Source organism: Sorex fumeus, unplaced genomic scaffold, assembly GCF_029834395.1.
Source record: "Sorex fumeus unplaced genomic scaffold, SorFum_2.1 ptg000044l, whole genome shotgun sequence".
Taxonomy (NCBI): Eukaryota; Metazoa; Chordata; class Mammalia; order Eulipotyphla; family Soricidae; genus Sorex; species Sorex fumeus.
Genome location: NW_026606101.1, coordinates 70,552,711 through 70,613,658, shown reverse-complemented (window position 1 = coordinate 70,613,658; position 60,948 = coordinate 70,552,711). Strand labels below are relative to the sequence as shown.

Here is a 60,948-nt window from a genome sequence, read left to right as displayed (position 1 = left end):
GGCTAGACCAACCTGTTAGAAGCCAGGCACTGCATCACCAGGTGTGGCACTGAACCCTTTTCCTCATCTCCCACCCCCCCAAAGAGCAAAATCTAGACAGAAGCCCCCAGGGACCTTCTTGAAAGTCAGACTGAAGGCATAGAGGCATGGCTGGCATGCCAGTGGTCCTGCTGAGACCCTCCATGGTCTAAGCATCACTGGGGCAGCCCCAGTAACCCCCAGCTCTGCATCCTTATCCCTGGTAACTCCCAGCTTCTGCATACTCAGCCCTAGAGGTGAACAGCCAACCTGGTTGGCAGAGAGACACTGGGAAGGGTCCCAGGAGCCTATGGAGATGCCCATCCCCCAGTAAGAAGACCCCTCTCCTTCCTCGCCAGCATCACTCAGATCTTGGCAGTCACAGCTTAAAGTGCCAGGCTCTGCCTCACCCCAAGCTGGACTCTCCCGTGAACACTTACATCACAGGTGAACAGGACTTGTCCAAGATGGATCGTCCAAGGATTCGATCCCCAGCATCCTATATGGTCCCCCAGCAACACCAGTACTTTTTTTTTTTTGCTTTTTGGGTCACACCCGGCGATGCTCAGGGGTTACTCCTGGCTCATGCACTCAGGAATTACTCCTGGCGGTGCTCGGGGGACCATATGGGATGCTGGGAATCGAACCTGTGTCGGCCATGGTGGCCGCGTGCAAGGCAAACGCCCTACCCGCTGTGCTATCGCTCCAGCCCCAGTAGTGATTTCTGAGTTCAGAGCCAGGAGTAACCCCTGTGCATCACCGGGTGTGACCCAAAAAGCCAAAAAATAAAAACAATTACAAGAGAAAGGGGCCGCCACCTTTGCCACGTTCCTTGTGGGCCAGATTCAGACTGGAGAACTTTCCCTCTCGGAGACCAAGCCCCTAGCCCCTGACTCACAGATTTCTGCTGAGTTGGGAAAAGCACCCTCAAACCGGAGTCCTGGGATGGGAGGACAGTCAGGGCCCTGCGGCTGCGGAGAGCACAGGAGTTCCGTCCATGTTGGTTCCTGAGCTCTTGGGGGCTCAGCCCAGCCTGGATGTGCTGTGACAAGGTCACGGAGAGGCGGGGGGCACTGCAGAGCGTTTGGGCCACTTGGGCACAGGTGCGCATGGTTTAGCCACACCTGGGGTCGTTCTGGGGCTACTCCTGGGCAGGAATGGTCTGACAGCTGACCACAAGTCTAAGTAGGGTATCAGCGATTTGGGCGGCACGCAGGGGTCATTCGTGCCAGGCTTGTGCCTTCCCTGCACCCGCTCCACCCCATGTGGTGGTGACTTTTCTTGAGCTATGCCTGGTGGTTTCCGGGGCTGACTTGAGTACACGGCCTATTCCATGGGGCTTTGGGTCCCCTCAGGACCTGGACCCGCAGGTGGGGGTGAGTGACCTTGACTTTGTGACCCCAAGGCTTACACACCGATTGCCCAGGGTTCCATCGCTCATTTCTTTGGGCCTCTTAGGGTTTGGGTGGCCCACTGGGTGGAAGCAAATCAGCCCCGTGACCCCCAGCCTGAAGCCTGCCCAGGCTTTGTCTCCAGATGCTAGCACACCTTTCATCAGGACTCCAGCACCTTCCTTGGACCAGGCTCTCCGGAACCTGTTTACAGAGCCCTGATGATTCCTAACTCATGCCTGCAGTGTGCAAGGCAAACACAATACCTGCTGTGCTCTCTCTCTGGCCCCCAAGTCCTTTCTGACCCTCCTGCCATTGGCTCTGACCAAGACTCGGGTCGAGGATCACACGCGGATTCAGGCATTCTGGAAGAGTGCCGATGGGTGTGGTTCCAAAACAAAACCCAGGACCATCGTTCAAATCCACTTTTATTTTCGTTTTCGCTTCATATACAGAAACAGACCTTCTCCACCCACGTTTCTTGGAGTTCTAGTCATTTGATGTTGGCTGGGTAACCTCTTAAATCCCTCAAACCTGGCTGGCATCAAAATACAACAGTTAACCAGTTAATCTAGAAAATATTTACAGAGCACAGCACATGAAGCTTTAGACACTTGGCAATTAAACCACCTAGAAACAGGACATGAACCCCGTCTTCAGGTTCAGAATCAGGTGCTCAGGGCCCCTCGTGGGCACTGTCCCGTTTCAAAGGCAGGTCACTCTGAGGACACTGTGGTCAGGAGGCTCGTCACCAGGTCACCCCAGCGTCAGGTACCACCCACCTCCTCCAAGGTGGGATCCTAATTCTAGAATGGCAGGTCCAGCTGATACGAAATGAAGACAGACGACACGCCCGCAGGTGGGAAGCCTAACGCTTATTATCGAACATTTGGACTTTGAAGGAAAGTCGGCCCAGAAACTTGTCGCGGTCATCGTTGTTCTTTAGGTTGGGCGAGTCCTCGACAGAGCAGTCAACTACAGCTTCAGCGTCCGTGAACGAGGTGTTGAACTGGATTTGGATGGCGACCAATGGCTGCAGGTAATTTGGCTAGAAAAGATGGGAAAACAGACTCGTTCGGATCGGGATGGGAATGAAATGCTTCATCTACGTTTTTATCAGGAATCGGTCTCTTTAACTTCTACCTTATAAAAGGACCTATTTCATAACAAACTTCTGTGACGGTTCCACTGTGCCCAGACTATGTTCTCTAGACCATTTCTGTCGTGACCACAGGAGGCTGTGGGACTCGGGGCAAATACTCTCAGAGCCATCTTTCCATCACAGTCGTCCCAAGTGGAATTTTTCACTCTCAGGAGCAAGAAGAGCTAGGGCAAAGCGGTACAAGCTGCACCTGGAACATGTGACGTGCACAGAAACCGCAGAAGAACCGGGACATGACGCAGAGAACTGAGGTGCAGGCAGGACCCAGCACTGCTATGTGTCCCCCAAAGCAGAAACTGCCCAAGAACCTATCTGCACAGTGGGCAGAGTGCTTGCCTTGCCCAAGGCCAGCCCGGTGGTTCCCTAGCCAGGACCCCATGCAGTACTCCTCCCCAGCCCGCCAAGAGGAAGCCCCCAGCACCACCAGGCGTGGCCCCAGAAACAAAAGAAAAGCAGATGAGGTGCCGAAGTGAAAGTACCGTGGGACAGGCATTTGCCTTGCACGGCCCGGGTTCGATCCCCGGAATCCCACATAGTCCCCATAGTCCACACAGCACTGCCAGGAGTAATTCCTGAGTGCAGAGCCAGGAGTAAGCCCTGAGCATCACCGGGTGTGGCCCAAAAAGCCAAAGGAAAAAGAAAGAAAAGGGACTGAGTGCCGGGGAGGTGAGTAGAAAGGAAGGCTCACGTGCACGCGGAGTGGGGAGGGGTCTGGGATGCAAACAACAGCCGGAACAGCCCCCGAGCGTGCCACGCGCGGCCCCGCATCAAGCCAGAGTCCGGCCGACCGAGGAGGCGAGACACGGGCCGGAGGAACAGGCAGCGGCCACGGCGCTTGCCTGGCACACGGTCCCCCGTGATGGGTCACCCGAGCTCGGCCAGGAGTGATCCCCGAGCACAGAGCCAGACGGAAGCCCTGGGCCCCACCCGATCGGCCCCAACCCCCACTTCCAAAAGAGAAATTAAAGAATTAAGATGTGAGACCCTGGGCCAGAACATGTCTCCCTTCATGACCAAGGAGGAGCCTGCATACAGCCAACCTGGGTTGACTCCTGAGCACTGCCAGGAGTAATCCCTGAGCATGGGCTGGGCTGGAGGTGTAGAAGCTTCGTTGGCCATGGGGTGGCCCTTCTCAAAGAAGTGACACACAAATGGCCGTTCAGGACTCCCAGGCAAGCAAGACTCGAAAACTAAGGCTAATGTGGGTCATGACAGAAAACGGTCGGGGGGGGGGGGGGGGCGCAAGGCCCCCCAGTACGCCCTACATACGAGTCCTGGCATACTACAAGGTCCCCTGAGCATTGCCAGGTATGGCCCACAAGCCCCCCACCCCAAAGAACCAATTCCCCCCCCCAAACTCACAACAAACGAAGAACGTCTACTTACTTGCCGTTTTTTTCCATAATACGGGAAATATTTTAAATTTAGTTTTCCTTCATCAGGAAAACTCACTATCGCTGCCTCTGTCGTGTACTAAAGTTGAGTGAAAAAGAAAAACAAAAGATCATCTTTTAGTCACAAAGCACAACATAAAACGCACCACCAAGGGGACGACACCAAAGAGGAACTTCTATTGGGAGAAACCAAGTCACCCCAAAGGCCTGAAGCTCGTGTTTGAATACCGCTGGGTGTGCCCTCCCAAAGTGATAAAATGTAATACTAATAGTTCATTCACTGAAATAAAAAGGTAAACGCAAATGTTATCAGTATTTATAATCCCATTCATCTGTATTATCGCTAGATTATCTACAGTATTCCTAGTGAGTAGGTCATCTACAAAAATCATCCAACACATTCCAAATAGGCCTGATCTCCTCTTTCCCTTTGTGCTGGTCATTTCTGGGATCTACTGGAAAAGTGGGGGTTCCGGCTGGAAAATGTCAGAAACACAGATGCCACGTGCAAGGCACCCAAGGTGGGGTGCCCTGCATGTCGCCCATTTGGGTCCAGTTCCTGAGCACTGTCAGGAGGGACCCCTGAGCAAAATCAGGAGTGAAAAGCCCTGAGCACCGCCACGTGTGGCCCCTCTAAAACCAAAAACCCCATTAACTGTGTAAACACAACAAAACCCTGGCCTGTTTATTTTATACTCTTTATACACAATTTCTCTTCAGAGCAAGTGAGATGTGCGGGCTCATGGCCGAGACCCAGGTTCCGCTGGACACCACATGGTCTCCCGGAGTGCCGAGGGGAGAGGAGAGTATCGGCCTCTAAGAACCCCTTCAGATGGCGCCCACCCCCCCCAATCACAGAACCAGGGCCAGAGTGCTCGTACAGCAGGGAGAGCTCTCGCTCGCACATGGCCTCCCCGGGTCTGGTCTCCAGCATTCCCCAAACCCCACCAGGAGCCATTCCTGACCGCAGAGCCAGGAGGAAGGTCTGGGCACCACTGAGCGTGCCCCCCACCCACCAAGAGAGAAAAAAAAACCAACCTCCAAAACAGTGGCAGACAGCCAATGGGACAAGGATGTTTTTCATTAATATTTCCCCCAAGTTATTCCAGAAGCACAAGATGCACAAGAGGGGAGCATCCTTCAAACCCCTAAGAGCCCTAAAACTGGCTAAAGAGGGCTGGAGTGACAGGACAGCAGGGAGGGCACTGGCCTTGTAGGCGGTGGACCTGGGTTTAACCCCCGGCATCCTATATGGTCCCCCGAGCACCGCCAGCAGTAATTCCTGAGTTCAGAGCCAGGAGTAACCCCTGAGCACCACAGGGTGACCCAAAAAAGAAAAAAAAATTTGGAGGGTTTAAAAACTCCCCATCTCCCTTTCTGGGTCCCACAGACACGTCTAATCTACGGTCACTGTCACTGTCCTCCCGTTGTTCATCGATTTGCTCAAGCGGGCCCAGTAACATTATGAGACTTGTTATATGTTTGGCATATCAAATATGTCACAGGCTTGCCAGGCTTTGCCGTGCGGGTAAGATCCTCTTGGTAGCTTGCTGGGCTCTCTGAGAGGGGCGGAGGAATCGAACTCGGGTCAGTCATGTCGGCCGCATGCAAGGCAAACACCCTACCCGCTGTGCTATCGCTCCAGCCCATGTCTAATCCAAGTCCACCTAAATACATGGCCCTCCTGCCACCAGGTTTACCAATATAAAACTGACAGTTCCGCCTGGCCGCACCCAGCATCCTGGCCTCAGAAATTTTCATTTGGGAGGACCATAAGGACCATAAGGAGTCATACTTAGGAGGGCTGAAGCACTAGGACAGCGGGTAAGGCGCCTGCCTTGCAAGCAGCTGATCTGGGTTGGAGCCCCTTCTCATATGGTCCCCGTCCCCCCAGAGCACAGCCGGGAAGTGATTCCCAAGTGCAGAGACAGGTGTAAGCTCTGAGCACAGCTGACCCTGGTCCAAAAAACAAAAGGTAACGTAAAGATGATTTAAAATGTCTCCTTCTGTCCACTAGTTCAGACTCTCAGAAAGATGTGTCTATTAGAATGATTGTGTTCCGAGCAGGAGCAAGAGCACGTGTAGGGTGCTGGCCTGGTCTGGGGCCCACCTGGGTTCCAGCCCTGGCATCCCATATGGTCCCCTGCACACCAGCAGGAGTAATTCCTCAGTGCAGAGTCAGAAGTAAGCCCTGACAAAAAGCCAATAAATGATGGTAAGAGAATGACTGATCTGAAGACGGCGGTTTCTGATCTAGGTTTCCTGGCTGATAATGACACAGGAGAGGAAATAAGACCGCTGGTCACACGGGTACACTGTAAACAGGATGGGGAACCACACCCTGCCCGGCTCTTCGTTCTACCCCGTGAGAAATGAGTGTGGCTGTGCAAAGGCATTGGGCCTCACACAAGCAGCAGCAAACATCACCTGGAAGCTTCTTACAGCCAAGCGCCAAGTGGGGCTTCTGCCGAGGCCTGGAGCCAGTACCTAGAGCCCACCCGCCCCTTCTAGGGATCCTGATCCAGCCTCCAGGAATTCTGACGCGGGACTCAACTCAGAAGCCCAGAGCCAGCACTTTCTGCTCAGGCAGAATCCTAACTTGGGGCAAAACGCAGGGCAAAAAGACACTGCACATTTTCCTCACACTCCACCTGTGATTTCAACATAACATTTTAAAGCAGAGACGTCTATGTACAATTGGAGCTGTAATGTGAATGTTTCATATCATGATAAAATCGCAAGAGTTTTTTCTCAGAAAGCTTACCCTCATTGACACGCTTGTGTGAAGGTACACTTGCAGCATGGAAAGAAAACAAAGGAGGTTAGGGGGTCACTGCACCACATCTGGGGAGAGGGAGAGAACAATGCTCTGCATGACGTACAGCAGCACCAGGCTCCAAATCTCAACAGCAGGCAGTGGGCCAGAGAGATAGTCCAGTGGTTAGGGCGCGTGCTGGGTTCCAGCCCGGTACTACACACAGTCCCCAGAGCCCTGTCGGGAGTGAGCCCTGACCATCACTGGGTGTGGCCCAAAACTAAGAACCAGAAAGGGGAGGGTGCGGCGACAGACACAACTGATGTACTATTTTCGTTTTAGATCTTCCTTATTAACAGTATTTAAGATACCATCATTATATAAGGCCAACCCCACTTTTTGTGCAAATTAGGCAAGGAAAAACTTGGAAAATTTATAATGAAGGTATATGGAAACATATATGGATATAAAGTTTAGGATAATTTTTTAAAAAAGAGGTGATTTTAAAAAGAAAGGCTCCCTACCTCCAAAATTGGTAGAATTTTATTATTTTTCAAAGAATACAGTCAGAGATGACTAAAACTGTGACAAGAAAAGATAACTAAAACTCACAGGATTCAAATTTTTAAGAGATAGAAAACAGTTGTCTTATTAATACTAACCTTTTGTTTTAGTGAACAGTGTATCTTTGGATTTCCTTGAGGTTTTAATCCGATTATCTGAAGTTTAAAAAAAAAGTAAGTACATATGTGTATGTACATTAAAACATCACAAAGTAAACAGCAGCACTTCTTTATGCCTGGAAATAATCTTTATATTGGCCCTTACTTTTTATAGGCTAGAACGGACTTTTCAATACTCCCACCTACTGTTTGCCTCGCATGAAGGCGACCCGGGCTCTTATCCCGGCATCCCATACGGTGCCCTAAACCCCGTCAGGAGTGATTCTACCCCGTGTAGAGCCTGGAGTAACTCCTGTGTGGCCCAAGCCCCCATCCCCAAAAAGGGAAACAGAAATGTTTCTTTGGGGGATTTCAGGGACACACCTGGCTATGCTCCGTGTGTCCCCCTGGCTCTGGGCATCAAACCTGGATCACCCCCAAGCAAGGCAAGCTTCCTACCTGTCCTACTACTCGGGCCCTTAGTCATGTCTGATTTCATGATTCATGTAAAGAGGAGAACTGCAGAATTCTAGTTAAGCAACTGCTCTTAACTGTCATGAAGGTGGCAGTCACCAACAAGCCCCTTGTCTCCCATATCCCGCTCAGCCCAGCGGACACAGGCCCGGGAAAGAAGCCCAAAAAGCCTTGAGGTACCACTCACGTCTGTGGAACGCGGTGACCACATCTCCTGTGTGCTGGGTATCGACTCCTCTCTCTTGTGAGGGCATCTGACTGGGGGGAGCACTGGAGCGCATGAGCATTTCGCATGAGAGGGGCCAGAGAGAGAGTACAACGGGGCAGACACCTGCCTTGCACAAGTGTTGCACTGAGTAGCAAAGTGCTTGCCAATGGCTGATTTGAGTGACGCTGTTAAAGAGAAACTTCTTTTCTCTAAGCGGAAGATGAGCAGTTTACATTTTAAGGGAAGTATCTTCGCTAACAGAATGACCCTGAGCCCTTTTAATTCACACAGAAGAGCAGCTGCTCAAATTCGCTCGTGGCTCTACATCAGCCAACACACAATCCTGGAAGCTCTCTCCGCAACGTCGGCAAATGCCGCCCCTTGGATGGCCAACTACGGCCGACCAAGAGCCGCGAGCTGCGAAGCTCTTTTCCTGCTATTATACACACACTGGTTTGTCAATAATGCAATCCTGCCTAAGGAGAGGGAGTGGGATGGGGATTTTGGTGGTGGGAGACGTGCACTGGGGAAGGGACGGCTGTTTCGTCATTGTATGACCGAGACTTAAACCTGAAAGCTTTGTCACTGGTGATTCGATAGATCGATTTATCGAAAAAAAAATGCAATGCTGTATTTTCCTACTATTACATATACATGTACTGTCAATCCTAGCTTTGATACTCTAGACCCAGACAAGGTGAAATCCATCAAATTTCATAAATTTTTCCATGGAACTGTAAATTACAACACTGCATTCCAAGTCGCAGGACCACAGTGCCAGAGGGTTAAGGCACCTGCCTGGCGATGTGCGGTGGTCCCCTGCGCCGCCAGGTGTGGCCCAACCTCTCCTCCAAAATTAAACAAGCCCACTGATGACAAGAGAGAAACCACACATTTTAAAACAAAAAGAAAAAAAGGAAAGGTCGAGCTGTTATATGCTCTGATCCATGTCTGAGTTACATAAAATGTGCCTCGTGGTATTTTTCACCAAACTGACTTCCCAAAGGTCACTGCTCTGTGAGAACACCTATGACACAGTTGACAGCTGAGCAGATGACACAGGGGCGGGAGGGGGGAGATACAGCAATAAAACATGTACATACTCTGTTCATTTTCAAATAAAAGCACGGCCTTCCTCTCGAGAAGCCAAAGTCACCATGAGCACCTGCGGTGCCGCAGGCCCTCAGAAACCTGAGAGGAAAATGGCATGCCGTGTAGACTGGCCCCGCCTGTTCAAAATATGTGTCTTGGGGACACGACGTGTGATTCACCTGCAGTTCATTTGCATACGCTGGAAGGAAACACAAGCAGAGGTAAGTCCACAAAAGATCTTCAACATGACAGGAAGAAACCACCCCTCACACTGGCGCCTTAAAATACTAACTGGGGCTGCAGCGATAGAAAAGCAACCAGGCAGGGTACTGGCCTTGCACACAGCTAACCCACGTTCCATCCCCGGCATCCTATGTGGTCCCCTGAGCACCACCAAGAGTGAGTGCAGAGTCAGGAGTAAGCCCCGGGCATCATCAGGAAGGGGGGGGGGGGGGGGGACCTTGGGAACAGCCAGGCTGACACGGGCCTCAGGAGAGGCAGCACTGGGGCCCCGAGCCCTGGGGCCTCAGTCTCGTGCCCCAAGCCTGGCTTCCTCTGGGTTCCCTCAGCTCTCCCAAGAGCCCGCCTGGAGCATTTCCGAGGGGAGTTCCTCAGGTCGTTCCTGAGGTGTCCCCGTGCACTGATGTCCCTCAAGTTCTCCGAGACACATGTCCAACCTCGCAGCCATTGCCTGGGGCAGGCAGAGGGGCCAGAGGGACTACTTTCACTACAGGCCTGTATGTGGTGTTGACCCTGGCTCACGTACACAAAAATAACTGGAAAAGCCCAAAAAACCTTTGTTTTAAAGTGAAGCAAGACCTTTTACTTCAGAAAAAGGTCAGGCAGGGAGGAAGAGGGGAAATACTCGTGTAAGAGAACTCGGGCTTCTCCAAAGGGAAAAGAACCTAAAAGCACAAACTTCGTGTGTAAGAGCCTAGGCTGGGTCACCAGCTCTGGTGAAAAACACAAAATCTACTTCAGATTGTCAGTTAACTGTCCACCCGCACTTGTCCATGCTGAAAATGACAAATATGACACTTCTGAAAGTAATTTGGAGGGGGGTGTGGGGGGAGGGAAGAGGGAAGAGATCCAAGCCTGGAGCCACTAGGGCTCTTGCCCTGCACGTGGCTGACTGGGTCTGGCCCCTCATGCAGAGCCAGGAGTAAGGCCTGGGCACCACTGGCTGTAGCCCCCCAAAACCACCAAGACCTTCACCATCCGGTACTCATTACTGTACCAGAAAGTCTTCCTTTTACTCACTCCAAACAGAGAAATGTCCTTACGTTTTAGATTTCTCACGATGTCATTAATCAACCCCCTGTAGGTATCTAGATCGCTCGCATTGTATGTGTATTCCAGCGGAGTAGGTGACCTCGGGAATATCGAAACCCCTGAGAGTGAGAGAAAAGGGGGAAGAGTGACCAGCAGTTCCCTTCTCCTCTTGCGCTTAGCCCTCCAAGGAGGTCCCCGGCAATTATCAATAACTTCCCACTACTATGATGACAGCATCTGAAAGAAAAGCATTCCATTTGGAGATCACCTCAAACCATTACGGGATCACAGTGACACCAGAACCACGGCTCAGCGGGACAGGGCTCCCACAAAGCACATGGTCAGTCAGCAGTGCCAGAAGCAACCCCAAGCGTGGAACTGGGAGTAGCCCCTGATCACTGCCAGTTCCATTCATGACACCCCACCCCCAAACCTCCCGACTTCGACATACTGCAAGCATGGTGTCGCATGTATTTGTGTTCTGGTGTTAGGAACCAAGCATGCAAAGCATGTTCTCCACAGTGGAGCTCCACCCCAGACCCAGACTTGACCTTCTGAAACAGTATACGACCTTCAGTGGGAACAGTAACTAACATAGGCTCGAGTCACCAGGCCAGGGCACAAAGGACATTTTGGGTGGCATTTTTCTTCGTTAATGGTGGCCGGGTCCTGGGCTAATTCATTAGCAAGATCCCTGGCCAACATCCGTACGAAGCACGTAAATGCTAGATCAGGCCACGTGGACACGTCTACATGGTGGCCACTAAGGCCCTTCAGAGGTGTTGGAGAGAAAGGACAGTGGGCAAGGCGCTTGCTGGCCTTGCGCCCAGGCGGCTCCGGGTTCAATTCCAAACACCCCATCCAGCTCCCCAGGAATGCAGAGCTGAGTGAAGACACAGGGTCAGGCTCAAGGATACCTCACGACTGGAGGAGCCTGGAGAGGGGCAACGGCCACGCTACCTGGAGTAGGAATGCGGTCTTGGTATTTCGGAACCTCGTCGCTCAGCGTCTGAAGCATCGCCCACATCGTCAAGGTGAAGAGTGCAGCCAGGAACACGTAAAAGACCAGATAGAAGAGCAAGATCAAACCTGGAAAGGAAACAGGTGCGATGAGCTCCACAGACATACGCAAACCGCAGGGCTACCACCGAAGCCCGGGACAGCCCACTGAGCCGCACGGCCGCGTGTCCCAGCAGGACTCACAGCCCTCCTTCATCCCGTCCCAACTGCTGCCACAGAGCAGACTCGCGTTCAGTTCCCAGCACATACAGAGAAGGAAGAGCTTCCCAGTAAGGAATTGAGGCCCTCAGAAAAACGGAAAACTACTGAATTGGGATAAAGCTCCCAAGGTAACTCGATTTTTCTTTTAACTGATAAATACGCAAATTAGTACACGGCCCCATATTTCATAGTCAGAATTATCTGCACACGTGTTAGTATTAAATACTAAGTTGACTTTAAGGAACAGCCGCCACTGTGCCGACGGCAAAGCATGACGATGTCCAATGACTCCAGTTCAGGAAACACTGGCCGGGGTGGGCCCTGCAAGGTGGTGAGAGGCCCAGGCCTGGCGGGGCCAGGGGTCAGGGGAATAGTTTCCTTACTTCCAGAACATCTAAAACAAGTGATTTTTTCCCCCTCAGATCTCTATCTAAAGCTTTATTATCACGGGGCCGGAGCGATAGCACAGCGGGTAGGGCGTTTGCCTTGCACGCAGCCGACCTGGGTTGGATCCCCGGCATCCCATATAGTCCCCCAAGCACCGCCAGGAGTAACTCCTGAGTGCAGAGCCAGGAATAACCCCTGAGCATCACTGGGTGTGACCCAAAACGCAAAATAATAATAATAATAATAATAATAATAATAATAATAAAGCTTTGTTATCAGAAGCAGTTGCCAGCAAGATCATGTGCTGAAATAGTGCCACATGTTTGTAATGTAATGTTTAAAAACTGACAGCCCCTGCCAAGGAAACAAGATGCATAAATGAAGAACATTTCATTCCCTTCAGATCAATCAACCACAAACATTCCCAGCCCAGGGGCTGGAGCGATAGCACAGCGGGTAGGGCGTTTGCCTTGCACGCGGCCGACCCGGGGTCGAATCCCAGTATCCCATATGGTCCCCCAAGCACGGCCAGGAGTAATTCCAAAATGCAGAGCTAGGAGTAACCCCTGAACATCGCCAGGTGTGACCCCCCCCCAAAAATGCAAAAAATTCCCAGCCCAAGCAAGGACCCACAACCCCTGTCAGAGCACATCTGTGATTTCCAAACTCCTGTCTTCTATATACAGCCACTTCCCCTCCAGAATGTGCTGCCATGACTCCTAACTTCCTTCTGATCCTCAAAAGGCCCAACCACAAACTCCCAAAACAGGTTTTCCCAAAGCTGAAACTCTAACTTGCCCTTTCTTTGGGGGAGGGGGGTCACCAGCAATGCTCAGAGGTTACTCCTGGCTTTGCACTCAGGGGACCATATGGGATACCAGGAATCGAATCTGGGTCAGCTGCGTGCAAGGCATACGCCCTACCCGCTGTACTATCACTACTATCACTCCGGCCAACTTGCTTCTTAATCACAGGTAAGGAACTGTTTTCCCCCAATCCACCCCTTCAAGGAAAAGCAATTTCGTCCAGACAAGCATCCTTCCTGTACTCCCCACCCCACCCCCCAGTTACCAGGGGGATGGGAAGAAAGAAGCACCTGTCCCATCCAGACCACGTCACCTTCCTACCACACATTGTGATCCTGCTGCAGAAAAGGAAAAGGAAGACCCGTTTCCAAGGAGTGCTCCTGACACTAGAGCCAGAGAGTGACGCGGCCCAGGCCCAAGGTTGATGAGCTAAAGCAGGGAAATGTTCTTTCAGATCAGGACTTGGCAAGCACGAAATCCCCCACTCAGCCCACTGGGGTTGACAAATTTGTAAGTTTACCAATTGGGGGCAGTGTCCCAATAAAACTTTCACTGGCGGAAGCCAGAGTAGCTTGTGGGTGGGTGGATCTAGTCGATATGAAACTGGAGAAATCATAAAGGTTTAATTCTTACCAGTATTTTCAAACTACCTCAGAATATTCCAAGGCAGGCCTTGGCATCTGATTTGGAAATGTCTAGGAAAATAATAAAAATGCAACTCAGGCTCAAAACACTTGGCTGTGCATATGCCAAGGTCCACCACAAAACAAAATCAAAAAGACGAAGAACAGTTACAGTGAAAGCGAAATGTCAAAACTTTCTGAACCATGTTCATAAAACAGATGTAGAAGTTAATAGTCACGTCCCTGATTATCAGGATAATCTGATTCCATGAACACCAGTGATCGTTGATTGAACTTTAAATATAGGAAGTACAAACACAAGAAATTAAGCAATTTCCACCCCTGGAATTGTTTCCTGAAACTTTTTCCTTTTTGAATGAGCTTTCTGCCAAGTTCCAAACCTGCTATTTAACAGGTCAATACTGGACCATTGTTAGGCTCAATATCGGGCCTCAAATAAGTCCAGAGCTAGGAGCAGTATCCAAGGCAGGAGTTCTACCCGCTGTACCATCACTCCAGCCTCATCAATCTCTTTTCTATTAAAACAAATGTAAATCCTACCAGAAAGGAGAGGAGAGTACAGTGGGCAGGGTGCTTGCACTGCTCGTGTCCAAGAGGGGTTAAATCCCAGGCACCCAGAGCCCCACCAGGAGTGCTCCCTGAGCACAGAGCCAGAAGTAAGTCCTGAGCTCCCAGCTGAGCTGGGTGTGGCTTAAAAACAAACCACCACCAAAAACTCTAAGCAGAAGATAAAGACACAAGTGGGCAAGTGCCCCTCTGATAAGGGACGAGGCTCACCCTTGCTGACAGCACCCCCCACCTCATTGGTGGGGGTGGAAACTGCCAACGTGCCCTTCGGACTCCCTGTTAGTGGCAGTAGGAAAGCAATCACCCAACCCAAACTGAAGCACTCTATCCCCAAATTCCTCAGCTACAAACCAGGAAGAATGAACGTCAATGTCACTGACTTAAAAAAGGAACAGTTCAGGGGGCAAGACAGAGATGAGAAGAACTGCTTTGGCCTGTGGCCCAAACCTCCCCCCAAAACCAAGTAAACAAACATTAAAAAAATCATGTGTTGGCGCATATGCTGCCTGAGCCCACGTGGCACGTGCCGCCCGCATCTCCCCTCTTGAGATGTGGACCTTCGTGCTTTCGTGTCTAATGCTAGGATGTGTGTCGGGGCTCCCTCCGCCCTTGGAGAAGCCGTGTTCTCTCTCGAGTACGTTACTCTCTCTCCACACCTAAAAATCCTCCAAATAAAATCCATTTACTCCAAAAAAAAATCCTGTATTTGAACTCTTAGGAAACACTGATATTTTAGAGCAGCCCGAGGTAGCTAACGCGGTCAGTACCAAAAAAGCACGATCAAATATCAAATATAATGCTGCCTCTGGCAACTCTGCTTCTGTTTGGAGTGAACACCCCAGTAGTGCTCAAGAATCACCATTTGGCAGAGTTTGGGGGAGCCACATGTGATGCCAAGGATCAAACCTGGGCTCTGAAATGCGAAACATGCGCTCGAGCTCGCAACACGGTCCAGCCCATGTGGTGCTGGGGCTCCAGCCTGGGCTCCCCTATACAAAACACCTGTGCCTGTCCGTGAAGCCCTTTCCATTCCCGAACTCTGGTCTGTAAAAATCCAAGAAGGCCAGGGAGATACAGGACACTGGGTAAGGCACTTAGCTTGCCTGGATCTCATTCTCTCTCCCGCGAACTCCACACAGGCAGGAAACCCAGGGTTCGCTCTCTGGCACCCCCGAAGACTGCCAGGAGTGATCCTTGAGCACAACTGCATGTGGTCACACCCCCCCACCCTGGCCAAAAATATCAGGACGGACAAGTTTAAAGTCTTCCACTTACTTGGGGTTGGAGAGAACTCAATGGCCGAGTGTGGGCACGAGCATTCCTAGACCCCCAAGGTTATAGTCCCTGAGCACCACTGGACATGCCTCCCCCAAGAAAATTAAAATGGCTTTCAGTGGGGCCCAGAGATAGCTGGGTCAAGCACACGCTTTGCATGTGGGAAGACCAGGTCTGTCCCCAGCACCGCGTGGTTCCCAAGTATCACCACTGCTGAGAGCAGCTCCTGCACGCTGCCGGGCTCCCCCACACCCCGCAACACACCTGAAACGCTAAACAATTCTCACAAAACTTGCTTGTGAAGGCAGAGCTCATGCACCTCGCTCATCTGGGAACTACAGTTCTAACTGCAACGATGAAACTTTCTGAAACTACTCCACAGCCCCAGTAACACAGTTTTTCGTTCTGGTTTGGGGGTCACAGCCAGTTCTCAGGGCTTCCTCCTTACTCTACTGCTGGTCCAACAGCGTTTCTTTTTTTTCCATCGAGCTTTTCATTTGTTGTAGGTGATACATCACAAAAGGATGCTTGCTATGATTATAGGGGACTTGATGATCTGACTTGTTCGTTAGTATTGACCATTACAAACTTTCAGGTTCTCAGGGATCCCCCTGTGGCAGTGTTCAGGGGAGCAGATGGGCAGCCAGAGATCAAACCCCAGGTTGGCTGTATGCAAGACAAGCATTCTACCCTCTGTCCTACCTCTCCAGCCCCAGCGCAAGGGCTTTCAACAGACTGGGCGTGAAGAACAAACTAATTTGCGTTTCCCTAATGAGTATTTAAATCAGCTAATATAGCTGATTTAAATAATCTGGTTTTAAGTTACTTCCACCTCCTGTGGGCGACTGCTGATATTTTGGGCCATTTTTCGTAATTTGGGGGACTATGCCCAGGGTCCATAAGATGCCAGGGATCAAATGGGAGTGGGGGTTACTGCGTGTCAGCCTCATGCAAGGCCAACACTTGATCTCCTGTAACTCCGTAACACCTTAACCCCCCTTTCCCAGACCTGTCCGTTCTTAAATTGGGTTCCTTTCTCATTTTTTTGACTGCACCATAGTTCCCTGTATCACACACGAAAGCAAACGGACGGTGGCCCGCTCCCATTCTGCGGGTTCTTTTCATTTTCATCCGAATGCCCACACTTCTTGTCTGTTCGCTTATTTCCACTCTGCCTGTGTTCCCTCTCGAACATGCACTTCTCCCGCCCATGGGCTCCGCCAGGCTCCACCTCCAGTGGCATCTGCTGAAGTCAGATTCATTTCTACTTTCTCTGGTGACTCGTACTCGTCACGGAGGCTTTGATGACAACCTTTGCTTTTGAAGACTACATGGCTTTCGTGCTAAGGTTTGGATCTTTAATCTATCCTGAAATACTTCCTGTACAGCTACTGTCATGCCTGTAGACTGTCATGGACAGCTACTGTCATGCCTGCGACATCCAGCTGTCCCAGGACCATCTGCTTTTTCAAAGCCACTGTTCCCCAATTAAAGAGAATAATTTTTTCTCAACAAATGACCTTAATATCTGTATTTTTAAAAGGTCATGAGCAATAATATGGCGGGTCTGGCGTTTGCTTTGCATGAGGCCAGCCAGGTTCCATCACGGCACCCCACACAGCCCTCTGAGCCTGGCCTGAAGTGATTCCAGAACACAGAGCCAGCAGCAAGGCCTGAGCAGCGTCAGAGGTGCCCTCCTCCACCTCACCCCCGCCAAAAAAAGTTCGTGTGTTAGGGGCTGGAGAGGCGCTTGCCTTGCACGTAGGTGATCTGGGTTTGATCCCCGGCACCCCACTGTCCTCCCCCCAAGTATTCCTGAGTACAGAGCCAGGAGGAGTAACTTCTGAGCATCAGCAAATGTGGCCCCAAACCCTCCCTTCCCCCACAAAAAGATCGTGGGTATATGTAGTCGCATTTTATATATCAAAATTATGGGAGATTACAGGGGCTAGAATGGGCAGAGCAGGTAGAGAACTTGCCTTGTGCTGTAGAGTTAGGGTAGTATAAGATTAGAGGGGCCAGAGTGGGTGCAAGGGGTTAGGCTGTTTGCCTTAAACACGGCGGACCTGGGCTCAGTGCCTGACCCTCCTTCAATGTCCAGCACCCATATGGTGTCCTAGCCCTGCGAGGAGTGATCCCAGAGCACAGAGACAGAAGTAGGCTCTGAGCACAGCCAAGTAGGGCCCACTCCCAATGAAGAAAATGGGGTATGATCATCCTGGGAAGCTGTTAAGGCTAAACTAAAAAGCACAGGGTGCGATGACCACATAATGAAATGCGGTACTAAGTCGGGGCAGGGCTGAAGGAACAGCTCAGGAGGCCAAGAGGAAGGACCACTGGGAAACCCCTGAGCAGTGGAAATGAAATCTACTTCCAAGTCAGAAAAATAATCACGAATATTCAAAGAGTGGAACTTCCAGACATATAAGGGCGTTCAGCGACTATACCTCTGCCCCAATCCTAACTCCAAGAACAGATCATGCAATACCCCTCCCCAAAAGAAGAAATCAAAGAGCAAACGGGGGTTGGGAGAGGAGACACACCCACAGACAACTTATGGATGTTAAAGGAAAATGAAAAATAACCCACAGAGCAGAGCAGGCAGAGACAAAATATGGAGAATGCATGATGAAAAATCATGAACCGTTATTTTTTAAATGCAGCAGAGGGACCAAAATGACTGTACACAACAACAGAAGGCGCTTGGCCTTCCCCGTGGCTCAGATGGACGCAACCCTAACTAGAGTCCCAGCGCCACAGATGGTTCCCTGAGCACCACCAGGGGTCACTGCTGAGCAGTCAGAAGCCCCAGAAAACCTCCAAATAAAAAATAAAATTCACCTCAGAATGACACGTACAACATGCTTACAGTCAAGGCACTCATATGAGTGGCACAAATCATTACAAACACATCTCAGTTATAACTATATATTCGATCCCTGGCATCACATAAGGTCCCCCAAGCACTACCAGGAGTAATTCCTGAGAGCAGAGCCAGGAGGAACTCCTGAGCACCAATGGGAGGGAGGGAGGGAGAGAGAGGGGGAAGGGGGGAGGGAAGAAGTCAATTCCTATATTGTGGTAACCTGAAGGGAGGAAATGACTGGGGATGTGGTCAAGGAGGGTTTGGGCCTTGGCTACAACACTGGATTCTTTTTCTAAGAAAATCTTATATAATATCAAACTTTTTAAAAGCACAATAGTCCAGGGACCCACCTCACACAACTGACTTTTTTCGATTCCCAGCACCCACCTCGCCCCCCTGAGCACCACCGAGTGATCCCTGAGCGCAGTGAGGTGCAAACCCTGGACCCCGTAAGTGTGGACCACAAGCAAAAGAACAAACCAAACAACCTGCCAGAAGGGTCCAAGGTAGCCCAGGGGCACAGAGCTTTGCCTGCAGCCGCTTTTGATCCCCCCACCACATGTTCCCCCAAGTGCGGCGTAGCAAGCCCTGGGTACCACTGGGTGTGGCCCCAAAAGCAACGAACAAAAACCTCCCAGGAAGATGGTCTGGTGCTAGAGGGCACGGAGTTTAACGCCAGGTACCAATAATGACACACTGGCCACACACAAAACTTCATCTAGTCAAAATGCAAAGCTATGTAGTTGTCAGAGCAGTTCCCTGGGAAAACCCACAGCAGCCTTCCGATGTGTTCAGTAAAAATCCCCCTTGGCTAGTCAAAAATCCAGGTATTAAAACTCCAGACTAGGGGCCGAGCGATAGTACCATGGGTTGGGTATTTATCTGCCTTGCACGCGGCCAACCCAGGTTCGATCCCAGTGTCCTATGTGGTCCCCCAGCACTATCGGAAGTAATTCCTGAGAGCAGAGCCAGGAGTCAGCCCTGATGATCACCAGGCGTGGCCCAAAAAGCAATAAATAAATAAAATAAAGCGAGACTAAATTCAAATTAGGAGATTTTAAGAAAATAACACCAATTAGGAGCTGAAAATAGAGCAACTCATAAAACATGTTTTTTTAAATTTTAACCAACTGCAAAGCTCCCTGGAGAACAATCTGTTGTCAAGAGAAAGAGGAGGCCACTTCAATGGCAGCCCCCCTTCTCAGCATGCACCCCCAAGCAAGCACTGGCACACCTGCACTGCATTTGTTGGGCACTGTACTGGGTTTCTGGGAAACTGGCTTCACGGAGCTACTCCTGGCCCTGTCCTCAGTCAGGGGCCACTCCCAGCAGTGGTGCTGGGGACTGAACCAAGGTATGTGCCTTAATCCCTGCACTATCTCTGGCTGAACTGCAAAAAAGAAGAGAAAAACTGGACACAATTAAATGCTCACCAGAGATCTATGTACATCCATCTATGCAGCGCCTCTCCCCAGTCAGCAGTCAGTACCGACTCACATGAAATAACCACATGTATTACTGACATGGAAACATTGTCAAGTAACAAAAGTGTGTGTGGGGGGGAACTCTTACCACATAGTTTTCCTATTATTCATAGAAAAGAGCAAAAGAAAACAACCTCTTCCAACGCACTCTACACATCATCACACACAGAGAAACACAGTGGCAGGCAGGCAGGTCACCACGAGACAACCACGAGGCAGGAAAGGACCCAGGAGCTCGACGGAAGGAAGGCCGGGGAGAGCAGCTTCGACACAGTACTCCCAAAACCTTCACACACAGGGAGGAGCCGGCTAGTTTTTATGCATTTCAAGTTCCAGTATCATTGCTCAGCATTTGCACATAAATGGGACAATGGTCCAGGGTATCATTAGGATCATGATGGGCGGGGCTGGTCCACCCACGACCACTCAGTATTTCCCCTCGCCCCCATATGCTGCTTTAAGAATCCCCTCTAAGCAGCCCTGTGGTGGCCGGATCTGTCTCTGAGTCCTTCCGAGGGCACTTCAGGCCCCACAAGCTATGGGAGCGGCAAAGGCCCCAGTCCGGGCCACAGCTCACCGGTTCTCCTGCATGCTCTGCTCCACTGGACATGGGCGGTGTCCAGTTTGGATCTACTCTGGACATAAGCTGGTGCAAGCTTTGTGTAGACCTCTCCTGGGGACACATCTTGAAGGAGAGCTGCAGTGAACGGTGAATACTGATTCCCATTTAGAGAAAACTGCCAGGACTTTTTTTATAACAGGGAGGGAGGGAGGAGGGGAAGGTGAGGAAGGGGGAGGGGGGAGGGGGAGAGAGAGAGAGAGAGAGAAGAGCGAGGGCCAATTCAAGCCTTAGATGGGTCAGTACCTTCCGCAGCCATCAACAAAATGTAAGTGAGAAGTTACAGCAAGTGCCAGCTCTGGGCCAGGAACTTGGTTTAGTGGGAAGACACTTGCCTGTGTTCAATATCACTCGCACTTTAAAAAAAAAAAAAAGGGGCAGGGCGGGGGGCCTCCAAAATGGCTCAGTCACTAAACTATTTATTTCTGTGCGGTGCTGGAGAGGAAACCCAGGGCCTTACACATGCAGGAGGCTCCGTCCGCCGTGCACAGCCCCGTCCGTCCACCCTCCCATCCCCGACCGTGGGCAGCGAGCTCCAAACCCAGAGGTGGGGGGAGCACATGAAGCGCCATGGAGTGTGCCCCCGCCAGGCCGGAATACTACAGCAGGAGGTACTTGCCTCGCATGCAGCCAATCCCCAGCACCCCGGGCACCACCAGGAGCAATTCCTGAGTGCAGAGCCCGGAGGAAGCATCACCAAGTGTGGCCCAAAAGGAAAGGGGGGGGAGGAAGCTTTCTCTAAGGCTCTCTTGAGTGAGCTCTGAAGCTGAACAGAACGAGAAAGCAAGTAGGCCTGATAATGAACCTGGTTCTGCTCCTCTGACCAGAGGCACTGCCCAGGCATGCCACAAAGGTCTCCCACAGAGGAAGTTCCTGGGAAGCTTCTTTGAATGTCACGCTTGCCTGAAAACCCAGCAGTGCTGCAGGAGAGAGACGGACAGAAACAGAGAAGAGCGAGAAACAGAGACAGGAAGGGTCTGCCCAGACACTGGGGAACTGTGACACAAGAACACTCAAGTCCATTCAAGGCTCTAGTACGGGAACAGCTCCTAAGCCTGCTCACTCGCTCGGACCATTTTCACTACGAGCCTACTAAGTGCCAGGCAACTAAGTGCCTGGGGCTAGGAAATCAGTGATGAGTAAGAGGGAGTGAATAAGCTCGTAACCTAGGCAGCAACATTATACAAGGCCGTGACTGCTAGAGCAAAATGGAAACAGCATGAGAAAATGGAGCTACGAGAAACATGGGTCCGCTGAAAGGAACATGAACAAAATGGAGCATGAAGGGAAGAGCCCTGGCTCGGAAACCAGGAACTCAAGTTTAAGATACCATTAACAGGATGCATATACATTCAGGTAACTTTTTTGTTTGGGGGGACACCAGGCAGTGCTCTGAGGCCCATATATGGTGCCAGAAATCAAACCAGGACCGGTTACGTGCAAGACAAGTACCCTAACTGCTATGCTCTCTTTCCAGCCCTGCCAATAACTTAATGAACTGCCACAAGCATACCAGTGATGCCATTAAATGACATCAAACCCTAGAATGAATTCAATTTCCAAAAAGAAGCACGCTTCTTTTGTTGAAATAATGAACGTAATCAATGTAGAGAAGAGTTAAGTAGAAATCATCTGCCTCACAGGCACTGGGAGGGTTGGGAGGGGGGTAGATTGGGGTTCTTGGTGGTGAAAAATGAGTACTGGTGAAGGGAAAGGTGTTTGACCATTAAACCTGAAAGCTTTGTAACTTTTCCCACAGTGATTCAATAAATAAATATAAGGAAAAAAATTAAATTATGAAAAAAATTAAGTAAACAAAAAGGAAGCATGCTTTGGACATGGAGTGGACCTACAGTCCAAGGACTCCCTCACTGAATGAATCTGAACACATCACTTCAGAGGGGGCAAGTTTTCGTCTATGCAATGAAGACACTGGGTGAGATTAGGGGCCTAAACCGGTTTTCATTCTGGGACCTGGAGAGAGAGCACGGGGTTAAGACACTTGCTCTGCACTCAGCTGACCCCAGTTCAAGCCCCAGCACACCTGTGGCCAGGAACCATCAGGAGTGATCCCTGTGCACAGCCAGGAGGAAGCCCCGAGCAGTCAGCTGTGGTCCAAAATCCCCCCCACCTCCACGAACTTGAACGAGTCACAGTAACATACTCTTACGTCCGAGAATCGGCACACACCAAAGCTTCACGAAACATTATTCCTTAGAACAAACTAAGGAGAATAAACGGACTTTTCCACTACTCTGATAAAGAATTAAAGTTCACTGCAAGGCTGGGGAGAAAGCGCAACAAGACGCACCAAATGCTTTGCGTGCAGGAGCCCCGGGTTTGATCCCAAGCCCCCCAGGCTCTGGAGCACCACTCACGTCAGCCAAAGTAAGGGGGAGAAAAGTGCACTGCAACACCACGTAGGCATGAACGCCTGACAGATGAGCTTGATCGCTAATCTGTCTTACCTTTATCACATTTAATGCAGCGAGGCTTAGAGACCCACTAAGCTGCTAAGCGCTCTGTTTTCAGGGAGACCTTGCGTTGCTGGTGGGTAGGCGGCTCAGCTAGGAAAGTCCGCTCTGGGCACACTCAGATCACTGACCCTGTTGTGTTCTGGAAGGCTGACAAGTCCACCGAGTTGATTCGTGCGACGTCTGAAACTGCACAAAGAGCCGCTACGGACCCAAATGTAGGTCTGCATGTATTTGGGGGGTTGGCGAGGACACAGCCTCCCAAGGAGGGCTCAGGACGTCCTCCCGGAGACCACCAACCAGGCCTGCGGATCAAGGCAAGGGCCCGAGGGTGCCGAGCCGCTAGGGTCCCCAGGTGCAGATTACCGGGGACGACCGCCTCCACCCCACCTTCCTGCTTCAACCACAGGGGGACCACAAAGTACTGGGGATCAAACCAGGCTTGGCCACATGTAAGGCTAGAGTCTTAATCTCTGCATCATCTCTGCAGCCCTCAGAGAGAGCTATCTTAAGGCAATGAGATGTAATAGAAAAGAATTTCCATTTTATCAGGGCAAAATTGTTTAAATGTTTGTTCTTGATCCAGATAGATAATACAGGGGGGGTTAAGGTGCTTGCCTTGCCTTCAGCTGACTCCAGTTCAATTCCAACTATGATTCAGTTCAATTCCCAGCGCCACATAAGCTCCCATAAGTACCTCCATGAGCAACCCAAGCAGAGCCAGGAGCAACCCCAATAAAAAAACAAAATAAATAAATGCATCTTCCTAGGCTGGGGTGAGAGTTCAGTAGAGCGGGTTTTGGCCTGTGCGGGAAGGCCCCCAAACCAAAGTCAATAATACTGTGCTCTCAATATAGCTAATGCCCTACCAGTCAAACCTCAGAGTAGATGGGTCGGGGCTGGAGAGATAGCACAGCGGGTAGGGCGTTTGCCTTGCATGCAGCCACCTGGGTTCGATCCCTGGCATCCCATACGGTCCCCCAAGCACCGCCATGAGTAATTCCTGAGTGCAGAGCCAGAAGTGACCCCTGAGCATTGTTGGGTGTGACCCAAAAAGAAAAAAAAAACGCTTAGAGAGCTTGACCATCTATGCTACATTAAAAATGCAGTTAAGGAAAAGGGGAAAAAATCATAAGTATTTCTAAAGCATAAAAGGCATGTATATTGTACACGAACTACAAATTCCAGCAGTAGAAACACACCTCCAGGAAAGGAGCTTGCAAAGGTCAGGGAATGGGAGGAGAGTTTTCTAAAAACAATCAGGAATTACTCACTTCCCCCTGGGTATCTTCCACGCATTTTTTTTTGACGTATACAAGTTAATAAATTTGAGTTTAGTTTTTTGGATTTTTTTTTGCCATTGTTGTTTTGGTGCCAATCTGCCAGTTCTGAGGGCTGACTCCTGGCTCTTTACTCCGGGATCACTCCTGGCGGGGCTAGGGAGACCATATATGGTGCAAAGCATCAAACCCAGGTCAGTCACCTGTAAGGCGAGAGCCTACCCGCTGTACTATTTTTCTGCACTCTCCCCCCTCCAATAAATTTGCTTAAGAAACAAAAACAATGTAGATGGCCAATCAGGGTTCAATCCCCAAGCCCTTTGAGAGTGATCACTGAGGGAAGAGCCAGAAGTAAGCTGTGTGCATAGCTGGATTGCCCCCCACTCTCTCCTACCCCAACAAAAAACAAAAAACAACACACACACACACACACACACACACACACACACAACAGTACAGGCCAAAGAAACAGCTCAAAGAGCTGACTGCATGTTTGCAAGCCAGAGGATCAAATTCCATTCTGGGCACAGCATGGTACCCCAGCATCCACTGGAGTTACCCCCTCCCAGCAGAAGTAGGGAGTAGGCTCCTTTTAACAGTTGGATAGCAGCGCCCCACCCTGCCCCCACACCAAAAAAAAAAAAAAATCATAGCTCAGAGGGGGGGAATGCTCAAGTGGTACATTACTAGCCGAGCATATGTGTTCCATTGCAGGTACATAAAAAAACAACTAGTGGGTTCAACTAGACCAAAGAACACTAGTCAGCTATGAAAATCGTGACCTAAAGGGCTGGAGTGAGAGTACAGCAGGCTGGGTGCTTGCCTTGCACCAGACTGACCCAGGTTCAATCAATCCCCCCACATCCACCAGAACGGATCCCTGAGCAGAGAGCCTGTAAGCACCTCCAGATGTGACCCAAAAAACAAACAGAAAAAAGAAAGAAAAACAAAGTGCCCTAAAATCAGAGATTTCATATGCTTTGCATGCGGGAGGGTCCAGGGTGCATATGGTTGGTCACTGAACAGAGCCAACAGCCCTTGAGCAATGCGTGGTGTGGTTCAAACACCGAGGAAGAAAAAAAAAAGAACTCTTTGCCTGACGTGGTAGATACCCTCAATAAACTGAGAAACCCTAAAACACTTACTATATGTAGTCTTCTCTGAAAGCTCTAACAGGTTCAATCCCCATCCATGCAGATGGTCCCCCTGACCACTGCCAGGAGTCACTGACAGCCCAAGCACCAAAGGGTAGCACCCAAAACACCTGCCCATCGAAAAAAGAAACATCTAGAGCAACATGTTCAAAGTATCTGGGGATGGAGTGACAGTACTGCAGGTAAGGTACTTGCCATGTACGTAGCCGACCTGGGTGTGATCCCTGGCACCCCAAGTCCTACCAAGGATTACTGACTGACCCCAGACGTGGCCCAAAACCAACAAAAAAAAAAAAAGAGAAAGAAAGTGGGGATCTTGCTCGGGAGAGCAATCAGACACCCCTTTTCTCCGACAGACTTGGACACACTCGGGTCTAGTTTCTGAAACTCTGGGTTCCAGCCCCAGATGGGGTTTTGGAATTCAAAATCAGTTTTCAATTCCTTCCCGACTTATTAAGATGTGTATACCTATGTTACACACCTAGATGCCCGCACACATGTAAATCTTTCTTGGGTGAAAAAGCGTCGAGGGGCTGGAGTGAGAGAGGAGAGGAGCCTGCCTTGCGTATGGTTGAGCCGGGTTCAATCCCTGGCATTCCATTCGGTCCGGTGCCCCGCAGAAGTAACCGCTGAGCATCACTGGGTGTGGCCCCAAATCAGAAAGTGTCCTGAGAGGAGAAAGCTGCAGTGGCCAGGATGGAGCGCAGTGGCTTTCAACCCTTTCACACAGGCACGGCCGGGGCTCACAGCTGAAGCACAGAGTCCCGCTTCCAGCAAACGATCCTCAGAGATCCTTGGAAGGACGCATTCTGTTTGAACAGGGCTACGAAGGCCTTTCACGCACTTATGCCACTGCATGCGGGAACTTACTACTGAATTTACTATACTTAAAAAAAAAAAAAAGCGACTGGGTTTTCTGTTTGGGGGCCACACACTCAGGAGTGACTCCTAGTAACGCAAGGGGGATGGGATCAGACAGGGTGCTGGGGTCCAACCCCCATGGGCACATGCAAGGAAAGTTCCCTACTCACCACGATGGCATGCGCCCCCACTTTTGAGTTTTGAAGAAAACCTTGCCGAATCCTTCTAAACAAACCCTAACTCCATCTGCCCTGCCTTGCAGACTGCCCTATGTGTGGGACACATACACAAACACGCATGCGGGTCATACCGAGCGCTGCTCTGGCGACCCTACGGCCCCCATGGATCTGACCAAGGTCTCGCTGGGACGGCCACACACAAGGCCTGCCACCTTACCTCCTGCGCCATCCCTCCTGCCCCAGCATCCCCTACACCTCAAGCAGATATGCACGAGGTATGTCAGTGTCTTCTCCAATGACAATCTCTCAATCTCTACCTCGCCACCTGGCAAGGGAAAGGTGAGAGAGGGACTGCTTCCTCCGGGACAAGGGCCACCCCGGCCCCCAAGGGAAGGGACATCCTACTGGAAATGACAAGATGCGGTGAGGAAGGGTTCAGGAACAGGAAGATCACCTTCAAAGACCGAATCCTGTTCCCCGCCCGAAAACCCCTTCTGCCAAAAAACGAGGACACTCAAGGTCGAGGACGCCTCAACACCCCCCGCAAACCACCCCACGGTTTGGAGAGAAGATCCTGCTCCCTTAAGCAAGAAGCCAGCGGGCTCCCTCAAGACGGTCCGATTCAGCAGCCACCACGAAGAAATCACTTTCGAGGGGCTGCTCTGCTGTCAGACCGGCTCCCTGCGGGCTTCCTCCCTGGCTCCGCGGAATCTGTAATTTCGCGCAGAGTCAAATCACCACCTTTCGTTCTGGGTCTCGGTTCCTCATCTCCCGAGTGTGTGAGTGTGTGCTGGGGAGGGGGGGGGCTAGGAGGAGAAAAGCCTCCGAGGCCGCCGTCCCACCCGAGGAGACGCGCCCCGACCCTCGGGGTCCATCGGGGCGCCGGGCAGTCCCGCTGCCCTGCAGCTGCGATGCGCAGGACCCTGGCGTCTGGGAAGGAGCCCCGAGCCCGCCGCACCCTGGGGCCCACTCACCTTCCCCAGCACGCAGGTCCGCTTCCTTCGGCACAACACCCACGCCCCCCCACCAAGAGCAAAAAGAAAGGAAGGGGAGGGGCACTAAATCCATACAATTTTTCAAGACCCCCCCAAAAGCATCCACGAGACTACGCCGGCGAGCGAGGGTGGGCGGGCTGCAAAACAAAGGGCTCGGGCTGGAGCTCAGAGACCCACCGCGGAGACTCGGAGCAGAGAGAGGGGGGAAAAGTAAGTTTTTTTGGACCCAGCTCGTGCCCCTGCCCGGCCCGGCGGGTCCGAGCGCGCAGGACCCGCCGCCGCGGCCCCGGCCCGGCCGAGGGGGCTGCGGTGACTCCGGGCCGGCGCGGTCACGGGACGCGGCGGGAGTGGAAATTTCCTCTGCGCCGGCGGCGCGCCCCGGACAAAGGCGGGCGCGGGGGTCCCGCTTCCGGCGCCCGGGGCCGGGCCGGCACGTGCGGCCCCGCGGGCGCGACCGGGCTCGGTCGGGCGCGATCGGGCTCGGGGCGCGCGCGCCCCCGCCCGCCCCCGGGCGCGCCCAACGGCCGCCGCTCACCCCAGCTCGAGGCGGTGCGCCCCAGGAACTGCCCGGTGCCGGGGTTGTAGAGGAAGAGCTTCCATTCGGCCAGGCTCTGGTGGAAAGTCTTCTTCTCCGGCTTGGTCATGGCGAGGCGGCGCGGCGGGCGGCGGGGGCGGCGGCGGCGAGGCGCGCGCGGGGGCGCGACCCGGCTCTCGGCGGGGCGGGAGGGCTCGGACACCTCCGCACGGCGAGGCGCGCTGCAGCCGACTGCGCCGAGCCGCGCCGGGGCGGGCGGCCGCTCGGGCCGCGGCTGCCTGACGTCTCCGCCCGCCGCAGCCAATCCGCGCGCCGCTCGGCCCGCGCCGCCGCCGCCGCCGCCGCCCCCGCCGCCCCCCGCCGCCCGCCGCCCGCCGCGGCCCGCGCGCCGGCCCCGCCCCCGGGCCGCGAGGCCCCGCCCCCGAGCCGCGAGGCCCCGCCCCCGAGCCGCGCCCGGCGCCGCCCGCCCGCGGCCAGAGCATCCCGCGCGCGCAGCCCGGGACGGCCCCCGGCCGCCCCCGCCCGAGGGCCGAGCTAGCGGGCGCCGCGGGCCGCCCTGGGCCCGCTCGCCCCTCCGGAGGCGGACCCCGGGCCCGGGCGCGGGCCTCGCACGTGGCCGGCGGGGGGTCGACCCTCGACCCCGCCCCGGCCGCCGGGGGGAAGCGCGGAGCGCGGCGGGGCGTGGCCCCCCGGAAACCCACGCGCGGGCCGGCCGCAGCCGTCCTCCGCGGCCACCTCATAGCCGGCCCCCGGCGCTCCCCGCCGCGCTCTGTGACGCACCCCGGGGCCCCGCGGCGGCCCCCGTGCTGGCTTCGCGGCCTCGTGCACGCGGTGAGGGCCGCCCCGGGGCCCTCCCGCCCTAGCCCTGGCCCCGCGCTGCCCCGGACGCGACGCGGTCTGTCGCTGAGCTCGGTCCCCCTGCTCTCCCAGGCCGCTGTCGGCTGAGCGCCCCCGGGGCTTCTCTCCGCCCTCGCCCCTTGGACTTCTGGCGCCCAGTGGGCGCTCCCCGCCCTTGCTCCTGGCCCCCGGGGGACGCCCCTGCCCGGAGAGCGGCGGGCGCAGCGCCCCTTTCCTGCGCGAGGTGGCGCTGGCGAGCACTCGGCGCTGCGGAGTGAGGCGCGGGGGAGGGGCGGGGGCGCGGGGGGCGAGGCCTGAGTTTGGGGGCGGGAGGTGCGGGTTTTCTTTCCTTGAAGGCGCGTGTTGTGTTTTGATCTTTCTTTGACGGTGAATTCAAATTGAATTGAATGTCGGGTAGACCGTTCTAGAGCTGCTCATAATCGGGCTCCAGTCGTGCGATGATCCAGCGCCCAGCCCGCCCTCCCCCGTGCACGTTTCCCACCGCGGACGGTGCGCGTCCTGGAAGACACGAGGAGAGGTGGCTCTGAGTTTCGGCACGCCAGTCGGAAATGCAGAAACGTAGCGCGCCCTGGACTGTACGCCATCTGGGAATTTTTTCACTTAGGTTTGCGGGGACAGACCCCGGGGTGCTCCGGGGCTTCTCCTGACTACGTGCTCTGGGGTCCTGGCCCACCTTGCGTAGCGGACCAGGGGCGGCGAGACCATCCTGGCTCCTGCACGCAGAGCATGCAAAGCAAGAAGTTAGGAACTGTGTCTCCCACAGACAGACAGGAGACAAATGCGTTATTGATGAGGAAAAGAGGTCTGTCCCCAAACCCATGTCTTAGAGGCTAATACCAGAGGTCAGGATCTGCTACGGGGCAGCTGAGTCTGGGTGACATGACAGAAGGTGGAGTGCATTCAGGATGGCTTTGAGATGGTTGAGTCCTTCCTGGTGGCCTTGGTAATTATGAACACAGTGGCCAGATGTGCTCCTGGCCTTGAGGTGGCCCAGAGCCCTTGAGAAATGTCACGCCTTGGCATTTCTGAGTCTGCACTGGCCTGCCGGCTGCCTGCAAAGGAACCCGCCTCCATCTTCTGCCTTTGTTCTGAATCAGGTGTTTCGGCCCGACTCTGCTAGTGTAATTTCCCCCACTTCTCAAGGCTCCTTGCTTGGTTCTTCTCTGGCTTTTGGTGAGACTTTCCACAGCGTTATTGGTGAGTCTCCTTCTACCCTGCTCTGTGCATCAGAAAAAGCTAAAGTGGGCCTGAGATAGTACAGCAGAGAGGTGTTTGCCTCCAACGTAGCCAAGCCGGGCATCCCGTAGGGTCCCCCGAGCATGGAGCCAGGAGTAAGCCCTGAGCACCACTGGGTGTGGCCCCAAAATGAACACTAAAAATCGAAAGTAAAAAAAGCTAAGCTTATTGTTATGGCCTTGGGAATGAGAGCCAAAATCCAGCTATTCTTTGAGACGAGGACAGCCAATGATTTGTAGAAACCGTTTGTAAGATTTGGCGTGAAACGCCACCCAAGAAGACTTGACGTATTTTTGTAGTTGATAAGCAAGGTTGAGCCAGAACTGAGGAATGGAAATAGTTTACTAATTTTGTCTCATAAAGGAATAACTGCAGAATAGAAGAAAGCTAAAATCCTGGTGAGGGTCTAGAAACAGAACAGCAGGCTGGGTTCTTGCCTTGCACGCAGCTGACTGGGTTCAATCCTGCCACCCCTAAGCTCCCAACTCATACCCGACACGAGCCCCACCAAGAGTGATCCCTGAGTGAAAAGCCAATAATACCTCAGGGGGTAGCAAAAAGGAAAAAAAAAAGCTTTAAAATATAAAATTAAATAGTGGTGAGTTAATAATGAACTTCTTAAACTAGGTAAGAGGAAGGATATGGAGTCCTTTGGGAATAAAATAGAAAATCGTGTGTGGAGACATGGAATGACACACTTTGATAAATAACAACCTAGCACACAAAAGAAAATATGATAAACTAGAAAAATAATAAAGTAGTCCTGCAAAGATCTCGAATGCTGTCAGAGATGCACAGTTTGTGCATTTTTAGTGGTTATCTTAGGGCTTTGTGGGTTTTTTTACTAAAGATTTTCATAACTCGGAGGAGGAGCAATAGTACAGGGGGTAAGGCACTTACTGCACGTAAGGGCGACCTGGGTCCGATCCTCAGTACCCCCTATGGTTACCCCGAGTCCTGCCGAGTGATTTCTGAGCATAAAACCAAGAGCGTAGCTGGGTGTAGCCCCCAAAACGAAATATAATTCAGTAAGTAATTCAAAATCTAGGCCTTGCTTAGTACACTAGCCACATTCAACAGGTTTTTATTTAGGCATCTTTTACATGCTATTCCAAAACATGGAAACTTGTTATTTCCCTGATATATGGTACTTTCTGTTTGTCAGGGGTGGGGGGTCTGTATTTGATCATTTGGGGAGCATATTTTGTTTTGTTTTGTTTGGGGGTCACACCCAGCGATGCTAGAGGGCTTACTTCTGGCTCCGAAATCAGGAATCACTCCTGGCAGTACTCGGGATCATGTGGGACGCCAGGCACTGAACCCAGGTCAGCTGTATGCAAGGCCAGCACCTTACCAGCTGTACCGTCTCTCCGGTCCTTGATATGTTGATGGTCAGACTTGAGCATTTACTGGAAGAGAAAAGAGAGAGTGTACTGGAGGTTGTTTCATAATTTGAATTACAATTATGAGCAGGTAAACATCAATTTTTAATTTCCTAGAAGAAACAGCCAGAATCTTGAGATGGAAATACCACGTGCCAGGCAAAGAAAGGGAAAATAGACCGTAACTGTGTGATGTGATAGTTCATCACACCCTAAAGGAAGGTCCTCACGGCGTCCAGAGGACAAAGCTCAGAGGAGCCAAAATGGGCTGGTCATCCACCCCATTCCATCCCCACAGACAGTGGCACTCTGCCTTCAGAGTTCTAAGACAAGCTGCCCTCACTGTTATGGACGAAACAGAGAAAGCAAGGCAAGAGCCCTACCCACTGTACTCTCTCTCTGACCCTAATATTACCTATTATGAATGCTAAAATAATCCCGTGACCAGTGGAAAATAAAATGAATACTGATACTTAATATCCAGTTAAAAAAAGTTGCATCGGGGCTGGAGCGATAGCACAGTGGGTAGGGCGTTTGCCTCGCACGTGACCAACCCGGGTTCAATTCCCAGCATCCCATATGGTCCCCCGAGCACCGCCAGGAGTAATTCCTGAGTGCATGAGCCAGGGGTAACCCCTGTGCAATGCCGGGTGTGACCCAAAATGCAAATAAATAAATAAATAAATTGCATCCAAATTGTAAAATTTTTTAAATATAGGAAAAGGCATGTCTAAAACACATAAGCACCCCCAAAGTTCACCTCCTATGAATTCTTTCTAGAGAGGAAAAAAAATCAATAAAAAATGGACCAATCAAGGTTAAAGAAACTTTGGTACATCTACACAATGGAGTACTATGTGGCTGTGAGAAAAGATGAAGTCATGAAATTTACATGCAAATGGTACTGCATGGAAAGCATCATGCTAAGCGAAATGAGTCAGAAAGAGAGGGACAGACATAGATTGCATTCATCTGGGGGACATAAAGTAACAAAACAGGAGACTAACACCCAAGAATGGCCGAGATTAGTACCAGGAGGTTTACTCCATGGCTTGGAGACCAGCAGCACACACTGGGGAAAAGGCAGCTCAGATAGAGAAGGGAGCACCAAGTAAAGGGTGTTGGGAGGATCCTCCCAGGATGGGAGATGCATGCTGAAAGTAGACTGTAGACCGAACATGATTGCCACTCAATGCCTCTTTTGCAAACCACAGCACCCAAAGGGAGACAGAGAACAAAAGGAAATGCCCTGCCACAGAGGTGGGGGGTGTGGGAGGATGGGAGGTGGGAGGGATACTGGGATCAGAGGTGGTGGAGAATGGGCACTGGTGGAGGGATGGGTATTCTATCATTGTATAACTGAAAGCCAAGCACAAAAATCGGTAAGTCTACAACTGTACCTCATGGTGTTTCATTAATAAAAATTAAAAAAAAAAAAAAGGACCAGTAAAAAGTCAAGGGAGGGGCTGGAGCGATAGCACAGCAGGTAGGGCCTTTGCCTCGCACCCGGCCAACCCAGGTTCAATCCCCAGCATCCCATATGGTCTCCTGAGCACCGCCAGGAGTGATTCCTGAGTGCATGAACCAGGAGTAACCCCTGTGCATCACTGGGTGTGACCCAAAAAGGGAAAAAAAATGTCAAAGGAATACAGAAGGAAAACCTGGAATCTAATTGCTCCCTAGAGAGCAGTGAAGGAAAGGCCTGAGCAGCCCTGCAGCTGTCCGAGCACGAGCATGCAGCTGATTGGGAGTGGAGAAGAATGTGTTGGAGGAAAATGGCTTCAAGGGCAAGCCACAGTCGGGAGTCAAGCCCCCCCCCCCCCCGGGGGCCCAGAGAGATGTGCAGAGGAGACTGTGTTTGTCCTGCATGCAGCGACCTTGGTTCCCCACCCTTCCACAGGGCCAGGGATAGCCCCCAGCACTGCTAGGTGGGCTGGAAGAAAAAACATGTGAAAAATTCCTGGGGCTGGAGAGATAGTCCTGGGGGTAAGGCATTTGTCTTGTCTCTTAAGCAATGCCAGGAGTGATCCCGGAGCCCAAAGCCAGGAGTGATCCCTGAGCCCAAAGCCAGGAGTGATCCCTGAGCCCAAAGTCAGGAGTGATCCCTGAGCATAAAACCGAGGAAGAAGCCCTGAGCACCAAAGCCAAGAGGAAGCCCTCAGCACAGCTGGGTGTGACAAGAAACCAAAAAATTCGGGCCATATTGAGTGACCTGGGGAAGGGCGTGTGCTCTTTCACTGAGAGAAAATGGAGGGGCCAGAGTGATAGCACAGCGGGTAGGGCGTTGGCCTTGCACGCACGCGGCCAACCTGGGTTCAATCCCTGGCATCCCATATGGTCCCCCAGCACCGCCAGGAGTAATTCCTGAGCAAAGAGCCAGGAGTAAACCCTGACCATGGCTGGATGTGACCCAAAAAGGAAAAAAAAAAAAATGGAAAGCGATTAAAGAAGAACACCACGCTCCAAATGGAAAGCAACACAGAGTATGTTTACAAATACATAGCTGATCCCTTCCAGACCTGTCACCCGGCTAGCAATACCCCGTCTCTCCCTTCTGTTCTGATGGATGCATTGTGTTCCTGGGAAAAACTTTATAGAATCCAAGGAGTGCAGTGTAGCGTATTGATTTTCAAAACAAAATACAGTAGGGCCAGAGAGATAGGACAGCAGGTAGGACACTTGTCTTGCAGGCACTTACTCCCGGCTCTGTGCTCAGTGATCAGTTCTGGTGGCACTAAGGGGAAGCAGACCACATGGGGTGGCAGGGATAAAACCCAAGTCGGTTGCATGCAAAGCAAGTGCCCTACCCACTGTACTATCTCTCCGGCCCTAATAATATCTATTATGAACACTACGATAATCCCGTGACCAATAGAAAATCAAGTGAATACTGGTACTTCATAACCAGTTTTGAAAAAGAATGACATCCAAATTGTAACGGGGAAAGCCACTGAATACCATTCAGGAAGGAATCACAACCGCGTGGTTTTTCAGAATCCTGGTAGGTACATAAAAGTTTGTGTGTACAAATTGAAATGTCTATGTACTGATCCTCAAGACCACCAATAAGGTCTTAGGAAAGAAAAAAGAAAAGAGCCCGCTCACCCCACCCCCGTTCAAAAAAAGGAAAAAGACAATGGAGGAAGTGCAGCATGTTCTTACATTACTCGTACGCATCTTCCGGGCACAGAGTGAAGAGCACTTAAAGTTGACAAAAAACGGTCATGAGTTAGAGCTAGGACAAAGACTCTTAGTCGGTGCTGGAAGCTCTAACAATATTCATAGACTGTGCGGCTGATACATTATCGACCCGTAGTTCTCACCTTTCTGGGGGCTGGGAGCCCAAGATTCAGGTGGGGACTAAGCAGGCAGGAATGAAGGTTGGGGGGTCTCTATTTCTAGTTGTAGCTTTCCTTGGCCGATGGGAGGGAAGGGGCTCTCCACAGAGCCCCTTTTGTTCTTTCGGGGCTACACGGCAGTGATGCTCAGAGATCACTTCCTGCAGTGCTCAGGGGACCACAGGGTGCAGCAGATGGAATCCAGCCTTGGGCCTGCAAAGCCACCACTCAGTGGGACTCTCTCCTGCCCCCGAGCCTCTTTTGTGAGACAGTTAATCTCATAATCCGGTCATCCTCCCTTCAAGCCCTGCATTCCCACGCACTCACACCCCAGGGCTAGGATACTACCCTCTGGATTTGGTGTGTGTGTTTGGGGAGGGGGGGTGACAAATGAGATAAAACTGGAAAGGATTAAAGTGATTTCCCCCCAGGGAGGGTGATTGATGAGGGGCTCCGTGTGCTTCCGGGGACAGTGGGGACAGGAGACCTCAGCTCTTTTTCTGACAGTCTATTTTTTTTTTTTTTTTTGTCCTTTGGACCATAGCCTGCAGAGATTCGGGGATTGCTTCCACCTTTGCTCGGGATAGCCATACAGTACTAGGGGCGATACGATGGGTAAAGCGCTTGCCTTCCTCCATGCAGCCCACCTAGGTTCAATCCCACGCACCCCATGTGATTCCCCAAGCACTGCCAGGAGGCATCCCTGAGTGCAAAACATCCCTGAGTGTAAACCCTGAGCAGCACCACTGTGTCCCCCAAACAGTGCTGGAGATCAAGCGTGAAGCTCCCCCGTGCGAAGCTCCAACCATTTGAGTGACCTCCCTGGCCCCTAGTATTGCTCTGCCCACTGCGCCATCTCTCTGGTCCCTATGGTTCTTGACATTATATTAGGAGAGGTTCTTTTGGTTTTGGTTTGGGGGTCACAGCCAGTGGTGCTCAGGGCTTACTCCTGGTTCTGCATTCAGGGATCACTCTTGGTGGGCCTAGGGGACCCTTGTCAGCTGCATGCAAGCCAAGCACCCTCAATGTACGATCACCCTAGCCCCAATAGGGTAGATCGCCCCTGATGAGCAAACTGAGGCTGAAAGAGACAGACTCAGCCAGAGAGATAATACAGCAGGTACGGCACTTCCCTTGATGTGCCCTACCTGGAGTTGATTCCTGGCATCCCATATGGTCCTCCAAGCACCACCAGGAGTAATATCTGAGCAAGAGAGCCAGGAGTAAGCCTTGAGTATTGCTGGGTGTGTCCCAAAACAAAACAATAAACAGAAGGTTTATGAGATAAACCTCAAGAGAGCAAAGGGTCTTCAGCTCCTCAGGAAAAATCTCTTTTCTGTCACACCGTGTTGTTATTATTTTTTTTTCCTTTTATCAGAAACTCACCATGAGAATGTCAGTGTAGAAACGGAAAGGAAGCTGGTTTTAAGATGGGATTTTATAAACCTGGAAAATCGTACTTCCCCAGAACTCTATAAATAAAAAGAAAAGGTTGCCCCTCCGAGGTCAGGAGTAATGGCCGTAAACAAAATACTTTCCATATCCTGAAACACAGCGCACCTTCTATAATAAGAAAAACCCGCTCTGAAAGAATAGCCGGCCGGCCTGCCCGCGGATCATCCTCATGTGAACAAAGACATCTCACGCAGACTGATCAGGACTCACTTCCCGCTATTCAAATCGGGCCTGGGCTAACCAGACCACACCTATGGCAGGACAGGAGCCATGTGAAACGTGAATGCAATTTTCCAGTTTTCTGCATGGCCGAGATTGTGACGGTACTTCCCGAACACGAACAAGTTGGACGTTGCTGGAGCAAACCCCTTCTGTCAGCGTGCTTTGGCTCTGGCAGGGGAACACGGTTGTGTCAGGTGTGAGCTCGTCCTTCTCAGCGGGAACTTGAGGGGGATGCATCTGTCACTTGGGCCATAGCTCAGCGTTATTTCCGGAGAGACTCGATCCTGTCTTTGGGGGCATAGGAATCCAAGCTCCTCAATCCTGATTATCAGACTACGGCTGGACCTTCGTGTGATCATAGATTAAGGATTTTTACCCAGGTGCCTTCTCGCGAATGAAGAGCATGTGAGCAAGCCTATCCCTCGAGCTTTCTGAGGATAAAATGCAGAAAATGGCTTTTTTGGGCTCAGGATTGATTTAGGAATTAAGACATTGCCATAAATACTGTCTGTCAGGGCTGGAGAGATAGCAAAGGGCACCGGAGTCCCTCCTTAGTACTTCACATGGTCCCCTGAGCTCTAAGTGATCCCTGAGCACCCCATCACCACCAAAAACTGTGCTTGGCTTCAACTTTCTGTAAATCACATATGCTCATATTAGCTAGGAATCTCTTCTTTTTTTTTGGCGGGGGGGGGGCACACCCAGCGATGGTCAGGGGTTACTCCTGGCTCATACACTCAGGTATTACTCCTGGCGGTGCTCAGGGGACCATATGGGATGCTGGGAATCGAACCTAGGTCGGCCGCGTGCAAGGCAAATGCCCTACCCGCTGTGCTATGGTTCCAGCCCTGCTAGAAATCTTTTTGAGGCAAGAAACAGAAAGCAAAATCAACAGGCATAAGCAGGAGAATTTAGAAGCGACTATAAAGAGCAGAGTTATTGACTTTGAGAAAGGCTTGGTTAACCCAGGACCCCAACAAATTCACACAACAACAACAAAAATTAGATTCTTCCTTCCCATGTGTGGATGACATTACCTTACAGTTAGTTCCAGAAAGTTCTGGGCCTCTATCCATCCAAGGTCAAATCCAGCAGAGAAAAAGATTCAGATTCACCACCGCTGAACTAAAATTCCCCGCTGGAGTTTACCTTGTTCTCCCGTTGCCCTGACCTGGGTACCATTTATCAGAAACCAACAGCAGACTCCAGAAAGATGGCATGTGGGGTCCTTAGCCTTGACCTAGGCGAGTGGATACAACACACCCCCCACCCCCCAATATGTAGTTCAGAAATTTAGAAAAGTGTTGGAAAGAGGGAAGGGAAGGTGATCTCTACGATCTTTTATTAAAATAGCTCCAAAAAGGGGCTGAAAATATGATTGAAACAATAGCCTAGGCCCCTCCCCAGGGGCCCCTCGTGTCCCTACCCCAGTGCACAGGTATGGCCCCCTAAGAAATGGCAGTAGAAGGTGTGTGTGTCAGGGTGTCCTGGGAGGAAAACTAAGGTCTGGAGAGGGGTGCATGTTGGTATGTGGTGGCCCAAACTCCTGCACCCTGAGCAATACCTGAGTGACCTGCAGCCCAGAGTTGCTGGAAATGTGCCTGGATCCTGCCCAGGGTGCAAAGGCAACAATAATAAAATGAACGGCTTCCAAACTCAGCATCTCAACCCAAACCCAGTCCTTCATATAATCATTGGTTTGTTCAACACTTCCTTCATAATTTATTACATGCAAGAAACAAACTCTTTTCTTTTTTATATATGTTATATATAAATATAATACATATAAATTATAGCAGTGCTCAGGGCTTACTCCTGACTCTGTGCTCAGTGATCACTCCTGGCACTATGGGTGCTGGGGACTGAACTCGTTCGGCCACGTGAAAGGCATGTGCCCTCCTTCTATACTGTCTCTCCTGCAACTCTAATCTCCTTCTAAGTAAGATCAAGAATTGGACCTCAGACTAGAGGCAGAATGAAAAAGGATTGGGAATACTGGTCTCTCAAACAAAGCCCCCCTTTTTAAAAAATTTTACTTTTTTATTGAATTACTGTGAAACAGATCCTTACAAAGCTGTTCATGATTAGGTTTCAGTCATACAGTGTTCCAACGCCCAATACCCATCCCTCCACCAGTGTACATTTCCCGGCATTAGTGTCCCCAGGTTCCCTCCCATCACCCCCCAAACCCCCAATCCCCATCCTGCTTCTGTGGCAAGCCCTTTTCTTCTCTCTCCCTCTCTCTCTCTCTCTCTCTCTCTCTGGGTTTTGTGGAAAACAGGGTCTAGGAAGATTGGTCAATGGTTGGAACTAACCACAAGTATGTGTGGGGCTGAGGGTAAGTAAGATAGAGAAGGGACCAGAATGACAATAATAGCAGGGAATGATCACGCTGGACAAGACCTGAGGGTTAACAGTAGGTAAAGGGATATTCTTGATAACCTTTCAGTATCAGTACTGCAACTCCACTTTTTTTTTCTTTTTGGGTCACGCCCAGCGATGCTCAGGGGTTACTCCTGACTCTGCACTCAGGAATTACTCTTGGTGGTGCTTTGGAGACCATATGGGATGCCAGGGATTGAACCCGGGTCAGCCGCGTGCATGGCCAATGCCCTGCCTGCTGTCCTACCACTCCAGCCCCTAACTCCACATTTTTTTAGACTGGCTCTGGCCTTTTCCCATGTGCCCTCAGGAGCCCCTACCCACCTCTTTCTGTGGTTTTGTTCACAGCGGGGGTGGTGAAGCCCCTGCTCCCAGCTCACTCCCAAGCCTCGATAAGAACCCGTAGCACTGAGTTCAGCTCTGATAAGTAACTGGCCTGCAGATTAGGTTTCCGATGATGGCACGAGTTGACAGTGACATTTTCAAACAGGCCTGCCATACAGGTACGGAGAGTTCATCATGTTTGTCCCTTGACCTGCTTTTCTCATTGTTGTGGTGATCCCTTCTCTGTCCCAACTGCCTTTTCCCCCAGCACTTGAAGCAGAAAAGTACCTGCCACAGAGGCAGCTTGGGGAGGGATGAGGCCGGGGCAGAGGAGGGAAACTGGGGACATCAGGAAGGAAAGAAAGAAAGAAAGAAAGAAAGAAAGAAAGAAAGAAAGAAAGAAAGAAAGAAAGAAAGAACAGGCCCAGTGGCCGATGAACCATCAACACACTCTAACTTCGAGGACAAGATCTCTCCCAGAGTTGAATGGAGGGAGGGGACCTTTACGGCTTCCAACACTGGGAGTCAAGTTCCCAGATGCCAGCCCTGGCCTGGGCGGGCGCAGTTAGATCAGGGAACATAATCTCTCTAGCATGTGTGTTCTAAAAAAGAGAAAGGGACAGGAAGTGGGCCTATATTTTCGAAGTTCCCACTGGCTGAGCAGGAAGCAGCAAGAGAGATAAGAGATGATGTGGGTCTGCCCCTCACCCCCCCACCCCCACCCCAGCCCTGCTCCCTTTGAGAAAGCAGCTCTGGGGAAAACAAGCGGAAAGCGAGAAGCTGGTACGAGTGACATGGTTTCAGTCTGCCTTGACAGTGCCGTTGGTCTTGCTAAACCCTCGGGAATAACCCGATGACGTCTCTAAGCCCTCAGCTTGGAAGAGAGCTCAGGCTGCCTGGTGCAGGGACCACACCCTTGGTGGAGAGCAAGGCGTACCCAGACTTGGAAGAAATGGAAAAGGGAAGGCAGACTGGCAAATTCAAGAAAGAAACCGAGTTTCCTTGCAAGCTCAGCTCAGGGGTCCTTTGATTTGGATGGCTTTATGTATTTTGAGTCACACCTAGGGCTGACTCTGAGTTCCGGTATCACCCCTGGCAGGGCTCAAGGGATCCTGTGTGATGCCCGGGATCGAACCCAGGTGAACTGTGTGCAAGGAAAATGCTCTCCCCGCTGTACTGGCTCCTGGCCGCTGATTCTTACAGAGATTTGACTTCGACCACAGTGAATGTTTCAGCCCAAGTCCCTTTTTGTTGGCTTTTTTGGTCACACTGAGCGCTATTCAGGGGTTACTCCCAGCTCTGCACTCAGGAATCATTCCTGCTGGTGCTCAGGAGACCATATGGGATGCCGGGGATCAACACGGGTCAGCCAGGGTTGGAGCAATAGCACAGCAGGTAGGGCGTTTGCCTTGCATGAGGCTGACCCAGGTTCGATTCCCAGCATCCCATATATGGTCCCCTGAGCACCGCCATGGGTAATTCCTGAGTGCAGAGCCAGGAGTAACCCCTGAGCATTGCCGGGTGTGACCCCCCCCCCAAAAAAAAGTTCAAAGTGCTAATTCCCAAGTCTTCAGAAGAGCTTTCAGCTTACTCTGGACTTCTTGGAGGGGCCAAGTGAGTGACCTGACTTCTGCACTGAGCTTGGAGACCGGAAGGAGGTTTTACCTGCGAGCACTCGTCCTCTTGTTTCTGGGGTTTCTGAGTCAGCGCCCTGTCAGTGAAGACAGTCAGTGCTTGGATCTTCTTCTACTGCGGGTGGTTTATGATTCCAGTGAAGGATCATGAGCGTGACCCGGAGCCTTGACTTGGCTCTTTTTGAGGGGGGTTGAGGTCATACCCAGAAGTACTTGGACTTGCCCCTGGCTCTGTGCTCAGGGATCACTCCCGGCAGACTCGACGGATCATACATGGTGCTGGGGATGAAATCTTGGTCAGCTGCATGAGGGGCAAGTGCCTTATTCCCAGCGCCAACTGGAGCGATAGCACAGCCGTAGGGCGTTTGCCTTGCACGCAGCGAACATGGTCTACCCAAGTTCGATTCCTCCACCCCTCTCGGAGAGCCTGGCAAGCTACCGAGAGGATCTCTCCTGCACGGCCGAGCCTGGCAAGCTACCCGTGGTGTATTCGATATGCCAAACACAGTAACAACAAAGTCTCCAATGGAGACGTTACTGGGCCCGCTCGAGTAAATCGATGAACAACAGGAGGACGGTGACAGTGACAGTGACAGATTAGGGGTCAGAGAGACAACTCAATGGACTAAGTGAATGCTTTGCACGCAAGAGGTTCAAGCCCCAGCACTGCATGGTCCCCCAAGCACTGCTAGGTGTGACCCCTGAGCACACAGCCAGGAGTGGCCCCCAAATTAAAAAGCAAAACAAAGCACCATTTTTAACATTTTAGTTGTTTTGCAATTGTTTGTGCTTGGGTTTTGGGGTGTGTGTGTGTGTGTGTGTGTGTGTGTGTGTGTGGGCATGGGGTGGTGAGGTGGGTGTGGGTGTGCTGGGAATGGAACCCAGGGCTTGCGATGTTCTCTGTACCCCAAGCAATTCTTCCACTTCCCATTTCAGGGTGTTTTTTCTCTTTATTTTATGTTATTTTATTTTTTGAGAGATCAAAAGCTTAAGAACTACACATTCTAAGCATCAGAACAATTGGTGCACAAACCTGTTCTGTTTAAAACAGGAGAAGAAAGGGCCTAATCGATAGGACAACAGGTAGGGTGCTTGCTTTGCATGCAGCTACTGGGGTTCGATGCTCAGCATTCCATAGGCTCCCCCAAGCACCACCAAGAGATTTCTGAGCACACAGTCAGGAGGAACCCCTGACCACCACTGGGTGTGGCCCCCAAACAAACAAACAAACAAACAAAACAGGAGAAAAAAGTCATTCCGTTTTTTCTTTTCTTTTTGGGTCACACCTGGCGATGCTCAGGGGTTACTCCTGGCTTCCTGGAGGTGCTCAGGGGACCATATGGGATGCTGAGATTCGAACCTGGGTTGGCTGCGTGCAAGGCAAACGCCCTCCCTGTTGTGCTATCGCTCCAGCCCCAAAGTCATTCTGTTTTGACTACTCTGTTATTTTGGGGGGAGGGGGAAAACGTGTCACTTGATAGTTACTTCTGACTCTGCACTCAGGAATTATTCCTGGTGGTCATCAGGAGACCATATGGGATGCTGGGGACTGAACCTGGGTCAACCGCATGCAAGGCAAACGACCTGTACTACCACTCCGGCCCCCATCTTTTCTTTCTTAAAGGGATTTTTGTGTTTATTTTGCCACTGAAATCATTGTCTATCACATTAAAAAAAAAATCCTTTCGGAGCCGGCTTAAGAGATATCTGGCTAGGGCCAGACAGTAGGGCAGAGGAGGCACTTGCCTTGTATATGACTGACCAGGTTTGATCCTCGGGCATCCTTCTGGTTCCTCCCAGGACCAGTAACCCCTGACCACTGCGGGGTGTGGTCCAAACACACAAGGAAAACATAAAAGAAAAAAACTCTCGTTCTAGCATTGGGGGATTATACAAACAAACACCAGCAAAGAAAGCTGGAAGCTTTTGGAGTTTTTTTTTTTTTGGGGGGGGGGGCGGCTCTGCCACCCTTGATGCCCCAGGGGGTGTTTGTTTTGTGGACGTCTGAGGGAGCTACGGTATTTCCAGCTAGGACAAGCTTTCAACCCTGCCAGTGGCAAACAGAGGGAAAGCAAAGCCTGTCTCGGGGGAGGAAACCTTTCTCGTGGGAAATGCTCCAGGGCTGCGCGGCACCCGGTTCTGCCCCCCCTCTCGGGGGGGCCGCTGTGTGTGCCGCAGAGTCGAAGCACAGCAGACGCTTGAGGGGCGAAGGGTCCCTCGCAGGGAGGGGAGCTGGGACTCTCAGGCATCGGTTCTTTGAAGAGCAAGAGCTTTCCCCTGAGTCTTACCATTTCCCTGTCCTCTCCTTTCACCCAACGAGGCCGAACCTACCTGCAGGCTGGCTTCTGTCCTGCAGGGAAGCGGGGAGGTGCCAAGGACGGAGCTCACTCATGCGAATCCGGGGTGTACCCGCTGGAACCAAGGCCGTACCTCAACCTGGCTGTCTAACTCTCCCCTTTGCTCTTTTCTTTTTGGTAGTGCTCCCCAAGAAGTGCTTGCGGGGGCAGCGCTGGGACCCTTGTTTTGCAACTCTGCTTACCAGGCCAGATCGTTCAGATTTCTAAGGCTGTGTCACTGCCTTGTCCCCACAGTGCTGGGGACCACTAGGGCCACCCCAGCAGGGATGAGGGACCTAAGGCCCAGGGAGCCACAGGGTCACGGCAAGGCAGGCACCCTCACCCCTCTGCGCCGCCCCCCTCCGTCTCCCAGTCCCGCTCCTTCTTTTCTTTTCCTCCAACATCTCTCGAGGAGAGTTATACAATACAATACAAATATTGTATTTATATAATTATTTCTCTCTCTCTCTCTCTCTCTCTTTTTTTTTTTTTTTTGCTTTTTGGGTCACAGCCGGGATGTACAGGGGTTGCTCCTGGCTCTGCACTCAGGAATCACTCCTGGCAGTGCTCGGGGGACCATATGGGATGCTGGGAATCAAGCCCAGGTCGGCCACGTGCAAGGCAAACGCCCTACCCGCTGTGCTATCGCTCCAGCCCTAGATGTTAGGGTTTTTTAATCAATTTGGTGATTTTTTTTTCCTGGTGTTTGGGCCACACCTGCTGATGCTTTTCACTCAGGGATCACTCCTGACAGTGCTCAGGGGACCATATGGGATGCTGGGGAATGAAGCCAGATCGGCTGCATACAAGGCAGACGCCCTCCCTGCTGTCCTCTCACTCCGGTTGCCATTTCGATGATTCGTACCTTTCTCAAAAGTCGTGCCTCCAGTGTGGGCTTCTTCAAAAATGAGAAGGTGAACCACAGCATGGACAGGAAAGGCAATCTCTGTAGACGGTTTCCGTTTCAGTGTTACTGCGTCTTCTTGTCTTTGCTGGATCACACTTGCCCAAGACTCTGTTTTGAGCTCATCCGAACTTAGAATTTAGGTCTATTTGTTTAGGGGTTTCTGTTTCCAATTATCCATTTTATCTTTATTCATTCCTTCCTTCCACCTTCCTGGGTTTGTTATTTCTCTGTGAGTTCCTGGCGCTCAGCTAGTTGCTAACATCTGGAATTCACGTGATTTTTCTCCCTGAGAAGTGACCTTGTTGGGGCCCAAATGATAGGACAGCGGGCATGGCACTTGCCTTGCAGGAGGCAAATGCGGGTTCGATCCCTGGCATCCCAGATGGTCTCCGAGTGCCTCCAGGAGTCCTGAGCACTGCCCAAGTACAAAACAAACAAACACAGGAACCCAAGAAGCTGTAAAGAGTTGACTCTGGGGCGACTTTGTTCTCATTATCCAATGTCTAGAGAAGCAGGCCTCCTGCCCCATCTGTCACAGATACCAGACTTTGGCCACGTCACTTGCTTTAGCTAATAAACTACAAGTGGGAGGAAGGCACGCAGTGTGAGTGTTCTCTTGTGCTGGGAAGGGACATTGGAGAGAAACACAACTGTGCTGGACTTTTAAAAATTCTTCTTGGGGCTAGAGAGATAGCACAGCGGGTAGGGCGTTTGCCTTGCAAGCGGCCGACCCGGGTTCGATTCCCAGCATGCCATATGGTCCCCTGAGCACCGCCAGGAGTAACTCCTGAGTGCAGAGCCAGGAGTAACCCCTGTGCATCGCCAGGTGTGACCCAAAAAGCAAAAAAAAAAAAAAAAAATTCTTCTTGTACCTGGAGCAGTAGGACAGCAGGCAGGGCGTTTGCCTTGCATGCAGCCGCCCCATGTTCGATCCCCAGCACCTTCCACGGTCCCTTGAGCCCTCCGAGAGTGATCCCTGAGCACAGAGCCAAGAGTAAGGCCTGAGCACAGCTGGCCGGGTGTGGCCCCAAACCAAAAACAGTCCGAAAAAATTATTTTCAGGGGCTGGAGAGATAGTACAGAGGGTAGGGTGCTTGTCTTACATGCAGCCAAACTGGGTTCGATCACACCCTGAAGGGTCCCCCAAGCACCAGCAGGAGTGATTCCTGAGCACAGAATAAGCCCTGAATACCACCGGATGTGGCCCCCAAACAAACAACAACAACAACACACACACACACAGAACCCCAAAATCCCAAACCTCAATGATTTGCTTTGAGGCTGCACCGGCAGAGCTGGGGGAAGGTTGTGGGAGGTTCCTATGGGCTGGGGATTGAATCAGGGCTCCCACATGTTACATCTGTGCTCCGAGCTGACCCCAACACCCTCAGTTTGCTAACTGTCCTGTGTTCTTATTGGGCTTGTCCTTCTAGCCCCTGCCTTTCGTGCAAATAAGCTTGCTAGATGCATTCGGTTCCAGTCGAGTCTTTGGGACAGGGACCAGCTGGCCGTGGTGGGTGTGGGGGATCCCATCCCAGCGGGAGATGCCTCCCTCACAGCTGGTCATCTGCACATTAGTGATGCCAGGGACAGCGTGGCCCTCCCCATGCACAGCAGGCTGCCATGGGGATAGCCATTGCCCCGTCCACAGCCCGTGGCACATTAATGGCCGGCCCGGACCCGCTCCATGAATGATCCCTCTTGGCAGTAACGCCTTCCCTTCGCGAGAGTCCTTTGCCCTGTGAGTAGCTTTGCCACGGGAAAGGCAGGGCAGAGATGCTGATTGGCTCCTGGAGATCCGTGGGCAAAGTAGAGTCGCTTCAAATAATGATGCGCCACCTCCAGATTCTTCGGGTCGTTATGAGCTTCAGCCTTGGTCAGGGGCCTGGTGGGTTCTAATCGGCTGTTGTCTGGGACCAGAGCGAGAGGACAGTGGGGAGGGCACTTGCCTCACACGAGGCTGACCTGGGAGTGGTCCCTGGCGCCCCATACAGTCCCCCAAGCCTCTCCAGGAGTGATCCCCGAATGCAGAACCAGGAATAAGCCCTGAGCACTGCCAAACGTTCCTCCTCCCTCCCAAACAAGCCAAAAAAGGGGCTGTTCTTTGCATGTGGCAAGTTCCGAAGGAAGTGCTAAAGGAATCAAGGATCACGTGAAAGACTGGGTTGAGATGCTAATTTTCATAGTCATTAATTTTACGCTTATTGTTTTCCAGCAACTTGGGTCAACGGTGTACACGGCAAAGTGTCTTACCTACCGTCCTGTCGCTCTGATCCCATCTTTCTTTTTTTGACTTGCACATGGTTTCCAATGCAATCTCTAATGGAAGCAATGGTTCTAGGAGAATGTTGTTTTTTGTTTTTGTTTTTGCTTTTTGGGTCACACCTGGTGATGCACAGGGGTGACTCCTGGCTCTGCACTCAGGAATTACTCCTGGCAGTGCTCGAGGGACCATATGGGATGCTGGGAATCGAACCCGGGTCAGCCGTGTGCAAGGAAAACAAGCTACCTACTGTGTTATCGCTCCAGCCCTTAGGAGAATGTTTGACATGCAGAATCAGAAGGGGCACAGATGGATTCAGTAAGTCAATGGAAAGGTAAACATGGGGGTGACCCAAAGCCAAGATAGCAGCTTCACATCCCTAAGAGGGGCAAGTGCATCCTGGGTGACCGGAAGGGTCTGAGGCAGCCCTGGGTAGAAGAGCTCAAAGCCTGGAAGGTGTCTCCCAGGTGCCACCACCTCTCAGAATGACCTTGATGCAAGCCCGGGGCTTATCAGACCTCCCAGAGAGACAGACTTTCCCCAGCTCTGGTCCAAATCCAGATAGATTTTATCTCCTGAATGCACTTCAGAGGACAAGAGGGAAAATCAGTTGCTGGCTTTACGGATTTGAAGGCTCCTTCACCCTTGACCGTTGTGGTAAGATAAGGAAGCTGATTAGGGGTCCAGGAGATGGTCCGGAGGGCAGGACACAGGCTTGTGGGGGGTGGGGGAGGCGGTGACCCTCAGGTTTATTTGTCACTCGGTAGTCCTCACCTCCCCACCCCTCAGTACTGCCAGGAGCGAGCCCTGAGCACACACAGGGCGTAGCCCCGGGGCAGCCCTGGGTGTGGCCCCCAAACCAATGAAAACCAGAAAGAATTATCTGTCATAGAGGCAGGGGGAGGGGAGATAGCACAGCGGGTAGGGTGGGTAGGGCGTTTGCCTTGCATGCATCCCAGCATCCCTTGTGGTCCCCTGAGCACTGGTAGGGGTAATTCCTGAGTACAGAGCCAGGAGTAACCCCCTGTGTGACCCAAAAAAGAAGGAAAAGAAAAAAAAGAAGAATACGGGATGGCAGAGCTGAAGAGATAGGATAGTCCAGTGGACTAGGACTCTGGCCTTGCATGTGGCTGACCCGGATTCAATTCCCAGCACCCTATATGGTCCAGTCCCTGCCATCCTGTATTAATGCAGGGGAAGGCCCTTGAGCTCTTGTCCCAGTGAACAAAGAATAAGATCGAATTTTCTTCCTGGGGTCAGTGAATGTGGCTAATGAAAACCAAATCAACAAGGAGAACGGTCCGGCCTGGGAGATTTCTCAGGGCTAGCGCAGGCCTGCATGTGCAAAGGCCTGTTTTTATTTTGTTTTACTTTTTAGTTTGGGGACTATGCCCAGCGATGCTCAGGGGTTCCTGCTGACTTTCCACTCAGGAATCACTCCTGGCGGTGTTCAGGGGACCATATGGGGTGCCAGTGATTGAACCGGGCAAGACAAACGCCCTCCCCGCTGTACTATGGCCCCAGTCGCCCAAAGGCTGGTTTTCAATCCAGGCACCACAGGTCCCCTGAACCCCTCTGTGTGCAGGTCTCACGGTGGGGGCAGGGAATTGGGAAAGAAAAACCGTAAAGTAAGACGTGGCTGACGCAAGGGCCTCATCATGCCGGTTCTTGTTTGAGGCTTAGGCGGAGTCTGAGGGGGGTGCGAGTCTTCAGGGCGGGTAGTTGGCAGCAGGCGTGGATTCCTACCCGTTCCAGAGCCGCTAGCCCAGGGCTGGGTGCTGGCCGCGGTTCAGCACCGAGTCACCGCAGGCTTACCTAACGCGCTCATAAGCAACTTCTGAACTGGTTTTTCCTTTCTTCAGTCACCAGCTCATTTGATTTTTTTTTTCTTGTTCCTTTTGGGTCGTGCCCAGTGGTGCTTGGGGGGTCCCTCCCAGCAGTGCTTAGCAGGCCAGGCACTGCCAGGGATTCAACTTGCAAAGCACGCTCTCCAGGCGTTTAACCCTAGTCGGGGGTGTCACTCTCTGTGCTTATGGCCGTTTTGTATTCTAGAGAGCTAAGATTTAAGTTTTTTTAGGTTCTCCTACTCTCTTTAAAAACGGGACATGGGGTGCTAGAAAGATAGCAGTTGGGGCTGGAGCAATACTACAGCGGGTAGGGCGTTTTTGCCTTGCACGCGGCCAACCCGGGTTCAATTCCCAGCATCCCATAGGGTCCCCTGAGCACTGCCAGGAGTAATTCCTGAGTGCCTGAGCCAGAAGTAACCACTGTGCATCGCTGGGTGTGACCCAAAAAGCAAAAAAAGAAAAAAAGAAAAGAAAATATAGCACTTGGCTTGCCAACCAGACTGGATCCCCGTCACCCTGTACGGTCTCTCAGGGAACCTTCCAACCTTCCAAGTGCTCCTGAAGTACAGGCAGGGGTAGGCCCTGAGCACCGCTGGATGTGGCACAGGAAACAAAACCAAAGGAAAAGCAGGGAAACGCGGGCTGGAGAGAGAGGACAGCGGTGAGGGCACCTGCCTGGCATACAGTCAACTCCAGCGTGATCCCAGCCTCACACGGTCCCCTGAGACCCCAAGCAGTAGTCCCTGAGCACTGCTGTGCACAGCTCAAACCCGTTCCTTGCCCCCGTGGAACATTCTTTGGTGACAAGACTAGAGGACAATGCCCTGAGCGAGTGCAGGCCTTGCTGGATCCCCAGCTCCACCTGGCCCGCTGGGCACTGCCGGGAACCACGGAGTAGCCACGGAGCACTGCCAGGTGTAACTCCCCCTCTCCCCACAAAATTCTAAACATTTTTTTTCTTTTTGGGTCACACCCAGCGATGCACAGGGGTTACTGCTGGCTCATGCACTCAGGAATTACTCCTAACAGTGCTGGGGGGACTCTCAGGGATGCTGGGAATTGAACCCGGGTTGGCCTCATGCAAGGCAAACGCCCTATCCGCTGTGCTATTGCTCCAGCCTCCCTAAACCATTTTTTGACAGCAGCCTTACAGGGTTCCCAGAGATTTAGCCAGCTCCCTTTGTGACTGGGTCACCCACGATTTTCACTCTCCCAGGGATATATCTACTGTCTGACTATGGCCTCCGATGGTTTCCTTGATGCCCAGTAGCCGATTAGGGGAAAAGCACATGTTCAGGCTTCTGGCTTCTAGTCCAGACAGTTCTTTAGAAGGCAGAACCACTGGCACATCTGCCAGCCGGGAGCTATTGTCAGAGCCGTGGAAGTCTTTGGCCTGCAGAGAGGGCTGGGTGGGCAACAGTCCCTGCTGTGTGGGGGGAGGTCCAGGTTCTGGTGCCCCTGAACACTGCCGGAGCACCTCCCAGGCACTACGGGGCGTGGCCACCAAACCAAACCTAACAAGAAGTCCGAGCTAGAGAAATAATGGAAAGTGGAGGACCCGGGGCAGCAGTACAGCGGCTACAGCATTTGCTTTCCGTGCGGCTGACCCAGGGTCCCATAGGGTCCCCTGAGCCCACCAGCAGTGATCTCTGAGTGCCGAGCCAAGAGTAAGTCTTGAGCACCGCCAGGTGAGGCTCAAACAAACAATAGAAAGTCACAAAGAACCCCAGCGGCTAACTGAGCTAACTGGTGTCTCCATCGGCTCAGCCTCCTCCTCTCCTCAGACTTAGCTGCTCTGCCCCTACCCCAGCCCACTTGTCAGAAAAGGACTTCTGGTGCCTCAGTACCTGCCCCCACAAGCCCACTGGGTCCGATCCACACTCTGCACCTTTGGGGTTCACGCAGCACCCTTGGGGGTCAGTAGGAGAGCCTTCCTCAGCTCTCACAGGCCCGAGTCATCTTTTGTTCCTGTTCTAGTTTGGGGGCCACACCCGGTGATGCTCAGGGCTCACTCTTGGCTCTTTACTTGGGAGATCACATGGGATACTGGGGATCAAACTTGGTTGACCACATGCAAGGCAAACGCCCTCCCCTCTGGACTATCACTTCTGGCTCCAGGCTCGAGTCCTCTATGCCTGGTGGGAGGATGAGGGCTTTGGGTTTTTTTTTGTTTTTGTTTTGTTTTGTTTGCTTTTTGGGTCCACCTGGCAATGCTCAGGGGTTACTCCTGGTTCTGTACTTAGGAGTAACCTCTGGCGATGCTCAGGGGATCATATGGGATGCTGGGGATCGAAACTGGGCAGGCCGTGTGCAAGGCAAACGCCCTACCCACTGAACTATCGCTCCAGCCCCGAGGATGAGAGGTCTGGGCCCCGCTAACAGTCAGCCTTTCCCTGGCCTGTGGTTGAAATAAACCCCTTGGCCACTGCTTACTGTGTCCATCCCCCCAAATCAAAAAATTAGCTGTGTCTCAAGCCCAGGGCCCAGGGTCCTGCCCGAGGCATCTCCCTCCCGTGCCCTAATGCTGACCTAGAACCCAGGGATTCTCAGACCCTGGGTTCAGCCTCTCCTGCACTCCCACTTTCTCCCTTATTTTTCCCTCCAAGACCTGGAGGAAACGAACAAGAATTCTTTTCATGCTTTCCCATCTCCAGTATTGTTGTTGCCATCGTTATCAGAGGTGGAATCTGAAGCAGCGGGGAAGGGAGGCCTCCCGCAAGCCTTTGATTTGGATTTCAGCAGTCCCCAGCTGGGTCTGCCCTAGACCCACATTTCTAAGTGAGAATGGGTAAGTGAACACCGCTAGGTTTGTCCCACGGAGTGCTATACAGTAGCGGAAAGGGACACTCGTCACCCACACGGACCACGGGTGCTTCTCAAAAACCTAGTGTTGCTTGAAAGAAACCAGAAAAGTAGTCCAGGGCCTAAGGCACTTGTGTGCTAGGTTGTGCTAGGTTTTTTTTAAATTGTTATTATTATTCTTTTGTTTTTGTTTTGGGATAACATCTCAGGGCTGACTCCTGGCTCTGCACTCAGGGGTGATTCCTGGCAGGGTTTGGGAGACATTGTGGGGTCCTGGGAGACCTTTTGGGGTCCTGGGGGTTCAACCCGGGTTGGCAGAGTGCGAAGCCAGACCTCATCCATGTTCTGTCTCTCCTGCCCCTGTTTATTGTTTTGAAAATGAGGCCTGGTCTTGGAGAGCACACTCGGGATGGGAGATGCGGGCTGAAAGTAGACTATAGACCAAACATGATGGCCGCTTACTACCTGTACTGCAAGCCATAACACCCAAAAGGAGAGAGGGAGCAAAAGGCAGGGGGTGGGATGGGAAGGTGGGGGGGGTGGCCGGAGGGACACTGGGAACATTGGTGGTGGAGAATGGGCACTGGTGGAGGGAGGGGAACTCGATCATTGCGTGACTGAAATGTAATCACGGAAGTTTTTAAGTCTGTAACTGTATCTCACAATGATTCATTAATAAATATCACTGTATCACTGTCATCCCGTTGTTCATCGATTTACTCGAGCGGGTGCCAATAATGTCTCCATTCGTCCCAGCACTGAGATTTTAGTAGCCTCTCCTTACTCGTCTTTCCCAACGAAACTGCCATATTGGGGGCTCTTTCAGGGTCAGGGGAATGAGACTGCTATTGTCACTGTTTTTGGCATATCGAATATGCCACAGGTAGCTTACTCTAGGCAGTTTACTCCGAGATATATATATATGTATATATATATATATATATTTCTCTCTATGATTTGTTGCCGACTGTCTGAACAGAGAGTAGGGGTTCAGACAGTAGGTTAAGATTAATAAATATATCAAAAATAAATAATAAATAATGAGACATGGGTTCCGAATGGTGCCATATGAGACACCCCAAGACTGAGGACCCACCCCAAAACAGTTTTAGCCTCTCCCCAGAGAGGAATTTTAATCAATTAGTCTGGAATTTTCTGCCGGGTGTATCTATTCTGCAAGATAAGCACCCCCTCCCTGGGCTCTCAAGGGAAGGAATTTGACTACCAGTCCCCTAGTTCCTTCACACCACAGGGTGTGGCCCCCAAAACAAAACAAACAGGAGAGATAAGACCCCCACCTGCCTTTGCCTGAAATAATCTTGGTTTTCTTTGTGTTGTTTTTTTTTTCTTCAGGGGGGAGGGGGCACACACAGCTCTCCTCTGGGATTACTCCTAGCTCTGTGCTCAGGAATCACTTCTGCTGGTGCTTGGGGAAACCACAGACAAGTCTGGGAATCGAACTGGAATCAGCTGCGGGCAAGACAAGAGTCTTCTCCCCTGTTCTACTGTTTTTCTGGTTCTTTAATTAATACCTTGTCCCATTGTCTTTCTGATTATAAAACTATAAAACAAGTTTTGGGGGTCACACCTGGCGATGCACAGGGGTTACTCCTGGTGCTGCACTCAGGAATTACTCCTGGCAGTGCTCAGAGGACCCTATGAGATGCCGGGGATTGAACCCAGGTCAGCCGTGTACAAGGCAAATGCCCTACCCACTGTACTATTACTCCGGCCCCCAAACCATATGATTTTGTGTGTTTGTTTGGCTTTGGTTTTAAAGTGCTCATCTGAGAACCGGTGCAGGCCAACAGGTATAAAAAAGATTAAAAACCCCATTACCAGCACTTGAGGTCAGAGAGACAGCTCTGTGACTGAGCGCATCCTCTGCATGGAACCGGCCTGGGCTCACCAACCCAGCACCCAGGGTTCCCCAAACACTGCCTGGAAGGACTTTCAATCACAGAGCCCAGAGCAGACACTGGGTACCGCTGGGTGTGACCCCAAAACAAGCAAATAAAAATCTACCCGGGGGGGGGGGGGGCGTCAAGGACATCACTGAAGACCTGGACAGTTCCATTCTTGGCAGGGCAAGGTCCTCTGAGGTGGAGCACAAGAGAACCCCCCCACACACACCAGCTGGAAGTGGCCCCACAACACAACAAACAAACAAAGCCTTCCATTTGTGCAACTCTGAATTCACGCATCTTTAAACAAAGTCGATTAGACCTTCCAATATGTGGGGATGAGCAGGTCCAGGAAAACCTGGCCAAGTTCCTGGTGGATGGAAGCACTCTCTGTGATGCCTAGCCAGGATCTTCTCCGTCCAGAGAGATAGCACAGGGGTGAAGACACTTGCCTTGCACCCCTCTGATTAAGAGCACAGAGCCGGGCGTAAACCCTGGGCACAGTCAGACGTGGGCCCACAACCAACCAAACAACAAAAGTTCATCATCTCTCTGATGCTACACCCCAATGGGCTGTGGTAGGGGCGGGGTGCATCTCTCTGATCCTATACCCTGATGGGGGTGAGGGCAGCCCAGGCCACCTGAACGGGTGGCCCACATGTCTCAGAGCCTCGTGGAGACAGATGAAGAGTCCATTCTGCAGAAATCACACCATCCATTCACACTCAAGGCCACGCTTTGCCTGCAGAAGTCCCCAGAGTCCCAGCCCCAGCAGTGGGGCTCAAACGTCCCCCAACCAAGTCCAAGAACAAGGGAGCACTCCTCAACATCACCCATGTGACCCCAAGAACAAAACGTGAAGTACAGATCCACCAGGAAGACAATGGTTAGTATCAGCCTGGAGCCAAAACCTGTCCTAGCCCCAGAGGTATGAAACCAGGGCAGAACAATCCTGCCTTCAGGGATGGCAGATGAGCTAACTTGTAAAAAGCATGATGGAACAGGAGGAATGAATGATATTCAGAGGTCGGGCTGGGCTGGGCTAGGCCAAGGTCACTGAGAGAGCCAGGAATGATCCAGAACCACTTTTTTTTTTTTTAATGAATCACCATATAGTACAGGTATAGACTCACAAACTTTCATGCACACGTTTCTGTCATACGATGATCAAGTACCCAAGTGCCCATGCTTCCACCAGTGCCCATTCTCCATCACCAATGGTCCCAATAATCCTCCCCCCTTCCCCCTCTGTGGCAGGCACATTCCCTCTCTCTCTCTTCTAGGGTGTTGTGGTTTGCAATGCAGGTATTAAGTGGCCATCATGTTCGGTCTATAGTCTACTTTTAGCATGCATCTCCCATCCCGAGTGGGCCCTCCACCCATCCTTTACTTGGTGATCTCTTCTCTATCTGAGCTGCCTTTTCCCCCAGCAGGTGAGGCCCGGCTTCCAAGTCATGGAACAATCCTCCTGGTCCTTATCTCTACTATCCTCGGGTGTTAGTTTTCCATTCTGTTACTTTATATCCCACAAACAAGTGCAGTCCTTCTATATAGGTCTGTCCCTCTCTTTTCTGACTCATTTCACTTAGCATGACCCTCTCCATGTTGATCCACATATATGCAAATTTCATGACTTCATTTTTTCTAACAGATGCATAGTATTCCATTGTGCAGATGTACCAAAGTTTTTTTAACCAGTCATCTGTTCTCGGGCACTTGGGTTTTTTCCAGATTCAGCCCTTTTGGGAAACAGTATGGATGTTTCTCAAAAAATTAGAAATTAAGGGGCTGGAGCAATAGCACAGCGGGTAGGGCGTTTGCCTTGCACGTGGCCAACCCGGCTTTGATTCCCAGCATCCCATATGGTCCCCTGAGCACCGCCAGGAGTAACTCCTGAGTGCAGAGCCAGGAGTAACCCCTGTGCATTGCCGGGTGTGATCCAAAAATCAATAATAATAATAACAATAATAAAAATGCTGCCTAATTTAAAAGATTTTTCTTAATTAAGCTCCCACTTGACCCAGCAGTACCACTTCTGGGAATATATCCCGGAGATGCAAAAAAAAAAGTATAGTTGAAGTGACATTTGCACTTGTCTGTTCATTGCAGCACTGTTTACTCTAGCCAGAATCACTCTTCATCTCTTTCCTGCCTATTCCCTTGCACTGTCTCCCTCCTCCCCTCTCTCACCCCAGCAGGCCATACGAAAGTCAGCTGCGGGAGCCCAGTGGCGACACAGGCCAGGGCTGGTGTGGAAACTCACCGGCAGGGCCGGAGGCGCAACTTGGGAACAGAGAAGCCGCTTCTCAGACACGAAGGGAGCCCAGCCCAGCCCAGCCCAGCCCAGCCCTGCAGTTAAATCTCCGAAGCAGAGCTCAGGCAAGAAGTGTCGTGCCAGTTCCCAGAATGGAAGTGGGGGAGATTTCAAAGTTCCTTTTTGTTTCGCTTCTGGGCCACACCTGGTGATGTTCAGGGGCCTCTGCTGGCTCTGCACTCAGGAATCGTTTCTGGCGGTGCTCGGGGGACACAGGGGATGCCCGGTTAGCAGACCCGGGTCAGCCGCATGCAAGGCAAAAGCCTTACCAGCTGTACTATCATGCTGCTCCCCATTTGAGAATGCTTCATTTAACATTTTCACCAGAGTACGCATGCAAAGCTAACATGTAAAACTTGGCTTCTTTCGGGGCCGGAGCGATACTACAGCAGGTAGACCATTTGCCTCTCAGGCGGCCGGCTGACCTGGGTTCGATTCCCGGCATCCCATCCCGCAAGCACTGCCAGGAGTGATCCCTGAATGCAGAGCCAGTAGTCAGCCCTGAGCATTCACTGCTGGGTATGACTCACAAAGATCAACCCCCCCCCAAAAAAAAAAATTTGGCTTCTTGCACTGTGAAAAAGGAAATCACAGGGGCAGAGAGATAATGGAATGGGTTAAGTCTCTTGCCTGGTTTGCCTGGCACACAACTGACCCAGGGTCCATCCCTACGACCACATATAGTCCCCCAGGTGATCCCTGAATGCAGACACAGGAGTAAGCCCTGAGCAGCACTGTGTGTGGAAGCAAAGAAAGAGAGAAAGAGAAAAGAGAAAAGAAAGAGAGAGAGAGAGAGAGAAAGGGGAAAGAGAGAAAAGAGAGAGGGAGGGAGGGAGGGAGAGAAGGAAGGAAGAAAAGAAAGAAAGAAAGAAAGAAAGAAAGAAAGAAAGAAAGAAAGAAAGAAAGAAGAAAAAGGCAAGCAATGAGGCAATCATTGGCCAGTATCTCAGTATCCTTTGTCCAAACCTGGGAGTAGAACAATGGGGGAAATTCCTGCCAGTATCAACCTGGAAGATGCTTAGAGTATATATTAACCAGTTTTGTGCTAATTCGAATGCTTGTTTTCTCCTTTTTATTTTTTGTTTTTGGCCCACACCTGGCTGTACTCAGGGAACCCCACGTGGACGGGGCATGGACTGGGGGTCGGCCTGTGCCCTTAACCTCTGTCCTCTCTCTTTGGTCCAGGATGGATTTTCTTTTTGCTTCTGTGGGTTTGTTTGGGGGCAGAAGTGCTCTGGGGCTACTGCAGAGCTTGGCATGTGTTGGGGGGGATTCCTGGCAGACTGCTTGGGGGACCCGCTGGTGCTGGGAGTGGACGCCGGGTCTCCCATTTGAGAATCACACGCTCAGCCATTGAGCCCTCTCCCCTGCTCTATCTATATGGATTTTTTTTTTCTGTTTGTGTTTTGCTTTTTGGGTCACACTCGGAGATGCTCAGGGGTCACTCCTGGCTCTGCACGCAGGAATCGCTCCTGGCGGTGCTCGGGGGACCATTGAGGATGCCAGGGTTCAAACGCCCTCCACACTGTTTGACTTTGGCCCCACTGCTGAATGGTTAACGCAAACTCGGAAAGGCCAGCTGCGAAGTGGCCCACGTCTCTATCCCCAGAGCGTGTCCAACGTCCCTCCTTTCTCTCAGAGAAGAAGCACATCCCTTCCTGAGTGGGCGGTGTGGCTGGCAGGCCTTGGCAACACAGGCCGGGGATTAACGCAAAGTGAAGTTTATTTTCCTGCCATAGGAAAAAAAAATTGGCAATTGCTAGAACTAAGGAAATGAGCTGAGAAAAAAAACTCACAAAGAATAGCGGGTGGATGATTCACAAGGTGGGGAGCTCCTTTCTGCTACCAAAAAAAAAAAAAAAGAAACCCTCACACTGCGGAAAATTATTAGTCTATAACCAAAGATTTATTCAGTCTCCCATATGGGTCATATTATATGGTGTTCCTTAGAAGAAATCCATTTTGTATTTAGATGAATTCCAAATAGAAACAAGGTATTTACACTTGGTTAGAAGTCTCTCCCATAAAAAGAAAAACAAGAAAGTTATTTTTCTAGGATTGCCATCAGCTGGTAGCTGTTTTGCTTTTGAACGCCTATGTTCTCTCCAGTAGTGTTCAGGGCTATTCCTGGTTCAGGGGGGTGGGGGGGCCTGGAAGTGATTGGGGGTCATGTAATTCCCCCCTTGACGGACCCTGGCCCATCAGCATACAAAGCCCATGCCCCATGTTCCAGGCCGTGTCCCCAGCCCCGTATCTGGGTTTTGGTTTGGGGGCTACACCCAGCAGTGCTCATGGCTTGGTCCTGGCTCTGTGCTCAGAGATCTCTCCAGGAGGTGCCGGGGGCATTATCTGAAGTGTTGGGGCTCAAACCGGGCCAGCCGGGTGCCGTGGCTGGACTCTCTCCCCCTACCCGGCGAACCCAACTTCTAAGGCAGGGGAGGGAAAGGAATGAAAGGCTTCCATTGCCCTTGGGTGGTCCCTGGGCTCTGCCTCCCCTGCTTCAGGGGGCGGCCTCTGCTTGCCAAGTCACCGCTGCCCCGTCCCCTCGCCCTGCCCGTCTTCTCTTTTTGCCATCTTGGAAGACACCAGGAGGAAACAGGTTTTCCAGGACTCCCCTCCAGGAGACCTGGGATTCTTTGCAGGCAACATTATTTCCACCGGGGGATTTTTGCCTCCCGATTGTGAGAGCTTCCATTGTTCCCAGCTACTCCTCAGCGGCCGGGGCCGGGCCCTGGGTTCTCACAGACACACCCCAGGAAGCCTGTGGCTTCCCAACCCTTCCCAACACACAGTCTGGGGGGGTGAGGTGGGGTGTCTGTTTATTCCAGTGCTCAGAAAAAGCCGATAACAGACTTCCAACTCGGTTAGATTAAGGATTGAGGGATTGCAAACGTGTTCCTCGGGTTACCTGGAGAAGCTTTGCTTCTAGAAGGTCAAAGATTAGAAAATAGAAAAACCTAGGAATTGGGGCGGGGGGGGGATCCTCTCTTGGGGGAGGTGAATACTGAAGGCCTGAGGGGTGGGTGGAGGCGTGGAATTGCTGGGATTGCTGAGAATCCCATCAGATCTGCACTCCTGGCCAAACGGGAAATGTATGCGCTAATAGGCCCTTCCAGGGTTGGGATACCTGGGCTTGGGTTGAGAAGGCACCTTGCCAGTGTGAGTCCCCAGCAGCACAAACCAACCAACTCCAAACTTCCCTCCCACGTCTGAGAGAAAGGAATGTGGGCCTGGAGAGTTCATCCTGAGTAAATCACGAGCCTTGCACAAGGCTCGCCTGAGTTCGATCCCTGGCATCGCATATGGTCTCCTGAACACCACCGGAAGTGATCCCTGAGCAGAGTCAGGAGTAAGCCCTGAGGATCACCAGGTGTGGCCATAACCAAAAAACAAGCAAAAACACCAGAAAACCAAAGAAAAACCATACAGAAGTTTGGGGGGTGACTTGGCGGCCGCGTGTGGGGTGGGGTAGCGGATGGTATAGCTCAGTGGTAGAGCACAGACCTTGTGTGCGTGAGCTCCTGGGTGATTCCTGGCGCCGCCCAAAAGTCAGAGGTCAGAGAATGCCCAGGTTGGTTCCGCAGCTCATGAGAGCAAGCCAGAACGCAGGCCAAGCGGCCCTCGACCCTCCCGGGCCTTGGCCCTGGGATTCACACACAAACATTGAACTAAGAAGTTTCCTGGCAGGCACAATAAAGCACCAAAAATCCATGAAAAAGGCATCTCCCAGGGGCTGGAACGATAGTACAGCAGGCAGGGCATTTGCCTTGCACACAATCGACCAGGGTTCGATTCCCAGCATCCCATATGGTCCCCCGAGCACCGCCAGGAGTAATTCCTGGGTGCAGAGCCAGGAGGAACCCCTGAGCATCACCTGGTGTGACCCAAAAAGGGAAAAAAAAGCATCTCCCAGGGGGGCATCTCCTTCCCTCTCATTGGCCAGGGAGAGGGCACGTGACCCGAACTGGACCAATCAGGGACAAAGGGTAGATTCTATTTTAACCACTCACCGTTGGCAAGGCCCTGGGCTCTCCTGAGCACTGTTTGGCCCCTGGGTGAAGAAGCGATGGCAATCAAGGGCTTGATCCTGCAGCCCCTTTCTCCTGGCTTCGGCCTTACTAGCCAAAGACCAACAAACGCATAAGGCCTGGGACCGGGTGGAGGTGAGGGCCTGGGAGCAGGGGGCTTGTTTCCCAGGAGGGGAAGCTCCTGGTCATTTCTTGTGTAATTGACCTCTGCGTGTTCTCTAAGGTCCTCAGGAAACTCTTCAATGCCAAGACCAGAAAGACTCTGCTGCCTGGAACAGCTATCACAAATGCCTCCAAGAGGGCTGAAGAGATAGGACAGGGGAGTGGTGGCTTGCCTTGCATGGGGTCCACAAGGGTTCCAGGGACCAGAGCCATAGCATAGTCCTGTGGGGTAGGTACTGGCCTTGCATGCAGCCGACAGGGTTTCAATCCTCGGCATCCCATACAGCTCCCTGAGCACCGCCAGGAATGATCCCTGAGTGCAGAGCCAGGAGTAAGCTCTGAGCACTGCGTAGTGAGGCCCAACACCCCACACCCAAATAAAGCCTGAACTGGGTGAAAGGAAGTTCTCTGCATCCATAGTGCCACACAGCAGCCAGACCCTGGTGTCCCTCTGCCTTCCTGCCTGATCCCCCTCTGGACAAGAGCTGTGGTTCAGCGTGTGCCATCCTCCCTATGAACCTGTCGACCCACCACTAGTGGATCCCTGCGTGGGACAGTCCCCAACGGGGCCTAGGCAAAAGGCATCTCCCGGCAGAGCATCTGCTCACCTGGGCAGGTTCCCAAGGGATCATCAAGGTGCTGCTCTGAGAATCCAGATCTCAGGCCTTTGTTCCTCTTCCCCATTTCCAAGGGACAGACTTGTTCCTTTTCTTTCACACTCCCTGGGCTCACAGTGGAGTGATAACACAGGGGGCAAAGCACTTGCTTTCTTGGGGCCTGAGTGATAGTACAGTGGGGAGGGCATTTGTCTTGCACACAGCCAACCTAGGTTCAATCCCCAGCACTCCATCTGGTCCCCCGAGCTCTCCAGGAGTGATTTCTGAGTGCAGAGCCAGGAGTGATCCCTGAGCACAGCCAGGTATGAACCCCTCCCCCCACCAAAGAAACACAAACAAAAAAAGCACTCGCCTTCCACGTAGCTGACCTCAGCCTCAACCCCTGGCACTGCTAGAAGTGACCCCCTTGACCTAGGAGGAGTCCCTGAACATGGTTGGGTGTGGTCCCCAAACAAGCACAGCCACCAAACTCCCTACGGGAGGCGGGGGGACACAGTGGTTGGCAGAACGACCCCAATTGCACGGTGGGAGGGAGTGTCCTGGGGAGCAATGAGGTCCCTGGTTCCACGGCAGCCCGCAAGGACTTAGCACGGAGCCAGCACAGACCCTCGTCAGGAATGGCTGCTGGCAGATCTGCAGGAGGGACAATAGTGAGAACCCCACAAGTTGGGGCAGATCTGGGCACGCAGTATCTGCCAGGCCGTTTCATGGGCCGCGCCCAGCACATAATCCCACTGGCAGGTCAGGGCCAGAGGGCACCCCCATCCCTGGGAAGCAAGCAGGGGAATGCGGGTGTCCGCGTGTTTGCTTGGCGGAGCTGCGGTCTCACCATTGTCTGCCCTGGTACCAGTTATGACAAGTGCCAAGGCCGCCGGGGCTCTGGGCATCTGTTCAAACCACACTCGCCCAGATCCAGCGGGAATGTGTCTTCAAGCCTGCTTGTAACTTTCCACTTTGGGGGAGATGGAACAAGGAGTTGGCGTGTCCTAATCTCCCAGTTCGGGCTTTTGTGTTTTATCCTGTTTGGATTTGGGTTTTGGTCCCAGGACCTCACATACGAAAGGCGTGAGCATGCACACACACACACACACACACACACACACACACACACACACCCAAGGAGCCTCCTCCCTGGCCTTTGAGCCAAAATCATGGCAACAGA

General features: G+C 52.0%; 1 protein-coding gene across 1 annotated transcript; it reads right to left on the bottom strand.

The window, feature by feature from the left end:
• Positions 1 to 1,819: 1,819 nt before the first annotated feature.
• On the bottom strand, positions 1,820 to 28,115 carry ATP1B3 (ATPase Na+/K+ transporting subunit beta 3). Its single transcript, XM_056121124.1, has 7 exons — positions 27,776 to 28,115; positions 11,389 to 11,517; positions 10,440 to 10,547; positions 9,168 to 9,355; positions 7,383 to 7,439; positions 3,958 to 4,044; positions 1,820 to 2,457 (listed from the first exon to the last, which is right to left on the bottom strand). Exons 1-7 carry the CDS (start codon positions 27,882 to 27,884, stop codon positions 2,278 to 2,280), a joined length of 858 nt encoding a protein of 285 aa, XP_055977099.1. The 5' UTR covers positions 27,885 to 28,115; the 3' UTR covers positions 1,820 to 2,277.
• Between the last annotated feature and the right edge of the window lie 32,833 nt (positions 28,116 to 60,948).

Bases quoted from the DNA above. Each gene is read 5' to 3' on its own strand.
- ATP1B3 (XM_056121124.1), bottom strand. From the start codon at position 27,884: ATGACCAAGCCGGAGAAGAAGACTTTCCACCAGAGCCTGGCCGAATGG. The intron at 11,518-27,775 runs GTGAGCGGCGGC...TTTCCTTTCCAG, and splicing joins GCGCACCGCCTCGAGCTGGG to GTTTGATCTTGCTCTTCTAT. The intron at 10,548-11,388 runs GTAGCGTGGCCG...TCTCACTCTCAG, and splicing joins AGACCGCATTCCTACTCCAG to GGGTTTCGATATTCCCGAGG.